Here is a 63,468-nt window from a genome sequence, read left to right as displayed (position 1 = left end):
AACAAAGGATAACTGAAAAAACAAATATATAAAAAACAAATAAAGAAAGGATAGCAAACAAAAATTAAGCTAACAATTAATAATTAGCAAAAAAACTAGTTAACAAGAAATCACAAAAAATAACAGTTAATAATTATAGAAAACAAGCTAACAATTAATAACTAGCAAAAAAATAAATAACTGTTACTAACTAATAAAAATTAGTCGAAAGAAATATTTAATCCCTTACTAAACGAGCTTTTGTAGTACGTATTATTTCAGTTCACATTCAAAATTATTATCACAAATTATTTAACACAGTGTATTATAGGTATGTAAACAACTTTTAAACTAATTGTTTTCATTGTGTGCCGTCAAATTTCGAAATCGTTGAAAGTGTGCCCCTCCCCCCCAAAAAAAGGTTGAGAATCACTAGATTAGAAGAACGATTAAACATGCGGATACAATCTTTTACGGCTGAAATTGAATTATACCATTTTTTTAAAAATTTAAGACTGAAAACGTTAAAAGCAATACAATGGAAACGATTTACGATACGTTGTGTTTGTGTTTATTTAATTGAAAAAGATAATTTATGTTCAATAAAACTAACTGATTTACAACTAAGTAATTGCAGTAAATCGTACGAAAACTTTCTTTAAAAAAAAGGGGGGGAATCTCACTTAAAGCTAAAAGCTTAACAATGTAGCAATGAGAAGTGATAAATTTGTGTTTGAAATCTCCCGGATCAATGAGAAGATGTATGATCTAGTTTTCAATTTTCTTATTTTAAACCACCCTCATCCCACGACGTGAGCTATTTTTCTTCACTGAGTGATTTACTGAGCAGTTTAAGTTGTAATTTTAATTTTTTTTTTTTTTGCTATTTTAAAAGTACCTTCGTATCTTCCATCGCTAATGAGAAGAAAAAAAGCTATCTACTTGACAAATTGTCTCATTATATATTTTAAAGTTCTTATGGCAAAAATTATGTTATTTATTACAAGTGCAGTTAATGAGAAAGAAGCTTTTGTTTTTCGTGAATGCCTGTTAAAAAACCAGAACAATGATAAAAACGATTTTTGGTACATCCCTTTAAAACCCTACCTTTAAATATTTTCAGAAAATGTGATTACCTAATAATGAGTAAAATGTAGCAAGCACTATATAGCAAGCAAAATATTCTTAACTTGCAAGTTTAGAAGTAAAATATCATTGCGATGAAAACAATTTTTTAAAATTCTAAATTTTACGGTTCCCAAATTTTACCAATTCAAGAATACATTAAATTTTACCAATTCTTACTATATTGAAGAATACAAAACCGTAGTGGATCACGGTATAGAACGTTCGCCTCACCCAGGTTCGAATCCCAACGTTGGCTTGTTAATAAGATTTCTGCTCCCGGCACACAGCAACCACAGTGCTGATTTAAAATATCCTTAGTTGTAGGCGGATCATGCATTAGAATCCCCTTTCCATCGGGCTAACAGTGGAAGGTTTTCGTCGTTTTCCTCACGTAAGTGAGGATAAGTTCCATCAAAAAGTCTTCCACTAAGTTAGATGTTCCCGAAGTCATTAGCCAGTTTGTTCCAATGTTTGATCCAGAAATTTCTTAGTCTTCTGGGTGGGGTTCAAAATTACAAGGTTATGTGACAAAATATTAATAGTCATGGTGCATCAAGGGATAGAACGTTCGTCCCCCATTGAGGTAACTCAGATTCGAATCTCAGCGATGACTGGTTGATAAGAATTCTGCTCCCCGGTCACACTGACCACAGTGCTGACATATAATATCCTTAGTTGTAGTCGAAAAATGCGTTAGAATCCCCTTTCCATCGGGCTAACAGTAGAAGGTTTTCGTGGTTTTCATCACGTAAGGTTCATCACGCAAGGTTAGTTCCATCAAAAAATCTTCTACTATGTTAGTTATTCCCGAAGTTATTAGCCAGTTTGTCCCAATATTTGACCCAGGAGATTCTTAATCTTCTGGGTGGGGTTTCGAAATAACAAGGTTATTTGGTTGAATATTGATAGTCGTAAACTCAGATTTAAGGGATATTCACTGTTGCAACGAAACTAATTTTCGTGGATTATGCTGCCATAATGGCGTGGATACTGCAGGCTGCCATGCTTATTTTACTGGATATGACGCAATTTTTCCATATCCGTAACATGAGATTGGACACTTGAACCATCAAGATTGCGTGGATATTTTGAGGATTTTTTTCCCTGTTGTCACGCCACTAAATTTCGTGGATATTTGGGGTATTACTGTTACTGTTGTTGCTTATCCTCACTGTCTGACGGAGTCATACAAGATCCACGAGTTCGTTGACTGAGAGGAAGTCGAAGACTAGGAGAGGATTGCTAAAGAGATCCTCCTTAGAGAGTCCCGTGCAATCCAAGAGGTGCTCAGGAGAGGCCTGATGAATTTGGCACTTGGTCCAGGTGACGAAGGTTTTCCTGCTCTCGTTGTAAGTGAGGCACTTGATGTGACCGCTAGCAAGCCTTGATAGAACAGTCCGGGTACGTCTGTCACACGGGAGGTCAAGGGACAAATCCGGTTTTGATCCCTTGTACCAATTGTGGATTAGGTGTGTTTTCCATTCTCCGAGTATTTTGATTTTTCCAGAGAGTATAACTCCAAAAAAAGTAAGTGTGGAAGAGGGAGTTGTTGTAATCCTGCTACCCTACTTAGCAAGAATATCGGCTTCTTCAACCACTTGAACCATCAAAATTGCATACAGAGAATGTTTTAAGGATTATTTTCTGTCGTCTCCCCACTAAATTTTGTGGGAAATTTAGAGTGTAGCCTTTCATACTTGTTTTTCTGTATCTGACGCCATTTTCTTTGTAATCCCATGTTGTTACCATTTTAACCATCAATCTGGAAGCTCAGTACGTAATAAGTCAATCACGAAATTAATGCTCAAAAGTTGTCCATTTCTTTTATTTTTCGCACCACAATCTAAAGAAAAAGTACTAATTTTAATTCTGACTGTAAATTTTTAAAAGTCCACAAAATCTGTGTTTAATTGATAATTTAGAATAAATTACACCGCAAAGCAAGATGATTTGTAACAAATTAAGTACTAAAATTCATTCAAAATTTGCTAATACATCAAGATGAATGTCGTTAAAAAATTATTTGTATAAGTTCGTAACATATTTTTTATTAAGAAAAAAAATATTTTTCTTTTCTTAAAAATCGAAGTGGAATAAAAAATTTTATTCTTTTTTTAGTTGTAAAAAATATTGTTAGGTTTAAAGCTAATGGAATCCCAGAACACCGAAGATCTTTTTTCTTACTTTTGTTTCAAAATTTAAGAAAGCTGAAAGCTCTAGCAACTTACTTTAAAAATGAAATAAAGCAACATAACATTCATGAATTAATTGCAAAATCAAAATCCTTTTCAGTTTTTTTTTCTTCTTTGATTTTTTGTTTATTTGAACATCAGATGTTTTTTATAACCTATAAAAGTAAAATATAAAAATTTTAGTTTTATAAATTAAAATGCAACATTGCGGTGATAGACTTTTTTTGTATCTTATTCTTTTTTTTTCCTCAATTTTTTTAGCTTCTCTCATTGATAATATCCTTAATTTATTTAATCATCCCACCATCAGAAAGTAATTTAATCGTTCCTTTTCCTCATTGTAAAAATACCGAAACAGCAATTTAATCAGAGTCTTCAAATTAAAAACAACTTTCTTGCTTAACATTTTTTTTAGATGGTTTTTTTTTCGAAACTTAAGTCATTTAAGTATGAAAAGAATCTCTTTAAATCTTATTAAAAACAACTCTTTCTACATTGTCTGAGTTCTAAATATTTTTTTTTAAAACAAATCCTTTTAATTTAGAGATTACTCTTTCTTATATGCAAACTCTTCCTTTACAAAAATCTTCCTAAAAAAATATAGTTCTAATAAATTCTCTAATTTTACTTCAGTTTCAACGGTTATCATTCATAGAAAAAAAAACATAATAATAATAATTCTGCTTTTAATCCAATCTTATCTATTACTAAGGTATACTAGAACTAGAGGGTTCTGCTTCCTGTTCGTTCATTTTTTTTTTTTTTTTTTATTTTCTCTGATACAAAATATTTTTTTACAAATTCTTCTTTTACAAAAATCTTCCTGAAAAATATAATTCTAATAAATTCTCTAATTTTACTTTAGTTTCAACTGTTATCATTCATAGAAAAAAAAACATAATAACAATAATTCTACTTTCATTCTAATCTTATCTATTAATCTATTATTTAGAGTATACTAGAACTAGAGGGCTCTGCCTCCTGTTCGCCTCTCTCACCAACCCCATAATTGCTACGCAAAAATTTTTTCTTTCTTTCTTTTTTTTTTCTTTTTTTTTTCTTTCTTTTTTTTTTGTCTTCTAACGATGAAAAAAATTGTTGCACCCAAATCAAAAAGTATTGAATTGAAAGGTTCCAAAATTTTTTATTTTATTAACACAAATTTGTTTTTACAGATTTAGTTAGTTTGTAATTCGATTGGGATAGTTGATTGGCTTAGTTAATTATTCAAATGGGATAGTTAGTAATTTGATTGGAATAGTTTCTTGGGTTAGTTAGTTATTCAAACGGGATAGTTAATTGGGTTAGTTCGTAATTTGATTGGAATAGTTGATTGGGTTAGTTAGTTATTCAAATGGGATAGTTGATTGGGTTAATTAGTAATTTGATTGGGATAGTTAGCAATTCGATTGGGCATTTTTCGCGGTGACCATTATAAATTCACCTACAATTTGTTTTTCCAATTTTATTATTTTTTTAATCCCTCTTAAATAAATAGAATCTTTGAATTAGAGATAAAGAAACATTTTACAGGTAACCATCACGTTCGTATTTTTTATTAATTTTATGCTGATGACAATTCATTTTGCGCTGAAGAAACATAGATTATTTCAGAAAGCTGGATCTTTACTTTTCTGCCAAAAAAATTACCTTTCTGCTGGAATATAATAATCTGTCAAAATAATGGAAAAAGTTTTCATTAAAATTATGTTTTTATGTTATCTTATGGAGGTAGTTCGTTCTTATATGACTTTTTCTTTTCTTTTTTGTTATGTTTTTTATTTTCATTTTAACGTGAAGGGCAATATCACAAAATATCTGTAATTTTTAAAATTGCTCTTATTAAATTCAGTGTATTGCTGATTTTATTTTATCACTATTATTCTCTCTTTTACAGCAGTGCAAACAGGCCTATATATTCCCCCCCCCCCTTTTTTTTTCTTTTCTTTTTTTTTTTAACAAATAACGTAATTTTGGTGACGACCAACATCTCACAGCATTCGTTTTTTAGAATATCTTATTGACAACGTCGGTCGGCATCCTACAGTCTTAGTAAGTGCTGGGAGGTACCGATTGGCATTCCACAATGTTTTTTACAGCATCGATCTACATCGTTTTTGCGATATTGTACAATGTGACTAAAAGTCTTAACATTTTCGCAAATTTTGAACATCAGATGTTCCAGAGCAGAGTTTCTCGATGTCGTTATCGGCGATCTTTTTTTTTTTTTTTTTTAATTGATCGATATTGTGTGCTACTCGGGTATATTTTTAAAGCGAATGAAATTTTTGAAACACATTTATTTATCTGAATTTTTATAATACATGACATAAATCTTTTTAGCGAAAATTTATTTTTAAATATTAATTTTATTTACAATATTCTTCGAAATTTTGTTATCGATTATTAAATTTGATTACTTTTTGTTCATAACAGATAATAATGCTACTATTTCCAAACATCTTGAAAATTATTTATGAATTAAGATGAATCAGAGAGAATTTTACATTTAACCTTCACTATTTTTTTTATATTTTTATTTATTTTAGAGCAAGAATGTATATATTTTAAAGGCAAATTTTATTAAGCATCGAAATAGTGAAGTATGCAATTTCTTTTTTTTTAATTTCTCTCTATTCTTCTAAATATATTTTTGTTTGCTTTTCGTGAAGTTTTTTTTAACTTTGATAAGTTTGCTAATAGTGCTGCCATCTGTAAACATTTAACTTTACTAATATTAAGAGAGATTATTTTTTTTCGTTTTTGTTCATGTGGAATCAGATGTCGGTAATAAATATTTATAAAGACAGTTTTTTTTTTGCTAATGTAGATTAAATACATAAATCAGTTCATTACTGGAAATAGCAATGTAAATTAAGCCACCAGATAAAGAAAAGGAAAAAGTATATAACTGATAATCTTATATATATTTAGGTTTATTTAAAGGATATTCCCTTGTGTACATTTTTGAATAGAAATGGTAAAATTAAATTTATATTTTTATTTTTACAATCTATATTTGGTTAATGTATTACAATTTACAGTAGAATTAAATTTACTACAATAAAGTTTACTCTAAAGATGTCTAGACTACTAATGGTGCTGCCCTCTATGGGTTACTATTATTAATTTAGAAATGAGGTTATTGTATATATAATGTAATTTTTCAAAGACTTAAAGCATCCTAAGACAAACAAATATTCTACTAAATATGACGTGTAGCTTATGAAAATCGAGCTTAAATAGTTTCGGTAATTATATTTAATAAATATCAGTAATAATTTTTTCTTGGCGTTTATCTTAAAATTTGTTGCAAGAGTTTATTATAAAATTTTTACAGAAAACAAGTGAAAAGTCAGTGTTTTTCGTATAAAATTAATAAATCCAGATAAATCACTAATTTTCCAACTACTTTTTTTAAACATTTTACAAAAGTTTTGAAAAAAAAATTATAATTTGAAGTAAACCACCGACTTTTCATTCGCTTTTTTTTTTTTTTTTTTTTTTTTTTTTTTTTTTTTTTTTTTTTTNTTTTTTTTTTTAATTTTATGAAAAGTGTTTGCAACGCGTTCTAAGATAACTTTTATTTAAAATAAAAAGACTGCCTTGAAAATTAGCCAATACTATATAACCTGCATATTTATTACTTACAAGCGATATTTCAATTATTACTTTTTCGTACAGATCCAAAAAAAAAGAAAGAAGCTGTTGTTTTTCAAATATTTTTACAATATTTTATTCTTTACTTTAAATTACTTAAAGATTTTGTAATGATGTGTTTCTACCGAACTCAATATCAATTATCAAATTACTTGGAAACGAAATATGCTTTTAATTCGGTTTCATCCACAAAAACATGTGAAATAGGAAGCAATGACGCAATCAGATTTCGAGAAATATAGCACATAGGTATTTTCGATTTTCTACTGACTCATTCTGGCAAAGTTTTACCGATACAATTCCGCCATCCGTATCCTTTTGAGAGGTAACGTTATCCCTTTGTCTGATTTAAGATTTTTGATAAAGATTTTAGCGCAAAGATCATGTTAATTTTCATCATCATCCAAATTGATTTTCTTCAGTTTTAATAACAGCAAAAGTAATTTATGTTTTTAAATTCGTAAAAACAGATAGTTATATAGCATTATATTACTAATCCAAAATGACTAACCACATTTAATTTACAACCAGATTTAAAGTTCTCTTAAAACGTAACTGTATAAAATCCATCTCGTCGTCAGCCTTATTCAGCTGCCACTTTTAGCGAGATATGTCTTGGCGAAAAAGTACTCGTTGTATAAAATTAGAGCTCTTTTTGTTGTTTGATTTGAGAAGATTTAGTTTATTACTTTCAACTGATTTTTTTACGCGTAAGCTTGAAAAAACGCACCCTCCAATATTATTATACTTGCAGTGTTTTCAATATAACGCGTTCCTTCAATTTAACAAGCAACAAATTCGGAAGACTGAGAAAGCTTGCTATGATGCTACCCCAAAAAATAACAAGCGGTGCTATTTTACACAAATATAGCTAAATAAGAGATAGCACTCAAAACATGGCTATCCTAACACTTCAATTATGCTGTGATATTAATTTTGTTAAATTATTTTTGGGCTCACCACCTGTTAGAATTTATAAATTACAAAAAAACTCTTAAAAATGGTTAAATTAATCGTAAATTTAAACACAAATAACGCTAATAAAACTCTATAGAATATTAAGCCTGTTCACACATCGCTTCGTAAGCGAAAGGATACATAAGCGGAAGAATACAACAGAAGTGTTCGAAATTTCTTCCAATTTTAGGAAATTTATTATTTTTTACATTCAGTCGACCATCCATGGCATTCATTTGTTAATTCATATTCAGTAATTCATCGAAGAAAGAAAGATACAACATTCCAGATAACACCCAAACTGACGCCTGCCAGGTAACAGAGTTGGCCGTCGATTACAGTAATCGATTACAACTGTAATTGATTACAGATAATTACTGCTATGTAATCAATTACTTGTAATCATGATTACCCGCAATCGTTTTTGTTGTGATTACTTGTCATCGCAATTACTTGGAATCATGATTATAGTTGTAATCAAAATTTTGATTACAGCTGTAATCAATATTGTAATCATGATTACAGCTGTAATCAAAGTTTTTGAAAGTTGTAATCGCGATTACAAGTAGTTAGTTACTGTAATTGACTATTGTAATCATGATTGCAGCTGTAATCAAAGTTGTAATCACGATTACAAGGAATTGATTACTGTAATTGTTTGTTGTAATCACGATTACAGTTGTAATCAAGATTAATTCATCTTGTAATCATGATTACAAGTAATTATTACTGTAATCAAAAAAATGTAATCGATCACATTTTTGTCCAACTCAGACAGATAACCCTATGGCAGTTATAAACAATCGAAAATTAATGTGTTTCTGCTTTGGATCGTCAAATTAATAACTAAGTCTTAAGTCCAGCTAAGTCTTAATTCTCCAGCTTTAAAACAAAGTTTAACTTAAAGGAATCTATTATTATAGTATATGAATGAATTGCTTATCCAACATTAATAACTTTATTGATAACTAAACATTAACAACAAAACTCATGCATATAATACAATGCATGTGATGAAACTATATACAATCTGAAACTCTTCAATTATTTTCATAATCTTCTTCATCCAATTTAGCTGATTCAACACCCTGAAAATGAATATGAGGATTAACTTCAAGAAAAGGGTTGAGTATACATTATTTGATGACGGGAAAAATGCTTTTAGCAATATGAAAAAATAAGGGAAAATCGTTTCTATTTTGAAGGGAGGTATCAGAAGGACGGCTGATAAATTTTCTTTAGAGAAAGCAGTATGGATTTAAATAAGTAACTACTTTTCCCATAGCATATCAATTCATCTTTTTCATCTTTATTACTTAACACATTACATGCGGGCAACTTAACCAAAAATTTTATTACAGCTGTTGTAGATTAAAATTTTGAAAAAGTGGTAGGCAAGATTTCATAAAAGTTGCTGCAAACTTGTCACTATATAGCTACGACTTCAATTTAAGAAAAACAATTTACGACGAACGATAGTAGTACTGATTACATGCGTACTGAATCATTTATGTTTGTGATAATCACAAAAATCACATAATTTTTTAGAAAAACAGAGCGGAAACTAGTTTTGCCAGAAATTCCAGCAAGAAACCAGTTCAGCAAGAAATTTGGGTCCGTTAACACATACCTTCACAAAATATCTTTTCATAAAAACGGACCCTTCACAAAATAATTTATCTTTTAATCGGACCCTTTACAAATTTGTTTATCTTCATTATTGTTTTGTTAATCCAGGGGTGAAAGCGAGACGGAAAAGAGGAAAGGCTGGTAGTAAAACCATTTCATTTGTAGCTAGTTTTGGGGAGGAGTTTACTTATTCTTTTTTTAAATTTTTCAACAATATCTATTTTATCTTGGAAAAGAAGCAGTTTTATATATATGCCAGAATTATAAAAGAAATCTTGATAGTTACAGATATTTCATTTTTTTCGAAAAAAAATGCTGGAATGAAATGTTTTACGTACCAGGTTTTTCTCTTTTCCGTCTTGCTATATAAGGGCTTTCACCCATGTGTTAATCGAATACAACCTTCCCGGGGGGGGGGAAGAAAGAAGGTTCGAAACGAAATAAGTTTTCCCTATTTCCTAAGTTTAAATTCCAAATGTAGTATTCTAAGAAAATATTTCTACTTTTAAAAACATCGTCTGCACATTCTTATTGATAGTAAATGATAGTTTTGTAATTCTTTTTCTTTGTAAATAAATAATTGATCAATTTAAATTTATTCATGAAATTAATTATTAGAATATTACGAAAATAAAAATTAATTTCTGACAAGTTTTTAATTAAAATATTATAAATTTTAGAATTGTTTAAATTTACTTAATGCGTAACACATTGAAAGTGATCCATAACTAAGTTGCGTTATTTAAAATATGTCAATTGAAATTATTAAAAATGTGAGTGATTTTGTTTCCATTATTCGTCCGAAATGAATATTCTGTGTTGAGCAGTTTAGGCTAAATACCAAATATTTGTATGGTGCATCTCTAATTAAGTAGCAGCAATTGTTGAGTGGAATCTTGCATCTATTTACAATTTAAAAACTTCTTGAAAAGTTTTTTATCAATAACAGGACCCTATTTGCGCAAATTCACAAAAGCAGGACCCTGGTTGAAAGAATGTGACTTAACGCTTATTTTATATTCACAAATTATGACAGGGATGAAAGTACCAGTTAGCAAAAAAAGTTGAATTCTACATAAACGCAATCAAGCATTATGAAATTAATAAATGTATGGAGCTTTAAAAGCTTTGAAAAAAGTAGAATTCAGAGTAAAAGCTGAAAACTTTCATGCCTATTATGAGTAGTTTTTTCACAATTTTACAAAAACAGGACCTTTCACAAAATGTCTGGACAGACCCCTGATTTTAGTTTGTTTACATTTGAAATTCATCAAGTATAAACTAATTCATTCAGTCTATTTCGTCTGAGGAGAAGGAAGAAGAAAAAAAGATCAGTCGTCGCCTCAGATAAGAAAATAAAAGTAAAGCACCTTTATCTCTGAATGACGCCAAATGAACAAGTCGTATTAGGTTCAAAGGCCAAAATTTTAAGTGGCGATTGTATAGCAAGGACAAGAGTAAATGGAGATCTTCAAGCGGATGTTCATGCAAAAACATTCTCTGATCGTCCATTACAATAATCAAGAAGCAATCAGTAGTCAAAGGGTAAATAAATATAGCAAAAAAAGCAAAGATCACTTCATTGAAAAACAAGCAGCATGTGACGCCTTTTGAATACGTAGGACTAAATATTGTTCTAGCAGTGCCTGCGATTTTTCTGTTTTCACCTTGAATTCAAATGCTGGCGTTAATGTCACTCTTATCTACACTGGTGTAAGAAATTAAGAGAATTTTCAGACTTGGTCGATTGTCTCGAGAACTACTGGACCGATTTTAATACAGTTTGATATGTTCATACATTGATACAATGCAAAACAAATAACCATTCAACAATTGTAATACACACGCATGATCGTGCGTAACACTCGTTGGAGTCGAAAGGTATGAAATTGCCGCTGGACAATCGCCAAGGAAATGATAAACTGCCTTATTTCAAGTATGAAATCACACTGCAAGGCCTGTATATGTAAGAGGGGACCATAATCCCTATTATGCGTGTGTATTACAATTATGCGTGTGTATTATAATTATGCGTGTGTATTACAATTGTTGAATTGTTATTTGTTTTGTATTGTATCAACGTATGTACATATAAACTTTCATTAAAATAGGTACAGTAGTTCCAGAGCACGTTTTTAACACTCCTTGGAGTCGGAAGGTATGAAACAGCAGTTGCAGAACAAACCAAAAAAAAAATGGGTTAATAAGGGGTTTGGTCCCCTCTTATACAATAAAAACCCAGGTCTTACAGTGGGATTTTATACTTGAAATAAGGCAGTTTATCATTTCCTGTGGCAATTTACCTGAATTGTCCTTTGGCAATTTCATACCTTCCTACTCCAACGAATGTTACGCATGATCATGCGTGTGTATTACAATTGTTGAATGGTTATTTGATTTGTATTGTATCTGTATATACATATCGAATTTCATTAAAATCGGTACAGTAATGCTAGAGATGATCGATCAAGTCTGAAAATTCTCTTAATTTCTCGCATCAGTGTATATCTTTCTTTCATAGCTTTAATTCTCTGCCAGTGGCATTCAGATTTGCCTTAATCTTAAAAATAAAACTTTAGGATGTGTTTTATAATCAAATAGTACTTTTTTTTTCTAAGGACAGCACAAATAATAGCACATAAACAAAGTACGGTCGTTTCGGTTTTGTAATGAAGAATCTTCATCTATGTCCAATTACAGACTGTCTATCACATCCTGTGTAGGGACACGGATTTATTTTTTAAAATCCGAACTTATATAGTATGTTAGTTATATAGTTAATTATATAGAAGTCATATAGTCGTTTATGTGGTATTATGTGTGCTTCCGTCACGCTCCTTAAAGATTCACATAAAAGAGCTTTTGTTCACTTAGTTGATGGTACGTAGTCATAAACTCTGAAGAAGTTATGCCCTAGGTGTCCTAGGGCCAAGGTATTATAAATCTGAGAGAAAATCAAGGTCTGAGTTGAATTTTGTCTTTTTTATGCTCATCAAAAACTTACATATTAAATGTCATAAACTGAGCATTTGGAGTGTGGTGCTCTCCGTGAATTGTTTATTTTGTTTTAGGCGAGAATTTGTGAGATTAAGAGAACGGTCCTACCGTCATCTCGTCAACACATTTTTAGTTACAATGGAGCAGTACGGAGCAGCGCAGCGTGCTTACGCTGTAACGACATTTTATTAAGATTTAGGAAAAATAGAATTCTTGTGAATTGTGAATCGAATTCTTCATTCACATGAGAGTGCAATAATCTCATCGATCCCAGCTCAGGAGGCTCACATGCGGACTCCCAAGTATTTTATCAAACATGTAAAATGATTGGCTCTTTCATACGCTAACGACCGACAGTACGCCGAAATAGATTGCGGTTGGAATGAATTGTGAAAACGTTGAATAGAACAATGCGAAAATCACGCTTTTGCATAATGCGTGGCGAAAATCGACATGGTAAACAAAAAAATATCATTTTCGAAAAAGGGAAATGAAGCACTTTTTAAAAACACTCAATTAAAAAAGCACCTTTAAGGGCTTTTTTAAATCACGAAAATCGAAAATAAGCACCTTTAAGCAATTTTTAAAAATGCTACTCACCATGTATAGGTAATACAGTACAGAACCCGTTATCCGGAAAACAGAAAACCGGAAAACCAAAAAACCGGAACAAAATTCAATAAATTTTCCCGCCATTTTTTCAAAAATTTTTTTTTCCCTCATAGGATTTTTCTTTCTTTTTTGAAAGATGTTTACCTCATCATCATTTTATAAATAATCATTAGTGTATTACTTCATCGTTTTTTCTTCTTTTTAAGATTATTTCCAAATACTTTTTTTTTAGTTGGGTTTAACAATAAAAAAAAACGGCTTTTTGAAGCGATTNCAAAATATTGTGTCGCGTGCCATAATGGCACGCGTGCCATTGGTTCGCCATCCCTGCCTACTGTATTTAGGAAAAAAATGTAACAGATAAATACTCACAAATGGAGTCCTCTCTCCATATTTGCTCCAGAAAGTGACTTTTCCTCGAGTCTTGTGACCGGTGCGTTGATCAAAAAGCAGTACTGATTCGAACGGTGGGGAGTACAAGTGAAGACTAACTGCGGTCTGGGAGTGACTCGGATTCTCAACTCGGTGCAATCCCAACGAATCTGCAAACAACATTCATTTCAAAGAGAGAAAGTCTTTTTAAGAGAGGTTTTAATTAAAGTTTAGACACACATAATGTATATACTTATTGTTGGATTTCGATGAAAATTTTAATATATACATTATATGGACCATGAGAAAAAGATCTGTAAGATAAACAGTTGAACATTGAACATAAGATGCGCTTAAATAAAATTTTGCCTTTCAAAACTACAGTATTATTGTTCTATATGACCCTCCTTTTCTCTACTGACGATCGAAGTTTGATTTTTTTTTTTGTATGTATCTATCGTTTATGGGCTGCAATAGTGGCACTAGTCAAAAAAACACGCGTTTTGGACTAAGAACAGGTGTAAATATGAAAATACGCATTCTTTTCAGCAGAAATACTAGCACAACTCATAATTCAACTTGAAATTAATATTCGTTTAAGCAAACTAAAGCAGTTCTCATGCATTTTCCTAAGCAATTAAAACTTTAAACCCACTTATTTCAAAACATGATTTTTTGAGTTTTGCTGCTATAGCAGCCCATGAGTGATTGCAGCCATGACCTAATTTCATAGAGATTCGCCAATTAGAACGGGCTCCAGATTTGCCTTAACTAGATAGCTTTAATTATATAACAGTTTTTTTTTTTAAAAAAAGCATTAAGATTTTATAAGTTGAGCAAAAATACTTTGCAAATATCTTGTATATTTTGTATATTTTATGTAGCACCTAAGCACCACAAAACGCTGCAGCGTTTTAATTTGCGCAAGAACTTTGTTGTGAAAGTGATGAACCGTACGTTTAACGATGACAAAAAAAAAATTTCTTCGAATTTTTACCTAAAAGACATAGATTTTGAATATTTTTATTTTATTAATTTCTTTATTTTAGTTTCGAGTTGATTTAATTTATCACGGAAAAAAAGTTCTAAATTTTGATTGTATATACACTAAATTTGGCAATAAAATGGGAATGACATCGTGAGTTTTCAGCGTTCCGAAAATGATTGAATCTTGCATTGTCCTGGACACAAAAACTTAATAGAAATTTGTGCACTTTTGCTAGTTGAAAAGTAGTTTATATTTAAATTGCAAGATTTGCCCCAGTCAAGCACGAGAACAATTTAAGCAAAACGCAATAAAAATTTAATTTTCACTAAATTAAGTTAAAGATATAAAAAGAAAATATATAAAAATAGGAGGCTCCAACCCCTGCTCGCTAGTGCTCTCTAACCCATTACGGTTGTTAAAAAAAATTGTTTAGAAAGTTTATCTTGGAAAGTTGGCAATACATCAAAAAACGATGGGAATGTGTAGTATGGACAGTTTAAAATTCATATTTGCTTCGAGTCTTTTTCTTCTTCTTGGTACTACTTTTCCCATAACAGGCCAGAGAAGTCTACAGGTAGCGGATTTGGCTACTTTTATAAGTCCCGGCTACTGAAAATCGAATTTGGGCTACCCGCTCACTTTTTGGGCTACTCTTTATTTTTCGAACGCTACAAATCTTAAAAATGCGCTACTTTTTTTTTCTCACAGAAATAGTTTTTCTTTTTAATTTTTTTCCCTTTCCCAATATAAAATGATTCTGAAAAGTCAGCAGTTTCTTTATCTTTTTTGAAAAATACATTTTTGTGTGTTTGTATGCTTTGTTGAAAACGCATTCGCTTTAGTATTGGATTCTTGATTTGTTTTACTGCGCGGAGTCTAGAATCTTTCCATATCTATGTTTCAAATGGTAGACTCGTGAAATCGCAAAGATATGTATGGAAAAATGCCAGGACTATAAGATCATGACTCATTAACAGCAAAACTAAAAAAAAAGTATGTATAAAAATCATTAACATTTTCTACGAGTCTAAGACACATAAACTGTATTATTATTACTTTTTACTATCCTAGGCAAAAAAAAAACTCAAAAAATATCAGTAAAATGATTTTAAAAAAAATCTGAATTAAAAATAAAATAAAGATTTTAGAATTTTTAGAAAATTGTGTAAAATTTTCAGAGACCTAAAAAGTGAATGTTATAACCCACCATTCATATAATTGACGTCGTTGGTTTTCAACGTAGTTTCGGAAATCTTTTCCATCTCCTTCTCTTCTTCATCGGAATCAGAAGGCCAAGCAAAACGAATTTCCTTCAATTCACCGTCCAACATCTAGAAAAAATGATTTAATTAAGTATTATAAACTGACACACACAAAAATACATAGTGTTAAGTTTAAAATTAACCTATCTCAACTACTTGAATGCATGTTTTTCATGATTTTATGGAATTAAAACATTCCAAATTCATCCAGTTTTAAGAAATAAATTATTTTCCAATACTTTACTTAGCAGTCGCGATGTCTCTGTGGTTATGACACTGAACTCTCATTGTACAAAACTGGAACTCCAACCCAGTCCTTTATAGTGCGGCTTTGAGGAGAACTCCTGCAGACTGAAAGTCTGGGGAAGTCTGCTGCTATGGTAACAAGCGAGGGCACATTTCTAATGGGAGTGAAATGGAGGAAAGAAGGTGTCGATTGGTTTACTCACGACGATCTACGCTAAGATTAAGACAAAACTATTCACTCCACACCCCTGTTAGAAGTGACCTTTCCTCGTAACCTTGGTAACCGCCACGACGCGAGACGGGTCTCTAGAGGAGTTCTCCTGAAAGCAGCACTATACCCATCAAAAAATTTTGATGGCTTATGTTGGTTTCAGTACGATTCATGATGGTAAAACATCATTTGATATTCACCATCATCCAACATTTTCCATTATGTGTTCATGGTTTTTGATATGCCAACAAACTTCCATCATTCCATGATGGAAAATGCTACTTTAATAGTGTGATGGTAAACCATCGAGGGAAATTTGACTCTCATGAATCAACAATTCNCGAGACGGGTGTCTAGAGGAGTTCTCCTGAAAGCCATACTATAGACTCCCTCCCCAGCTTCTCATCAGTGGGTATCAGATTGTGTGTTTAATAAAGACGGGCAGTGCCCAAGATAAAATTCCTGATAGCCCATCAAAAAATTTTGATGGTTTATGTTGGTTTCAGTGCGATTCATGATGGTAAAACATCATTTGATATTCACCATCATCCACCATTTTCAATTATGTGTTCATGGTTTTTGATATGCCAACAAACTTTCATCATTCCATGATGGAAAATGCTACTTTAATACTATGATGGTAAACCATCGAGGGAAATTTGACTCTCATGAATCAACAATTCCATGATGATCCGTGAAGATTCCTGATGGTTCCAACTATATATTTACACGATGGTTTAATGGGAATTCTTGTTTCCATCGAAACAATTTGTTGTTTTTTTTATGATGAACCATCATAAATCAGTTCCAACTTCCTACATTGGGATGATGGTTGTTCATGATCGTTCCAACATTTGATTTCTAAGGTACTATGGTGGAAATTCGTGATGGCCCACAATGGTACAATAATGCATACCCATGATGGCTTAATAATAATTCTTGTTGGTTCAGCAGGAATATACCATCAAAACAATTTGGGTTTTTTTTACGTTGGCCTATCATAAATCAGTCTGAATTCCTACATCAGGGTGATGGTGGTTCATGATCGACCAAAAATTTGATTTCTAAGAAGCTATAATGGAAATTTCTGATGGTTCAACATGAACAAACCATCAAAGCAAGTTTCTATTCTTATGTTGGACCATCATAAATCAGTCCGAATTCCTACATTGAGGAGATGGTTACTTATGTTGGTTACCATCAAAAAATATAGTAGTTCATGATGCAATTATTAATGGTTACCATCAAGATTATGTTGGTCCATTAATGGAAAACCATCTAAAATTTTGACTTGGGTGATCAATGATGACCCCATTGCCGCGATCATGCCGTTGATCACTATATCTTTGAGCGTTATCTTCAATGATCTCCTTGACCCACAATGAGATGTTGCGGAAATGATTTACTTTTCAGTCATCGGTTGCTAAACTTGTTTTGCTCAAGGTAAAGTTCGAGACATTATTTTATTAGGGCTTTTAAAATGATAAACTTATATATTAATATGAATGAAGGAAAAATTCTATAAACGGCTCTCCATCCGGCCATGAATCCTCTTATTTATAAATTAGTCGCCCACTATAAGAAGGAATGCAGCAAAATTATTTATTCCTAGTATTTGCATGTAAAACCCTGCATATATACCTAATGAAATTTTTTTTATGATTTTACAATTTGAATACTATTCCTTAGTGAATTTAGTGAATCTCTTTTCCTATTATGGATTTTGTTACTTAAATTTTCTGTTTATTTTACTATTATTTTATTATTCCTAAAATGTTTCTTTCCCAGATGGCAGCACTGAGTTTTGATTTGATTGATATTTTTACCAATTATTTAACACTAAAAAGCTTACAACAAATTAATTAGGCTATTTTCTTCTTAAATTTTTTTTTAACTGTTAGATAAGTAAACCTAATTTTAACACATTTTTTTTTTAACATTTTTACATTTCGGATTTTCTTCTTTCATTTTCGAGCATTATAAAAAATAATTATAATGCGTAGTAATCTACACTGGTTATCATAAATTAAGGAAAATTCACAAAAATCGCGATAACTCAAGAAATTACACATGGAATTTTATGAAACTTACCNGATTTGTTATTATTTCACATGAACAGAAATAATCATTGTTTATAGGAATAATAATTAATTTTTTTTTAAACGGCCAAACAATTTTAAGGATTTTAATTTTTCAAAAGCTAGAATAACAAAAAGAAGAGCAATAAAGTTGTTCTTATAGATTGCCACAGAAATTTTTTTTCAAGTCAACTCTTAAAATTAACTAAACTAAGAATACTGTGACGTCATTACAACGAATCTTAAAATAATATGCTACAACGTATTTTAAGAGAAAATAATCTGCCAAGTTTTGAGATAAGGCATGGAGAAAGGAAGAAATATTTTGGCATTATTTACTTTCATGAAGCAATGGCTGTCAGCATGATCGTGTATGCTGCTTCCCTGTCCTTCAGCCCAGGCAAGCAGCATTAAATTGTACTTTCCATTACCTTCATCCACCAAGTTGCGAGTATAACTGAAAAAGAAAGTATTAAGAATAAGTACAAGTTAATGAATTAAAGTTAAGTATTAATAAGAGACATATTATAGAAGATAAACTATTCTAACCAAAATAGCTAAAATATGTTATGAGCCATTTATACTCATCTGGGCCTTTTCGCCTTCTACTACTAGCGACACAATAATTTTTGCGACATTTTCCCACTATTAACATAGCAATTAAAGACTCGAACTGCTTAATTTATTCATTTAAATTGCAAGTAAATAATATTTGAGCAGAATACTCTTAGATTTATATTTTCAAAAAGCAGCCATTTTCTAAAAATACCAGAATAAGTTCTGCTTTTTGTAATGTAAGTGAGTGATTAAAATTTACTTTTTATTAGCATCACTAGATGGCGGCACCAGTTACTAATGTTAATAGTTCCATAAAATTTTTAACTCATTGAAATCAGTTATCGATTTGCTATATTGTTAAATTTTCTTTTTTTTTATAAAGTGGGTATCCCTTCCCCCCTTCCTCTAAATGAATTTTTATGACTAACTATTAATTTTTATGACTACGTAAAATTATTTTAATGAACTCCGTGAATAACAAAGAACGCGAGTTTTGTCAATACATTTTATTCTTGAAAGGAATAATCGAAAAATTTTATTTTCATTATTGTCACTAGATGGCAGCAGCATAAGGAGAAGGCAAGCTCATATAAATTTTATACACATTCTTAAAGGTAGAGTGGTTCCTCTTTAGTATCAATACTAGAGAGTTCCGCCATTGTTATTTTTTTTTAAAAGAAACTGAGTTAAATTTGTTATGCTGCGGTGACTCTGAATTCAGAATTTTATCTGCAGCTCTTTAACTTTTATGTGTCGCTGTTAGCAAAATTCTTATTAATAAATCCAAAATAAACGAGATTTAAACCATTCATTTGGTTCTGTTCATATGGTAATGGTTTACCAGAAATTCTAGTTTTCACAGTTATAGCTCTATTACCACATATGTAGTAAAAAATACTAAACTGAACATTAAATTTAACCGAATATTTGACTCTTATGCTATGCTTTAAAGGCAGCGGTTTCCAATTATTTTCGCTTACGGAACCCTAAATCATCATCCTTTTTTTGGCGGAACCCCAACTTTATAACTAAAATGTATTAAGCTAAATCCACTGAGCATAGCTAAATTGATGATGTGACTTTTCATGCCAAAAATTCTAAAACTCAATGGAAAAAAATACATAAAAATAAATAAAAAACTTTGTGATTGTTTGCTTGATGCAATAGCTTATTGATTCTCGTAAAGTTTCATGATTAGTAAGAAAGTTTCCCGACAGATGGCCCTAAGAACTGTCATAACTATAAAATAAGGTTTTTTGCTGTCTATTCAGCCAACTGAAGTGTATGTTCGCAAATCTGTTAAACTGCGTTATATTGTTACTGCAAATGATAATTATTTTGAAAATATAATTATTCAGTTTTTTTCCAGTAATACTATTGACTAACGAACTTAATAAATAATTTTAAAATATAGTAAGAAATAATAACTGGTTTCCTAAGCATAGCAAACTACAAATTCTATTTTACTATTGAGCTATTATGGATTTAAAAAAAGGAGAAAAAAAATTATGAAAAATATTATTTATTTTAAAAAAATCAAGAAAATTAAGTTTATTAAATTTTTATTATTATTAAAAGATTGTTATAGAATAGTTATTAGCAAACATATTATATTAACAAACATATTAGCATATTAGAAGTTATTATCTCGTTCTAAATATATAGTGATTTATGTAGTGATATATTTATATAGTGATATATTGCCCATATAGTCGAGTCGCAATTTCAGCATCAAATGAAACCATGTATCTCTCGACATTTTGAAGAAAACGAAATCAAAAGCTCTTATGATAATATGTCCCTTATCTGATGAATGGAACAAACGATCTAGATTGATTATTGACCTTACAAACTAACCTATTTCTCGAACTTTCGACGTACTTAACTTTTCCTCTCATGACCTCCGAAGGGCTGTTTCGCGGGCGATTTTCGAAAAAGACTTCAGTGATCTCTTCCTCGTCATGGGTTGCGTCAACGACCCTTTCCGTTTTCGTATCTTTTGTAAACAACTTAAACGTGGCACCATCAATCGAAACGAAGTCGCAAGTTCCGATTTTATTAACTTCCTAAAATTCGTTTCCGAAACCTATGCAGGAAACTGAACCGAAGATTAAGGTTTCGATCTAACTAATTCTGAATAGAAAAGTGACCATGTTTCTGGTATGCTAAAGATCGATCTACGTTGTTTTAGAATAAACAGTTGACCATAACACAGACAAATGTGTTATTATCTATTTTTTTTTTCAATTCAGAATTGTTTCAGAATGATTCAGAATTTCCATCGAATACTTCAGAATCTAATTGTAACAGAACATTTAAAAATGGAATTAAAACAGATTATTTTAGCATTGTTTGTACCAAAAATTAATTCAGAATGGTCACAGAATAATTCAGAATGATCACAGAATGATTCAGAATGATCACGAAATAATTCAGAATGATCACAGAACAATTCAGAGCTGTAACAGAATAATTCAGAACTGCGCAACAGAATAACACGGAGATGTCCCTGAATAATTAAGCGCTGTGACAAAATAATTCAACTCTGTGACAGATTAATTCAGAATTGTAACAGAATAATTCTGATTTGTATAGAAATAATTTAGAATTTTATAAAAACAATCCAGAATTGATTCGAATAAAGTGAGAGTGCCGATGAAATCTACTGAATCTACAGTTATACAAGTAATGCTTAGGTACAATAAAGAGTCTACGCGCTAAAATGTAACAATACTTGCAGCGCTATCTGAAGGAATATTGAGACATTAATGTTCCTCTCTTGAAAAAAGTACGTTACGAAACATGACAAAATAGCTGCGAAATTTCATCAGTTAAGTATGAATAGACATTTTGTGGAAATTAATGCTAAAAGCGAGCATTTTATATTTATTTATTTACTTATTTACATAATTTTATTTTTGATCAAGGTTTACTTCCTCGTGACGCGAAAAAATGATCTCCGGAAAAGAATAAAAATCTGTTATTACGAAAATTTTTCTTTATTCACATTTTTTTTAAAGTTTGTACACACAAAATACTAGGTTTTTTGCGATGATTGGTGACTAGTTTTTGACTAGCGATGGCAAGTTCTTTTTTTCTCCTTTCAGAGCGTCACAATGGAGGAAATTCCAAACTTCACATCAAAATAATACGCATTTATTCACTTTTTTTATGAGTTATTATGGTTTGTTAAATTTTTTAAAAATATTGTAAGAAAAAACATTTCAAAGCTTTTGAGCGTTCAATGCGTAAACCCTCGAAGGCTCTGTTCAAATTAATTGTTAATTACCTACAGTTTACCATTTTCTCAGAATTTTGAAATGAATATTTCCAAATTTCAGCAAGATTCCCCAAAATGTTTTTCATAAGCTGCAAAACGTTTTTCAGAAATTTTGAGTGCTTATAAAATCTCGAAGACTGTGTAGCACATTTTAATGGGAAATTATTCCAATTAATATAGTTTTTTCAGATGTCGAGGACAACAATGTATCATATTTTTAGTATAATTCGTCAGAATATATGTCACAGCAAACCAATCATTTGTCACAGCAAACCAATCATTGAAATTTTTGAGTTTAAAATGCTAAAAATTCATAAGCATTTATGAAATCTATATGGAGTTTAGGCTAAAAAATTCAAATACAACCCCAATTACTTCCAGTAATGCTCTTCTAATAGGTCTCAATTATTTTGTAGAATGTTGAAATAAACAATAGTTTAACATTCATAAAATTCCTTAAAATAATTTTTTATGAGATTTCAGGGCAACTTTCTTTTTTTTCTCTATAATATTCTCTTTATAAAAATTAAATAACTGTATTCTGCGTCATTAAACTTTTTATTTGACATATTTATTTTATAGTTACCGGGTAATATGGTAGTTTTCTGTATTGAAGCAATATTAAGGTAATTGGCAGTATTATGGTATTTTGTGATAAAACTAAGTTTTTCAAACTAATTTTCCGAATTAGTGAACCATTAAATATAATGGATTTCCCTCAGTCGCCCACCTATATTGTCTTAATTTCATAATGTTTTCCAGACAAGTATGTTTAAGCTAATTAAACAATACACTTTAAAAAATTACTGTAGGAAATACTTGCACCCTACTTGCAGCATTAGTAAAATACATTTTAACCACTTAATCCATTTTTACCTTAAAATTTTATACTTACAGTGTATCAGATTTTTTCAGCAAAATTTTACGCTGAAAAAGGATTTTACAGTAAAAAGTACCCTGCCGGGACATTTTACTGCAATTTGATTTTTCACCGGAAAAAAATTTTCTTTCGATTTCAGGATTTTTTTTTTTCCGTTTGGTATCCACTTCTTATTTATCTTTTAAATTTTTCGATTCGTTATGCCGTTTATAAGATATCATTGAGAGAACGCTATTCCGGGGCAGAATTTTTATTTTCCATCCATTGGTACTTGAAAACTAAATGTATAGGAAAAGTGAGTTCAATTGAGCCTAAAGTAAATCAGGAAGTTTTGAATGCTGAAACAAAATTTTCGAAACATCAAAACTCACAAAAACCTATGGCAAGATTACTGAGAATTACGCAGTGAATGAGTTATCCTGCCATATTTTGTCTTAAGTTTGATATTTTTAGAAAAAAAAATCTGATTTGCTTTATGTTTTCCTGAATTCACTTTTGGCAGCCCTTTCAATATTAAATTATTTATGAAAATGAAAAAGAATTTGTCATGAAATGTTTCTCCCACATTATAGCACCCCACCCAACGAAATATTTAAGTCATCCGACTAGTTTCAGCTTACTTAAATATTAATATAAAATTTTAAAAAAACCCAGTTTATTTGTTTTATTATGTGTAAAAACTTATAAACTAGCAAAAAAATTATTATTATTTTATTTTTATTCTTAAAATGGTCATTTTTAGGTAAAAAATATTGAATTTTTTGCATATATGCTGAACACTGGAAAAAAATTTCCAACTCCTAAAACAAAAAATCCTTTGAGGATTTATTTAGAAGGCTATCAAATATGTTTTGAACTATAATCTTAAAACCAAGCGTATATAGTACTTAGTTAGGGATCAATGTATTTGGAAAATTTTTAAAAATTTTCGCACTTGTCTTAGCGACAAACACGCATAAAAAATTAAATTCTACTTTTTAACTCTTTGTCTGTAGTTCAAAACATACGTACTATAATCATAAAGACTCATAAGAAATTGTAGACAGTTATTTTAAAAACAACATTAGATATTGTGTTTAAGGTGGTGTGAAATGTGAAAAAAAATCTAAATTTGAGATAAACGTATTTAAAGACTTCAAATCACTAGTTTATCCACTGTAATCACCTTCCACAACAACAGCTATAACTTAGTAAATCACTGGAGTACAAACAAAAGTAAAGTATTTTTAGAAAACTAAGATTACAGGGATTTTAAATTTATAATAAACTCAAATTTAAAAATTTTGTCCAAAATTTTTGCGCTAGTTGGAAATAAATTTTATAAAAGTGTCTTTTGCTTTCAGTAGGTAAAAGATACATGTTAATGCACTTGCAAAAAAACACTTTTTTTTATTAAGGCTAGTTGTTATTAAGCAGTTTATTAAATATTATAGAATATACAAAGAATTTTCCACCAATGTTCTATTCAATAATTTAAAAATTTTGTTTCTATTTTTTCGATAAAGTTGAAAATATTATATTATTCATATATATTTTTATAATTATATTATTTCGAATACGCATACTTTATGCAAAAAATGAAAGTTTAAAAGAATCTCAAAATTTTAAATAATTTTTGTTCCCCTAATCGCCATTAAATGCGATTAAATAGATTGATAGTTTGACGTTATTAGAAACCGAATAGGAAACTCCTAAAATGTAATTTATGCAGAATGTAATAATTGTAACTTAGTCCAGTATTTTTTGTCCAGCAAATCTTCAATTAATTTTGTCAAAATGGATATTTCCAACAATTATATTTAATAATTTATTTTGCATCTTATCGTATTCTGATGGTTTGGTAAAAAAAAAAATCTGAATGTATGTTTACAATATTTACAATTAATAACGTTATCGTTTTCAGCATGCTTATAAGTGAGTTTAGCTCTGTATAGGTTGAAGTTTTACAACTATATTATAGCGTTTTTATAACCGTTTTTACAATCATAATATACTGTTAAAACAGATGTTTGAATGCCAGCTGTATTCTAAAACACACATATATCCACTATAGAAAGAGTTACGATACACCTGTTAACCAAGATATTAAATTATATGAACATTAAATTTCAATTGCTCGTGACATCAGAGCCTGTATAGATGAGTTATTTGAAGTATACTGACTCAACAATGTATAGGTATTTCATATATTTTCTATTATTGTAAGGTAGATAATAGAATAAAAAGATTTACAAAAGTTATTAAAATAAAATAAAAATGTATCTATACGTAATAATTACAAGCAAAAAGAAGTGATTTTTTTCTCATAACCCTTCCCTAGTGGTGAATTGATTTAAGGTGGATGTTGACTTTTAACAGCAAGCGCACAGTGCGTCAAAAAGGAAACGGACCACCCTGAATAACTTTTGATCTAATGATCGGATCTTCACGTTTTAGGAATCAATCTTAATGGTAAGAGAGGATGACCTCAAATACGGTAATTAATTAGAGCAGACAATAATTTAAGATACGAAATCTGAAACAAAAACGTACTTTCTCTGAATAAACACATCTTTTTGGATTTCTGGCCCACAATCATAGGAGGTATTTGTTAACTGTTACCCGTCGTTGAACAGCCGACTAAATATTTTTGTGGTTTACGACTACTAATGTTCAACTCCGTAGCCTTGTAATTTTAAACGCAATCCAGAAGACAAAAGAACTGGATCAAGTATTGGGAAAAATTCGCCTTCGTGGAAGACTTTTTTATGGAACTAACCCGCATTTGCATTGCATGGAGAGGAAGACCACGAGAACCTTCCACGGTTAGCCTGACGGCAAAGAGACTCTAACCCATGATCCGTCTACCACTGAGGCTATTTTACGTCAGCACTGTGGTCGGTGCAAGCCGGATGCGGAATTGGTATCGACCAGCCTTCGCCGGGATCGAACCCCAGTTCACCTCATTGGAAGGTGAGCGCTCTATCCACTGTGCCATCACGGCTCAAATATAGGATGTAGCCGTAATCTGGAATATAGGGTCCCCATAGTTAGGTCACGAGAGCGATTTAAAGTTCAGCCCCTATATGTTAATTTAATTTTTTGCATATTTCTCATTACCTCGAAAAGTGAATTTAAAAAAATTTAGAGTGCAATTATAAAATTTGTTTGCGCAATAACAATTTATAATTTAATATAAAAATTGCTTTAGTAAATCTTTATTAGTTTTGATTATTTTACTTAATAATGGGCGAAAAAATTTTAATGGCAAGTTATAAGATTTTTCACATCATTTTAATGTATGTAATTTTGCATGACAAAATACCAAATTTGATCGAAATTGGTCAATAGTTCCTGAGAAATCAAATTTTTAAAAAAAAGCCATAAATTTAATTCATATATATAGAGACATGCATTAGAGTGCCAATTTATATAATTGCATAAAACTGTAACTAAAGGTAAAATAACTATAAAGTAGTAGAGTTCTGGCCTATAAATGGGTAATTTCTTGTCCAACTTACAGTTTTGTATACACATTGTTTCACTAAAAAATTTAATAATTCAACTTTCATATCCGTGAGTGTAGAAATGATGTTTTTATTTTTATATTAATTTGCAAACATTGCCACCAAATTATAAATTTTTTATAAATCTAAAGGTTCAGAGAGCAAAATTAAAAAAAAATCATCTTTATAACTTTTGATCTAACAAACAGATCTTTACATGCACTAAGATGAATAATTCGAGAGGTTACCTTTAGACTAGCTTATTAATTACTGCAGACGATATTTTAAAATCGGATGGAATATTTATTTCTTGATGGATTAGGATTTTGGACCCTCATTATGGGGGTGGCAAGCATGTTTTCCGTAATCTGATCCCTAAAATTTAGGGAGAGGTTAGGTTAAATATCCATGCAACAGAATTTATTACTATTATTATTATTTGAATGCAAATACAATAATTAAGAGAACAAACTTGATACTCTTGGTACTTGATACTTGATTCAATTTGGGTATTCTATTGGAGAAATCCAAAATTAGAATAAAATTGATTGAATAGTTTGCTGGGGAAAAAAAAAGAACTCCATCATTTTCAATGTTTAATTTCGTGGTAAATATTTAACCGATTTCATTTAAGTTTTGCCTTTAAATACCCGACTAATTTTTTCACAATGACAGAAAAAGATGTATCAAGTTTGCTTACTTAATAATTAAATTACTTTTTTTTTAAGGAAATAGTTAAGTAAATAAGATAGTTAATGATGCTTTATTTTTTTGAAATCTCAAATATTTTTAAGATTTCAGTTAGAAAGTTTTTCCAAGATTGAGTCAAATAATGGTTTGTATGCCGGTCAAGTTTTTTTCTGTTAATTATTAAAATAACTGATAATAGTCAAAACCACTTCTGCATGAAATAACTTTAAGGAAAATGAGTTTTATAACAAAATTCAAATGTCTTGAATTACGTATTTAGTTGCAAAAATATGCAAAAGGTAAAAGTTACATTGAGGGAATCAAACGTCTCACCACCCTCTTGACTGAACTATTAGTACATTAATTAAAAACTTCATTCGGTTTATATTTCAAATCACTTTTGCTTCTTTTCATTCACGTCTGGCAGGTCTTGAAAATGTGCGCCGATTTCTGAGCGTTTGATACCTGTCAACTGTTATTTCCAATTAGTAGATTTTTGAAGCGAATGAACATCAAATAATGAACAAGCGAATGAACAGCGAACTTAAATCAAAGGTAGTTAGCACATGTCACTAGTTAGCACATGTAAAGTGTGTTTTTTTTTAAACTAAAATAACATTCTCATACGCAAAATTCGAATTTAAAATGAACAGTAATTTAAATTGATACCCTTTTTTGGCTTGTTTACTCATGTCATGTATAATACCGATAATTAATACAGCCATTCCCTTCACTATGTATTAAACATAGTATATAAAATACATTTCTGATATCAAAACAAAATGAAAAATAATTGTTTATTTACATTTTTAAAAAAGTATAAAAGAAAAAAATTACTTTTAATAATTTTTTTGTTTCATAATTAATTTTAACATTCACAATAATAAAAAATTTTAAATAATTAAAAATTTATTTTTATTTAATTAATTAAAAAGTAATTGAAGTATAAGACATTAATTAAAATGTTAATTAATTAAAAAAAATAATTAATTTAATCAATTAAAATTAATTAAACAAAACAGAATTAATTTAATCAATTAAAATTAATTAAACAAAACTGAATTAATTTAATCGATTAAAATTAATTAAACAAAACATTAATCAAGTGATTAAATTCATCACAGCAATCACATTTTTAACCCTTATTTTTCAATCAAGCATTACAAAAAGAATTCTCAAATTCAAATCATATCAGCTGTTTTCTTTAAACTTATTTTTAAATCACACATTCTAAAAATGATTCTCATATTCAAATCATAGCAACCGCCTTATTTTACTTTTCAATCAAACAATCCAAAAATAATTCGCATATTCAAATCACAGCAGCCGCATTCCTTTATCTTAGTTAAATCCAATATTTCAAAAATAATTTGCGAACTCAAATCATAGAAAATGCATCCTTTTATCTTTACGTTTCAATCAAACATTGTAAAATTAATTCTCAAATTCAAAACATAGCAACGGCATTCCCTTACCCTTATTTTTCGTTCCAATATTCCAAAAATAATTCGCAAATTCAACCGCATTATTTATTTTATCCTTACTTTTTAATCAAACATTTAAAAAATAATTCGCAGATTCAGACCATGGCAACCACATTCTTTTACCCTCTTTTTTTTAATCAGACGTTTCAAATATAATTCGCTAATTCAAATCATAGTAACGGCATACTTTTTCCTCATTTTTTAATCAAACATTTCAAATATAGTTCGCTAATTCAAATCATAGTAACTGCATACTTTTTTCCTCATTTTTTAATCAGACATTTCAAATATAGTTCGCTAATTCAAATCATAGTAACTGCATACTTTTTTCCTCATTTTTTAATCAGATATTCCACAAATATGTCGCAAATTCAAATCATAGCAACCTCATTATTTAACCCTTACTTTTTAATCAAACATTTCAAAAATAATTCGCCTAATAAAATGCTACGTCAACTAGATATAAGCATAAACACTCTACAAAAATCTCTCATTTTCGTCTGATGTAACATTCTAAACTATGATGAAATGTGTTTTCGAGCAAAAGTAAAAGATGAAAAAAGAACTTTTCACCTAGCGATTAACAAAAGAGAACATCCTGAAGATTCTATACTCATCAACTTATTATTACGATAATAACAGTCGTTCAAAAATGCCGTAGGGAATTTTCTCTCTCTTTTATTCCCTCTTTATGCGATGTTTCCCCTACTATGGCAATTGACATTAACTGACCTATGGTAATAATTGATATCAATTAGTGTCATTTATGAAAACAAATTTTTATTTTTCTAGAACAGAAATGGAATGATTTTCGTTTCTTCAGGCATTTAATTCATGTCACACTAAAACATTTCAATTATTTCTTCATAAAGGTATGCGGGTAAGAAAATGTGTAAGGCGGTTCTCAAATAGTGTTCCGCAGAACCGTAGGGTTCCGTGAAATTTCTAAATCAATAATTATTTTCACAAATCTGTAATTTAATTAATATCCGATTAATAACCCATTATTTATTTAATATTTCCGTTACTTTAATGAATTTTTGAAATTGAAATGCTTGGGAAGAAAGAAATTTCAAATAACAAGTGTTTTCTGATAACAATATAATGAATAAATTATAAAAGGATATAGTGATTATATTAAAAGAAAACTACAATATTATTTCGGATCAACTAAAAATATCCAAATTCAGCAATAAAGAAGTGTGTTTTTCGGATAACTGATTTATTTTCTTCCTTTTTCGATTTTATTCTAATAAAAAACATATTTCAGCTCATTCAATGCCTTAAAATCAAATTAAGAACTAGACAAAATGCCACTCCAGACCTGTGAGTTAAACTGCCTAATATAATACCCAATTTTTAAACTAATAATCATAAAACAACATGACGAAAAAATTTCGTTCTTCATTCCTTCCCAAAATATTTTCGAAACAATTAATACAATTTACAACATTATCTCTGGAGGTACTGGATCGCAGATTGATCGTTTTCAGGGTTGAGGACAAAATTGCGATCTGCAGATGGATGGATGGTGTGTTTATGTGTCCTTCCTGTAAAACGGGCTGTGACGTATGTATGTTGTTTCCCGATCATCCTCAGGGATGTTTCTCAGACCGTCGCCAAAAACTCATTGTGCAGCTCTAGTGCGACGTAAGTAAAAGTACCATAATACTAAATCATAACATCTTTTCAAAATAATTAATAATTTTTCGTCTTTTAATAATATGTTCACAATTGCTAATGAAACTTATTCATTAAAACTCGGAGTTCCGCCAAAAAAAAGTCGATCATTAAGGGTTCCACAGCCAAAAAAAAAGAAAAATAATTGGGAACCGCTGGAATTATGTATAGGGATCGTTTCCAAAATTAGGAGTTATTTGGAAATTGAGAAAATAAAAAAAGTTTAAAGAGAATATTAAGTTTTAAAAATTAATTTAGCATACATGTTCTTTCTATACCATTAAAATGTTTTTTATATTGTTCTCTTTTTTTTCTTTTCTTTTCTTTTCTTTTTTTTTTTTTTCTAGTTTTTTAATGATACGTTTTGTGGCCTTATTTAAGGAAAATTGTCTGTTACCATAATTCCTGTTAGATTTACAGATATTAAAAAAGAAGATTCATCATGTATAACTATAATACAAATATTATCTAAATGTAAATCATGTAAATAATGTCATTAACAATTTTGCCAAACATTCAAACCTGACCACTAACGATGCTTCAATTTAGTGCCCATTTATAAAATAGGGATGAGTCATCTTTTTTTTTCTCTTTCAATAGTTGTTTGCGTCTTTTTATTCTTGTATATATTTTGCTACTCGTGTATTTTTTATATTTTACCAAAACAAAGATAAATAGAACTAAATTACTTTAAAACGACTTAAAACATTTTATTTTGCAAAACGCACGCTAAACAAAACAGACTAATTACAAGAATGAATTATAATTTGTTACGTAAATATTATATTAAACTCATTAATTAAAAAATGTGCTATTTTGTCAGTTGTACAACATCCCAGAAAATATCTGGACTCTCCGCCCCCAAACTGCTCGATACGTTCATCCATTGTTGCCTTTTTTTTTAAAAAGGTGATTATTTTTTATCTGTTAGTTCCCATTCGTATTTGTTCGTGGTCAATTTTGTTTACAAAATGCATAATTACTTCAATTTTATGCTCGCACATTTTGCTAATATGTTAATCATAGCAAAATGAACGGTTACTTCGATTTGAAAAGAAATCGATTGTGTTTGAAAAATTTTACTTAGGAATACAAAATGTGCGACACAATAAGAAGTAATAAATTAGAGGAAATAAAAAGTAATAAATTTGATAATAAAGAAGAAATAATAAATTAGACGTAATTTTACACATTAAGCAAAGGTAAAACGATAAAATAAAAAAACAATTTAACATTTCAATATAAATGTTAAAATTTATATCTAGCAATGTCTAATCTCTCTTTCTCATTTTTTCCTCTTATTTCATTTATTCATTTATTTATATTTTTGCTACATTTGATTTTGTTACATTGATTTATTTTTGTTACATAGCGCGAGCGTATCAAATCGAAGTCAGCGGACAGATAAATGCATATTTCTATAACAATGAAAAAAAAACTAATTTTAAAACAAAAAGAAAAAAATTAAAAATAGCTATAAAAAAAAGCCCTTAAGATTACGATAATTTTTAAACAAATTGGAATTTCGAACAAACCTCACGCTGAATTCCTAATAGAAAAAAGGCCAATTAACCACGGCTGATTTCGGCGCTTTATTTGCATTTCAGCAGGCAATAGATCGGCCAGCATGTTATTTTTTACTACAAATTTTATAATTCTCGAAATAATAATAGCATCTTAATTTTTTTACTCTGTCATACTCCTTTCTATAAACCTTCAAAATTTCAAGTTTTCAAATCTTATAGGTTTTGTGCAGCAAAGAAAAATGTAACGTAAATCAAAAATGTGAGAAAATATTCGCAAAACAAAAAACGCATAAAAATGCCTTAACTTTCGAACTAATTGGAATTACGAAAAACACCTATGTTAAGTTCGTGAATAAAATGGGTTCTTTCAACACATTAGCCCTGTAGTTGCATTCCTATGGTCTGTTGAGCTGTCCGAATGGTAGTTTTTACTACAAGTTTACCAGTTAATAATCCTTGAACTACTTATCGAGGATTAATGATTTCTTTCCACCGTACTCCCTGTACCGTTTGGTAGACACATTTGTAATTTCAAGTTTCGAAGTCTTTTTGTTAAGAAAAATAAAATGTAACAGTAAGTTTAAGACCTTAAACTGCAGCTATGCATAGTTTATTTTTATTACAGAGAAAAATAATTTCTTAAAATAACAGTTCTCAAGAACTCACACGTAGTTAGAAAACATAATTAGTATTATATGCAATTAAAAAAAAAATTATGTTTATTTTTATATACTTAACAAAACTTACTGTACTGTTCCAAAATTACCTAATATTTTACGCATACAGTCAATATTATAGTCACAAAGGGGTCTAAGTTAATTTATACTATTTCAGCCATTGAGTGAAATTTTAACATCTAAAATAATAGCACAGAAAATTATCTCAATTTTTTTCTAGTTAAGTAATGAAAGAATTAGACTAACTAACAACGCTCCTAGCTTATTTCAGCCATCAACATACAAGATAGGCAGGCTGTCAGGTTACAAAAGTTTTGGTCTGTTTGCTTGTATTATATGGGGGAAATTTCGTTTTTTGGTAAAGGAGTTCAACTTACATAGGTGTTTAACTTGAAAAAATATCACTGTATTTGTTACCAGACTATACAACAATAAACAACTTTTCAAAACTAAAAATAAAATTTTATTCACACTAAAAACACTAATATTTTTTAAATAACTAGGAGGAACCACTCTCTGCTCGCAGAGCCCACCAACCCCGTAGTTGCTTCTCATTCATTTATTTTTCTTTTCTTTTCTTAAGCGTCAATACTATCCTCAAAAACACAAAACATTTTGTTTACAAAATGTACAATTATTGCAGCTTTATGTAACAACATTTTTTTAACAAGTAATCGTAGCCAAATTTACGATTACCTAAAGATAAAAAATAATCATCTTTACTAGAAAAAGAAATTTAATCTAAGAAATTTAATCTAATTTGTTTCTTCTTATTGATCGTGTGATTCAGTAAGAAGAAATAAATCAGAAGTATTTTCAGTCGCTGCCGAGACTCATTGCAATTCAAATAGAGAACGATCCTTATTGCTTTTTATAACATGTATTGTATTTTTTAAAAATAACTGGCGAAATTAAATCTTTGTCTCCTTTTTACTTATTTATTTATTTATGTTGCTACTTTTGATGGACAATTATTGTACCTAATGTAACAAAATTTTTAATGTGTTAATCGTAATAAAAGGGACGATTACCTCAAAAACACAAAACATTTTGTTTACAAAATGTACAATTATTGTAGCTTTATGTAACAACATTTTTTTAATAAGTAATCGTAGCCAAATTTACGATTACCTAAAGATAAAAAATAATCATCTTTACTAGAAAAAGAAATTTAATCTAATTTATTTCTTCTTATTGATCATGTGACTCAGGAAGAAGAAATAAATCAGAAGTATTTTCAGTCGCTGCCGATAGTCATTGCAATTCAAATAGAGAACGGTCCTTATTGCTTTTTATAACATTTTTTTTTAAATAACTGACAAAATGTAATCTTTCTCTCCTTTTTATTTATTTATTTTGCTACTTTTGATGGACAATTATTGTACCTTCAGGTAACAACATTTTTTTGTGTTAATCGTAATAAAAGGGACGATTACCTAAGATGAAAAAAAAAAATCATCTATACTAGAAAAAGAAATTTAATCTAATTTATTTCTTCTTATTGATCGTGTGACTCAATAAGAAGAAACAAATTAGAAATATTTTCACTCGCTACCGAGATTCATTGCAATTCAAATGGAGAACGGTCTTTATAAAATAATACATTACATTTTTTGTATTTTTTAAAAATAACTGGAGAAATGTAATTTTTCTCTCCTTTTTATTTATTTATTTATTTTGCAACTTTTGATCGACATCTTTCAGAGCGCGAGCTTACAAAATGTATTATTAAAAATCTGGAGAAGGGAAAATAATAAATAGTCATTATTTGAAGCAAAAAAACTTAAAAACACTCAAAAAAAGAAGGGGGGAAACAAAAAATGACGGAAAAGTGCATAAATTTTCAAAGACTTTCGAACCAATTAGAATTTCGAAATTAAATTAGCGATAAGTTCTCAAACTTAAATGGTTCTTTCCTCATGTCGAATTTTAACTCTGTAGTTAAATTCCTGCAGACTGCTGGCTGGCCGTGTGGTATTTTTTATGTCAAGTTAAACAGTTAAAAATTTCCGAACTAATTATCGAATATTATTTTTTATTCCATCTTACTCTCTGTACATTTTTCTGAACACCATCATAATTGCAAATTTGTAGGTCGTAAATTTTCTGCACACCTTCATAATTACAAATTTCTAGGGCGTAAGTTTCTGCACACTTTCATAATTACAAATTTCTAGGTTGTAAATTTTTTGCATCTTAATAATTTCAAATTTTTAGGTCGTAAATTTTTTGCGCAACAAAACAAAATTCAACAATAAGTTGAACACCCAAAACACGGACGAGTGATCCGCTTTATGAATTCACTGTTATTCGTTTTCAAATTGCTTTTAAAACAATAATCTCTCTATATTAACAAAAAATCGTGATAGATGGAGCCACGAATGTTTTAATTTACAATACAGTTTCTTTTTTTTGGGGGGGGGGGGAAGAATAATTGCAAGACTTAGAAATTAGAAATGCGTTAGAAAATGCACAGGGAGTACCATGGAATAAAAAATAATTAACATCTGATAATTAAGAGATAAATTTGTAATTTGTAGTGAAAAATACCATGCAGGCCGCAATACAGCTCGCAGAGATGTAACTGCAGAATCGAAATTAGGCGTGGTGAAAGGGACATTTTTGTTTGAGAACTAGACATAATTTTTTATGGAAGTTATTGAAATTTTTAATTTCTTTTCTCGGGAATTTTTTCTCATTTTTGCTGAATTTAAGCTATAAATATTTATTTATTGTTATAGGAAAATTTATTTAACTATTATAATATAGTGTTTTAGTTGATGCCGTCTGTTGAAAAAAAAAGGAAGAAAAAAAGAGGGAGACAGAAGATGTTGCCACATATAAATCTTTACATTTATAATGATAAATACAAAATAATAATAATTTTTAAAAATACAAAATAATAATAATAATAACTCATAGGAGATAAAATCTGTTTTCTTATTTGTTCTGTTATAATGATACAAGTCTCTTAAACGAGTAAAATTACTTCTCATATATTTCTCCTTAAAAATATTTTATCAAGTGCAGTTGCTTATTTTTTAAATATAGTTAACCATTCGTTTGTTACGATTAACATAAATTTGCAAATTATTCTCGTACTTAAATTATAAATATCGTGTGTTTTATTAACAAAATCTTCTTATTTGAAAAAAAAATGACTTTTCAGAAAAAGGACAAACGATAAACAATCAGGGGTTGGTGAGCAGAGTCTCCTAGTTATCTAAAATCAATATTAAATTCAAAATAGAAATAAATTAAAAATTCTTACCGATATCTATCGAACTTGGCAAACTTGATCCAATCCCTCGGATTCGACTTGTATGCAGACATCAGATCTTGAACTCTTTCAATATTGACATGATCCGTAGCGAATGCCAACCGCAACTCTCGAATTAAATCGTTCAAATTGTCAATTTTTGGTACGGTCAGCATCCTTTTCTGGACAATGACATCGTCCTGCGCTCCAAAGCAATAACGATAATCAATTTCAGCCATATCGAAAGAAAAAGGAAATCAGAAAAATCGCAAAACAAGAAAACGATAATTAAAAAATGATCGCTGAACAGACAGACACAAGCAAACCAAACGATATCTTGGGTTCGAATAACACGAAGGAATTTTTTCTCCCCGCTTTCGGACACCGATGCAGACGATAGATAAAAATCCCTTTTTTCCCCCTCGTAATTGAATGAACGTAGGGAACATGTGTTTAAAGAGATAACATAAAATAGCAATATTTACTTTAAATAAAAAAAATATCGGTCAATTTTCTAGGAAAAACAAAAATCTTGGGAAAATCTTATTAATGATTTTTATCAGATTAAACTTACTAGCCTAAATTTGTTATTTGTATACAACTTGTTTTTACTTACACATGAAAAGTTTCAGTTGGTGTATTTTCTAGAATTATGTTCCAAATGTATTTCAAAAAAAGTCATAACTTTGTTTTTATATTTTTATCGCAGTTTTAAACACATTTTACTTGAAATATACTTAAAATACAACATCATGGTACTCTCCAAAAATACGAAATAAATAACTGTAATTTTAAAAACATTATTACGTTATTATTATTTTATAAATACAAAAATATATTTACTTACTCATTCGATCCATATGCATGAATGTTAAACCGAAATATATATAATATATAAATTGTATTTAAGCAATTTTTGATTTTAATATATATTTTAACTTACAATTGTTCATTATTTGAACTAATTTTAAAATATCTCTTAAAATATTACATTTTAAATTAAAAAATTTCAATTTCTTACATTTTTAACTAAAGAAGGAATGTTCGAAGTGTAAGAATGTGTACTAAGTAAATATACACGAAGTACGTACAAATACTTGATAAATGGACCGGATGATTTTAGAATAAAAATAACATTCTAGTATCCTTTTCATTCGCTTCAAAAATATATATAAATAGGAAATAAGTGTCAACATAGCTCCAAAAAAGGCGTCCATTTTCTAGACTTTAATGAGAAGAAACAATAGTGATTTGAAATAAAAAACAATATAAAGTTGAAAAAAAATGGAAAAATAAGGGTGAAAAACTATAAAAACCACAGTAGCCGAGAGAGAAAAAAAATCCTGCTTTCCCCCTCTCGACTATATTTTTTCTTGTTCTGTTTGTCATCTTTTTTTCGTCCCGCAGGGAACTGATCGTAAAGACACGGTTCCCAGTAGAACACCGAAGTCAAGCATCACTGGCTGCAGTCAGTAAGCGGGTGGGTGACCACTTGGATCAGTCTGCGTAGGGACCGAGGGTGCGCGGTATCGGTCCTCGTTAAACTGTTCTACCGTAATGTGCTCGACTTCGCGTGCAGGTCGCCTGGCTACCAAATCAGGGAAGCCATCCCCTCTGCAGAGGATCAAAATTGCGATGGCAAGTCTTCGGATCATCCTCATAGATATTTCCTAGACCGTCGCCAATAGCTCATTGTGCAGCTCTAGTGCGACGTAAATAAAGTGCCTACTACGACGTAAATAAAGTATCATCTTTGTTTCTCTCTCGGCCGTTGTGATTTTTTTTTCTAATTTTGTTTCTCACCTATAACTTTCAATTTTACGTTTTATACTTCAAATCACTTTTGTTTCATGATATGAAACAAAAGTCTTTAAAATGAGCACCTGCTTTTGAGTGCTTGAAACATGTCCTATTTATACATTTTTGAAGTGAATGAAGTTTTCTAATACCATTCTGCTATAATCTTATGCATTATAGTCATGTATTGAAAGGGATACAGACTTAGAATTTGAATGCAAAAAGCGTCTTAAACAAAAATATACCGAACCCTACAGAAACACTACTTTAAACGACAATCGCAATAAAATTTTAAACACCAATCACATACACACCTTACTTAAAAAGTATATCTCTAGTATAAATATGGCTGAAACAAAATTTAAAAAAACTATAAATGCCAACTTCTTCATTACTTTTTAATCTTACTCACTAACTTTAAAATTCCGACCTATTTATGTTGTGCCTTTTAACTCCAAGCCATTAACCCAATCCTAACTTTTTTTCCAAGCCGTTAATGTTCTTTTGCTTTGAAAACATTAATAGCAATAATAGCCATTAGAGTAATAAAAATGTTTATTACACCTTCATGTATGATCTAGCATCTTTAGTTTAGAGTACTAGACTTTTATGTATCATTTATATCTATTCAAACAAAATGTATTAAGTGAAATAAATGTGCTCTGTTATACTCGTAGAAGATAAGTACTTATATGTAAGGCTGGCAAAGTTCGTCAAAAGCAAAAAACAAAAATCACTGAATATATTAACCTTTTTAAGTTTTTACACCGAATTAGCAGTATATTTCTACATTATTCAAATATTTGTGAAAAACAATATAATATAAAATGTATTAGAAAAATTGTTGTTAATAATCTTCTGTATATTTGATACTCCATTATCCCGCTTGATGATCCTGCTTTATCCTGCCTAAACTATTTGGAAAATGTATACCACATGCTTCCACCTTTATGAATTAAAGATACAGAACTCAAATCCTTCGGGGGAAAAGGTATGTTTCTTTCGAGTATTATTACATCCTGCCTAAACTATTCGAACCATATTTACTAGATGCGTCCGCCTTCATACATTAAAGGTAAAGAATTCAAATTCATCTGGAAAAAAAGGTATTTTTATCTAAAAAATTATTACGTCCTGCCTAAACTATTTAGACTATATATACTAGAGGCGTCCACCTTCATTTATTAAAGGTAAAAAATTCAAATTCTTCTGGGGGAAAAAGGTATGTTTATCTAAAAAATTATTACATCCTGCCTAAACTATTTAGACAATATATATTCGATGCGTTCATCTTCATACATTAAAGTTAAGGAATTCAAATTCTTCGGGAAAAGTTTCTTTCGAGTATTATTACATCCTGCCTAAACTATTCGGACCATATTTACCAGATGCGTCCGCCTTCATACATTAAAGGTAAAGAATTCAAATTCTTCGGGGGAAAAAGTTTATTTAGAAAATTATTACATCCTGCCTAAACTATTCGGACCGTATTTATCAGATGCGACCACCTTCATACGTTAAAAGTAAAATATTCAAATCCTTCGGGGGGGGGGGGGGTTTATNGGGGGGGGGGGGGGAGTTTATTTAGAGGATTATTATATGCTGCCTAAACAATTCGGACCATATTTATCAGATGCCACCACCTTCTTACGTTAAAAATAAGGAATTCAAACCTGCCAAAAAGGTATATCTATTTATTGAAAGTCTATTTATGTGTCTGATTGCCGTAAAGTATCGTCTGCACTATCTAATTAGCATAATTAAGGTTAGGCCCTCGAACGATTAAACTCCAGTCCGATTACGCAAAAATCCAATCTATACACCAAAAATTATTCTGGTTGTTCACTCATTTTTTAATTTATTTTTTACGGTGTACTACGATTTTCCACGTGAAATAAAACTCGTAAAAATTCGTAAAAACGTAGTTTAATTTTAAAGAGCTTTCTTTCATTGCCATCGGAAATTGTATAATTTTTTTTCAATTTCGTGCTTTATTTAGTTATTTATTTACTTATTTATTTATTTGTTCTTTCTAACAAACCTTAGATGATAAATTAAAATTAGAGAGCCTATTTTCCTATTTTTCAAAAAAATGGAAATGAAAGTTTCGCTTTATTAGATTAAAAAAATATAGCGGTTGATAACCTAAGGAAATTCGAAGTCCTACTAAATACTTAAAGAAATTCTCAAACTCTTAGAATATCAAGTTAAGATGTTAGTAATTTTAAATAAGTAATTTTTCATTTTATTAAGCAGATAGCTTCTTCTTCTTCTTTACTGACTCGGCAGTTCATTGTAGGTCAAGCTCTTCTCTAGAATCGGTTTTCCATAAACAATTACGTTATGTTCGTTCAATCTGTTAATCTAACTCTGTTTAATCTAAACTGAATTAAATCATTGTGACTTTACTCAAAACGAGGAATTTTTTATAAAAATGGCTGCAAAATACTAAAAACATTTATGAAAATAAGGATTGCACAGATGTATTAGTATAATTTTCTTTTTAAAAAAGTCCGATGGAAATTTTTAGAGAAACAACCGTAATGTTTAAATATTTTTGCTGCCACAGCACTGATCCATGGCCTACTATAAATTTAAAAAAAAATTATAAAAATTCATTGTAATTTTTTTAATGTATTGCATATCAATTCAAAATTCCAAACAAACTTAGAGCAGAAAAACAAAAAACAAGCAGCTTCAAAATTGAATCAAAAAGAATATGCAGCTTACCTAGAAATGATTGCGTGAAAAACTGATTCGAAGAGGTTTTATTTATTTATTTATGTATTTTTTGCTTTTTACTTAAAACTCCCGAATATGTCTATGAATATTCTTTTGGAGTTTTTTTTTGTAGATTTTTTTTACCAATGATTTTGAGACACATATCATTTTACATTTACATTTTGAGAAGAAGGAAAACAATTTAAAAAAAATGACTAGAAGAAAAGATTTTTTTTTTCTTGTCAGTGATATTGCCTAATGTGACTGTTGTTTCACAGATATGATACGGCAAATGATTTTTCTAAAAACCAATATTTGCTTATTTATATAATTTTCTACTTCTTTCTTATAAATAAATAGTGGTTTTGTTGAAAATAAAGAATTTTTCTTCTTGTTTTAGAACGCAATATAACACAAACAAATCTTCATCAACTTACCTTAAATTTATACTGTATATTTAATGTTAAATTTTTTAACTGAGATACGAAATATACCTTTTTTTATTTTATTGCACAATTTATATATATATATATATACAGTGGTGGCCAAAAGTGTGGACATTTTTTTAAAATTTCATGTTTTTCAAATTTGTGTGCTTGTTGAATATATTAATTTTCACTTAAATACAAACGTTTACGTATCAAATTGAAGGTAATTTAATGCAAAATTTAATAATAAATGCAGTATTACAATATCTGTATTACAAAAAAAGTTATGCAACTAATAAAGATCTATCTTAGATTTGTATTTTTTTTAAAGCGATACTTACACAATCAATACTTAGTAGGATAACCCTTATTTTCTAAGACAGCTTCACAGCGTCTTTTCATCGAGTGAACGAGTGTTTGGAGTTCATCTTTCGTAATCACATGGTGCCAAGAATCAATTATATCTTCAATAAGTTGTCTTTTATTGGAGGGACGTTTTTTTCGTACAAGAATTTTCAAACGTCACCACAAATTTTCAATTGGATTGAGATCAGGGCTGTTTCCGGGCCATGGTAATATATCTGTGCCTTTATTTTGAAAGCATGCTTTGCATACTTTTGCTCTGTGGCATGGAGCTGAATCCTGCTAAAAAATAAATGGTGCGTTGATGGGGAAGAGGTCCCTGATGGAAGGTATCAATTTTGGTTTCAGGGCAGTTTCGATGTATTTTTTGGCATTCAGGATGCCATCAATCACTTGAATTCGGCCCACACCATCTGCAGACATACATGCCCAAATCATGACATTTGTTGGATTTTTTGTAGTTGCGTCAATGCAATCAGGATGAAGTGCTTCACCTCCTCTGCGTCTCACGTATTTTCTACCATCACTACCAAAGAGCGATATTTTACTCTCATCACTCCAGATTACTTGCTCACTCCAGATTCCAGATCACTCCAGATTCCAGATCACTCCATTGATTTTCTGACCATTTAATGTGTTCTTTTGCCTACTTAACTCGTTTTTCGCTTTGCTTTTGATTTAAAAATGGTTTTTCCTTGGAATTCTAGCTTGTAGTCCAAATCCTGATAATCTTCTTCTTATTGTTCTTGAACTTACTGCAATACCCGCTGAATTCATTTCACATCTAATGGCATCTGATGAAATTTTTCTATCTTGAAGGCATAGCCGTTTAATTTTTCTATTGGTAGTAGCACTTGTGCATTTTTTTCGGCCTGATTTGGCATTCTGAATGCCAAAAAATACATCGAAACTGTCCTGAAACCGAAATTGATACCTTCCATCAGGGATCTCTTCCCCAACAACGCACCATTTATTTTTCAGCAGGATTCAGCTCCATGCCACACAGCAAAAGTATGCAAAGCATGCTTTCAAAATAACGGCATAGATATATTACCATGAGCAGGAAAGAGCCCTGATCTCAATCCAATTGAAAATTTGTGGCGACGTTTAAAAATTCTTGTACGAAAAAAACGTCCATCCAATAAAAGACAACTTATTGAAGATATAATTGATTCTTGGCACCATGTGATTACGAAAGATGAACACTCGTTTGCTCAATGAAAAGACGCTGTGAAGCTGTTTTAAAAAATAAATGTTATCCTACTAAGTATTGATTGTGTAAGTATCACTTTAAAAAAATACAAATCTAAGATAGATCTTACTATTAGCTGCATAACTTTTTTTGTAATACAGATATTGTAATACAGTATTTATTATTAAATTCTACATTAAATTATCTTCAATTTGATATATAAACGTTTGTATTTAAGTGAAAATTAATATATTCTACAAGCACACAAATTTGAAAAACATGAAACTTTCAAAAAATGTCCATACTTTTGGCCACCACTGTATATCCTGGGTCCTGACGACCTCCGGATGTGAAGGGGAGAAGCTGCACAGTGGTCGTGAAATGTCGTACAGCCGCTTCGCGGGTCGGCTGGCCATCTGTGGTGGCCTAACCCTTTTATTATATTTAAAATTCTGAAGTTTGATTAAAAATGGTCTAAACGGTCATTCGGATACCAGTTAAACTACTACTTACTAAAAACTTATGATTTTATTTGGTTTTAACTCCATTAAATTTAACATAAATATTTTGTAAGCACAAAAGAAAAATGTATAAGCTTACCGTCAAAGCCATTTTGTTCGTCCTTTGTCCAGCGCTTTAGATTAATATGTCTCTAATAATTTAGTCTTTGAAGAAATAAAAATATAGGACGAATATAAAAACAACTCTAATAAAAAACCAATAAAAAAACGATCTTCTTAAGAAAACTGTAAAGTGAAAGTGCAACTTAAAATTCACTTAACCACAAAAATGATTCATGAGATACTTCATATTAACATGATCTCACGAAATAGACGTTTAAGCATAAAATTTGTGTAATGAGAAACCTTGTTACTTCATGCATTCATGTCCAATCAGTAAGTTGAAATATATTACATTATTTCAACTAGTTATCTTATACAATAATAAATTATGTATCATTTTAATCAGAAAAAAGAAAGAAACAGGCACCTTTGAACAGTATACAGCCCCTGGCCAAATTATTAGACGTACTGTAAGATTCTATGTAAAATCTTAATTATCAGGTGATACTATACAGCTTTATTCTCTTTATGCGACTGATACCGATTTGCACTTGTTTACGTTCGTGTATCAATTGATTAACATTGAAATGCAATACGTTAAAAATAAATACAAATAGGAAGTATATAAAAATTCTCCTGTATAATAACCCATTACATGCATGTTTAAATATAAAAGTATTGCATATAAACTCGTGCAAAACGTGCAATTATTAAAACACTACTGTGCGTCTAATAATTTGTTCTAATTATTATAATATACTTATACAATACCTGAAATTATAAATATTCTATATCTATATAATATATCGTCTAATTTCTATATAATCTTAATTATTAGGTGATACTAAACAGCTTTATTGTCCTTACGTGACTGAAACCGGTTTGCACTTGTTTACGTTCGTGTATCAATTGGATAAATTAGACGATATATTATATAAATATGGAATATTTATTATATCAGGCATTCTATGAGTACATTATAATGATTCAACCAAACTATTAGACGCATTGTAGTGTTTTAATAATTACATGTTTTGCGCGAGTTTATAGGCAATACTTTTATATTTAAACACTCATGTAATGGGTTTTTATTCGGGAGATTTTTCATATACTTCCTATTTGTATTTATTTTTAACGTATTGCATTACAATATTAAGCAACTGATACACGAAAGTAAACAAGTGCAAACCAGTTCCAGTCGCGTAAAGAGAATAAAGCTGTATAGTATCGCCTGATAATTAAGATTTTACGTAGAATTTTACAGTGCGTCTAATAATTTGGCTAGGGAATTCAAAACGCGTATAAAGAGAAATCTTGTTATTTCATGAAATATACCCAATGAGTTAAACCAAGTTAAAATATATTACATTTTAATATGTTTATATTATATTAAATATAATATATTAAAACCAAGTTAAAATACATTGCATTATTTCAACTATTTATCTTATACAATAATAAATTATGTATCATTTTAAGCAAAAGAAAGAAAGAAGCACCTCCGAACAATATACATTTATTCGTTGAAATTAATTATACTTCAGAACATACAAGGCGTCTATAGCATGACTAACTCGTTTTTTATTGACTGATTTGAAAATCAAAAATCTTAGTAACAAAGTGCTGTAGAGGAATAAAACAAACTATATATATTGGAGCCGTGATAGCTCAGGGGATAGAGCGCTCGCCTTCCAAAGGTGAACCTGGTTGGAATCCCAGCAATGGCTGGTTGATACGAATCCGCATCCGGCTTGCACCGACCACAGGTTAAATTAACCTAGGTTAAATTACTCTTGTCATGCTAATCGCGGGAGGTTTTCGTGTTTCTCCTCTTCACCTAACTCAAGCGCTTGTTAGTCCCATCAAAAAGTCCTCCAAGAAGGCAAATTTATCCCCATACTTGATCCAGGAGTTCCCTTGTCTTCTAGATTGGGTTCAAAATGTCAAGGCTGCGGAGTTGAACATTAGTAGTCGTAAACCCAAAATATCGGGTCTGCTGTTCAATGACGGTAAATAAAAATGATAAATAAAACGATAGATTTAAACAAACGGTAAATAAAACGATATATTTATGTAAACGATACATAAACGGCAAATAAAATAAAAACGATATATTTATTGTGAGAGCTAAAAAATATGTATGCATAAATTTTGAAATTTAATTACAAAAAATTCTAACAGATAACGTTGCAAGCCAAAGATAGACTTTAGCATTCAGTTCCTGCTTTAAGATTTGAAAGAAGACTGTCGTATTGGATTCCAAAATTTTAAAACCAGGTGTACCATTTATTTTTTTTCCTTTATCGCCTTTTATTTCCGAGATTTTTAATTTTTGTAATCAATAAGTCATCCGCTGGGCAACCTGTAGGTATGTGCAAGTAGTTTCTAATCTAAAAAACAACAAGTCATTGAGCTATTATTTTTAAAAAATAGTCAGCCATTTTTTTTAATTCTGCTGTCTAAGCAAGGCAATCATTGTTTTTAAAACGTGAATCTAAAATTAGGAAATAAGTGTTGCAAGCTTTCAACTGATTTGACGAAAAGAGAAATATATAATGATGCATTTTAGAAAAAATAAGACAAGTTGCATATCATTAAAAATACCATATGGTTGTTAATATATTTTTATTGTTGTAAAATCTAACAAATTAACCAGCGAAGTTCAGTTTATAAGATAGGTAAATAAGGGACATCAGTTGATAAAAGTAATGGCCCTTTTTAACAGATAAGTATGGTATATTGCATGTATAAAACTTATAAATTTTTAAAATTAGTAATTCTAAAACATCATAATTACCCCATGACATCTATTTTCATTGAACATTTTTTCTTTGCTTAAAATAGTTTAATTAAGATTGATTTTCGACAAAATTAAATTTTAATGAGAGAAAAAATTTAATGAAAAGGAAATTTTACTTGAATTTTTTCATGACAAGTTAAAAAAATATATATAAGAAGTAGAAACTTGCTCTAGCTTGATCTATGTTTTATTATGATTATGTCAACCTACAGAATTGTTAAAAAAAATTTTAAAAGTATTTCGTGATGACGCCACTAATTACTTATGTTGTTTGGTGCTATTATGTTTTTTAATCGTTAACTGCAGTAGGATAGATAACGTTGACAGATCCATGGAAAAATCCTGAATAAATTAAATAACGACACGCCGCCTGGTGACTGCAACTATCTTGTGACCGCAACTCAGAATGAGTGAATACGGAGTTTCAATTCTTAAATGCCACTTTTTATTGATCAATATCTTCATATTCTTGAAGACAACTGAAATATTTACTGTTTATTCTTTTAATTCTTTTTTTCCCTCTTAAATTATGTTTTATTTTTATTCTATTCAGATAAAATAATTCCTTATCTACAAATTAAAACTTTCTCATTTCGTTTTTTCATAATCTGCTATAACTTCTTGTTTTCTAGACTCTTTGAAATTTTTTGCAATCGGTTTATCTTGTGAGATTCAAAAGGTTGTATGGTTTAAGATTTAAATCATTATGGACATTATTATCAGTGTTCAAGGAAAAAGTTTTTTCGCCAATAGTTCAAATCTTTTTCTTCTTAATCGATATTGATTTTATCGATTCATTAATTATTATATTATATTATACTATATTATATTATATTACATTACATTACATTTGATACAANTTGTATTGTATTGTATTGTATTGTATTGTATTGTATTGTATTGTATTGTATTACATTACATTACATTACATTGTGTGGGACTGTGTAGGTGTAAGGGAACTGGCCTTGCATCAGAAAGTTTCTGGGTTCGAATCCCGGGCAAGGTATGCATGTTCTTTCATTCTCTGTACTATCTGTCCTTACCACGGGAGCAACGTTGGACCACCTAATATGAGGCCCCTTAAAGAGTGGTCAACAAATCTGCCCTTCAGATGGCTGTATTGTCGGAAGGTCATTCCCCAGGTGGGCATTGGGACAAAAATTATGTTATTAAACCTGTAATACTAAGTAGAATGAGATGAACAAGACAGATAATTTAGTATGACCCCAGAGCGAACAGCATTGAGGGATTTTAATAAGATCCTTTCCTACAAAAGTCCAAGAGAAAGACCCGAAAAAAGATGGAAAGAATGTGAGGATGAGGTCCTCACCATCCTGAAATCTAAAAATTGGAGATAAATTTCTTAAAGAAGAGCAGATTTGCAAATGCTTCTAAGGAAGGTCCACAAAGACCTGTGGTGCGAATACTGATGATGGTGAAATAAAAACTCGACAGAAATTTTCCACGAATAATAAATAGAATTAAAGTTTAAAATCAAAGAATTGGGGTGGAATAGAAAAGCTTTTGTTTCTTCTCAAATGTACAATGGTGAGCCGCTGGCTCAGGGGATAGAGCGTTCGCCTTCCAATGAGGTGAACCGGGCTCGAATCCCACCGAAGACTGGTCGATACAAATCCGCATCCGGCATGCACCGACCACAGTGCTGACGTGAAATATGCTCAGTGGTAGACGGATCATGGGTTAGAGTTCCTTTGCTGCCAGGCTAACCGTGGGAGGTTCTCGTGGTCTTCCTCTCCATGCAACACAAATGCGGGTTAGTTCCATCAAAATGTCTCCCACGAAGGCAAATTTCTCTCAGTACTTGATCCAGGAGTTCCCTTGTCTTCCGGATTGGGTTCAAAATGACAAGACAGCGGAGTTGAACATTAGTAGTCGTAAACCCAAAAATTGGGTCGGCTGTTCAACGACGGTTATAATGTAAAATAAAAAATATATACTATGGGGAGAAAAAAATTCAAAACACTAAACATAAATTCATGCAACCCTATCTTGATTCAATATTTGTTTTTAATGAAGTTTTAAAAATCATTTTTTTCTTCAAGTACTTTTTAATTTGTGATCCTTAATGAGTAAATTTTTAAGACTAAATTGCTTGAATAAAATTCTAAATATCATTTTTCAGGAAGTTCAATGAGTAATATATTTATGCCGTTCAATTAAAATGATATCTAAAAATTTATTTTTATATCAAATTTTAAAAACTAATTTTTAAACGTTCGATAGTTAAAATAATTATGAAACACGAAGTCAATGTTATTTATCCTACCTTTTATTAATATTTTCCATATTTAGAAAGTATTATTAAGGTTATTATTTTAAACTATTTATTTAAAAACACGGCTATTTATTTAAAAACAAGTAATCAGTTCTAGCGAACTAGATCTTCTTGGTTTCCAGAACGCCATGGAAATGTTGTAACAGTAGCATCAAAATCCTTTCATTTAAACTAAAAGATTTTACGTAGAAAACACACCCGCTATTTTATTAAATGATTGGATGTTTAAATACCGATACATAAATTCTTTATTGTTGAAACATAAAGATTTTAAACACTTTCCGCCATTTTCTGAGAATACACTTAAAAACTAGGAATGCTAGGTTTTACGATACTTCCTGGGGCGAAATTAAGTTTTTATTTTTATCCAGTTGTAGAAACAAAAAGTTTATGCTGTATCAATAAATAGTACCATCAAGGCCGAAATATAATGGGTAAAATGAGGCCAAAAAAAGACATCACCCTAAAAACCTTTTTTTTCTAATGATCGGATTTTCACGTACTGAGGGTCAATCTTAATGCTTCAAAGGTCTGACCTCAAATATGCTGATTAGTTCGTGCCAACTATTTAATTAAATACTAAATCAGATACAAAAACTGACTTATTATAATGCGTTTCGACAAATGTGGATTCTTAACCATCAAAATATGGGGAGTGCAGAAGTTGAAGTTTTTATAAAGCCAAGAAAGCTGTCAAATATTTTAGTAACGTTTATTTTACATTTTGAGCGTATCTCACCGTATCTTGGAAACTGTTATTATCATGAATGCTGAAACTCGTTTCGTCAAAGATAATTTTATGGAAAAAAATAATATTTACAACATTATAGAATTTTCAGAGTTTTATTTAATATTAGTCAAAAAGTATAAATGAAATCTGCAGACAGTTAGATCATTTTAAACTCTATAATATGACAAATTCATTAAGTAGTGTAAAAATTAAAAAATTAGACGACATTTTATTTTTAAATTTTATAAGACAGAAACAATTTGACTGATTTCGGACAAATTATTGATTATTATGTTTAAAAAAAAATATAGTTCAGAATTACATTAAAATTTACATACCCTTGTATTTACATACATAACAATATGTTTTGTCCGTTATTTAAAAAAACCGTTATTCAAAAAAATAAAAATAAGAAATGAAATCTAGAGGAAAATATGAAAATTGAAATATGAGGACGATTGATTATAAGATAAAGAAAGGTGTGATTGCATCATTGCGATCACTGGCGCATGCAATGACGACGCATGCGCACTGTTTACTATTAATCTTGAACTCAATTGAAAAGTGTGATGACATCCAAATAAGGTGCGCACACCATCAAACCCAAAAGAACACCCATTTTGCTAGTGGGTGAAAACAAACAATAATAATAATAAACAATATAAATAATTCATAACAAATTATTTTTTGCATAGTTAAAAATTTTGTTCGAAATGTTTTGAATTCAATTAAATAGTCCCCGAGATATGGCAAAAAGTAAAATTATCATTATAGGACTCAAACTTTCAAACGCTTTCCGATGAATCTATTTTGACTATATTTTTTAGACAGCGGGTGCCCCTTTCTCCCTTTTACGGAAAATTTGTTTTTGAGTCTGATTCAGTGAAATAAGTTTTAGTTATCATTTATTATCTAGCATATTTGAAGTCAACCCCATTCAGCCATTAAGATTGCACTTAGTACGTGCAAATCTGATCAATAGAACGAAATTGATTCCTTGGAATATTTTTCTTATTTTACTCGACTGTTCAGTATACATGTTGTGACGATGTGACGGATTCAAGTTATTCAAAATGCGATAGGCTTAAACATTCTCCGTAATATTTTGAGAAAATATTTTAAGCTTATATGGAAAATCAAATAAAACGATATAAATTGAAAAAAAATTCAGAATTTACGAGACTTATAAATTTTAGTCTTCAATTTCCAAATTACATTCCCTTTTTAATTTTTTTTTTAATTTATTTCTGTTTGATGGATAATTTTGATTTGAAAAACCAGTACACGCCGCAAACTTATTTGTTATTCATTAAAATAATAACATATGACTTAAACGTTTTAAAATAATTATTTGTGTTTTTAAATACTGGTTTCAAATTTGAGATTATAGGGCTGAAAAGCAACTGTTAACATTTTAAGGACCTATACGCAGGGCTTAGAAGAACGTACCGTCTGAATCTTTCCATTTTTGCCCTCTAAAGATGGATAGAAAATGGTTACACTTCTAAGAAACTTTAGTACGAATATAGCAAGTAAAGCAAACAAAATAAAATCTAAAAGCGAAAAGAAAATTTAATAACTTTTGATCTAATATTTGGAATTTCACGAAATAATTAATTTAATAAGTAAACCTTACTTCTCAATTTACAAAAAAGTAATGCTTTATAAGCATTCTTAAAATAAAAAGAATTATAATTTTTTTCAAATTTTTAATTCCCCGTATAGCAATGGAGTGTAGATAATATTCGATTAGTCACCAAAGGAGAATAGGGTAAATTTACGCGAAGTATGAATAAAGCACATATAAAAGTGCTGGACTGTACCATCATTTATATTTTATTCATGTTGTTTTGCATAATTCATTCGATTAATAAATTCAAAATTTGTATTGCGGTATAAAGTTTGATAAGTAAATAAAATAATGTTGGTATTGCTGAAACTGTGAATTTCATAACATTTATAAGCTTTTAAAATTTAATTTGTGTATTTTGAAACTTATTATTATGTTAATTACCTCGACTGATTCTTATTTTAATTATCTATTGAATTACAAACAGTAAATAAATCGATAAGCCTCAAGGAAAAATTGAAGGAAAAAAAAGAAATTTCGCGGTTATATGTAGTAATTTTAGTTTAATGAATAATTTTTAAAAAGACATATCAATAGAAAATAAAATTTAAACTGCATTTTTCATTAAAACTATTTTACATTTTCAATTGAAAACATTTTTTTTAAAAAAAGCACTGATTTAAAAAAAGGAAACTTTTTGAATCACTTCTCTGCTATCTATTCTTATTTATTAATTTATTTTAGGCATACTTAGTAACATCGAAAAACGTAACTTATCACTGTTTCACAATGAACCTTTCAATTCCTTTGACAATTTACATTATGAAAGATGCGGATTATTCATAGCGATCGTTGCCTGGCTGAAAATTTATTTTTCTATTTAAGGTTTCTTGGAATAAATTCCCCTTAATTCATTTAGTCGAGCAATTTCGAATTGACGTAAGCAATAATAATTTTTTGTCGTTTAGAATATTGCGCTTCCTTCTTATTTCGCAGATATCATTTTAGCCATTGAAAAAGAAAAAAAAACAAATCGCTTCTAAAGAGAAGTTAAGCAAAACATATTTTCAACTATCTCGCAAGTTCTTTTTGCCTTTGAAGGTACTTCAGTTTCCTGTTATATTTGATAGAGAAGAACGACGCAGCAAATTTGTTTGTGTCAGTTTTCTTGCGTAATTTCTAGTTTTTTATGAACTTTCATTTTCTGATAATGCAATTTGTAAATATTAGAGATGATAAATATAACATTTATAAACATTTTATGGATTTAACTTAAAAAAAAACGGTAATCAAATAACGAGAAATGGATTAATAAAATAATGTCCTACATAACTTTTTATCTAATTATTATATTTCTCTTCATTAGATAAAGGATTTTGCAATTCAAAAACAATACTGTAGTCCGAAATTGCAGGAAGAAGTTCAAAATCTACAGAAAAATGGAAAAAAAATTACAGAACAATGAGAAAAGAGAAAAGGAAAAAAATGTGATTTCTATTCTATTTTGTTTCAAGAAATTTTTTTTAGTGCTCCCCTATTGTATTGATATATTTTGCTTTGGCTATTTGATACAACATTAGAAAGCACTCATTCTTGCCGATATAATCCTGTCAGCTGATGAAAAGATTATATCATTTTTTCCCGGATTTTTAATAATTTTTTCAAAAAGTTTTTTTTGGTCTATTTTGTCTCAAAAAGTTTTTTTAGTGCTCCCCACACTATTGTATTGATATATTTTGCTTTGGCTATTTGATACAATATTAGAAAGCACTACTTTTTGCGGATATAATCGTGTGAGCTGATGAAAAGATTATATCTTTTTTTTCAGGATTTGTATTAATTTTTTTTTTCTTTTAACCGACTTTTTTAGTGCAATAAATGTATATGTTTGTCCATAGGCTTCCGGCATACAGTTCTTTTGTTTTTGTGATAAAGAACGGGGGCGCGAATTTTTTGAACCGCGTCAAGGTTCTTTAACACATCTTTAAAGTTGAAACTAAGTATCAATGTTTATTTTTAAAATGTAACGTTTGATCGAAAACAAATATTTTTTTTAAAAAATGCTTGAAATCACAAAAAAAGAATCGATTATAAAAATTAGGTGCTTAATCGATTTTTTATGTAATAAATATATGATTTTTATTGAAGACCTTTGCTTTTTTAAAGAAGAATACAGATGCAAACTTTTTGAGCAACGTCAGGAAAGATTCTGCATCGCATCATGAAAAAAGTTTCGTCGCGAAATGTTGTGATAGGAGACGAAACAGGAACTCTAAAATATATGACGAAAACATTTCCTCAACTCGAAGCCTCGTCGTAATGAATTGTGGGAGACTTTTTAATTAGAATGACGGAAATAGAATGTAGAGACGATTAAAAATAAACTGAAGGAACAAGCCGACCGACTGTATGGTGGTCAAGGAATTAACCTCGAACCAGGAAGATCGGAGGTTCGAATCACCCTTCGGGCATGGGTGCAATTTATCTCTCGGTGCTTCTCGTGTTGTTCGGAAAACATATCACTTATAATTGATATGTTTCCCGAACCGTTGTGCCAGGTAAACTGGTTATTATAAAAGTTAGGTATATTAGGCACAACGCAGGTTTTAGTTTTTAGAAAAAAATAAAATGATGAAATATTTCTTTACTACTAACGAAATTCATTCCCTCGAAAAAGTGACGATAGTTATTTCATCACTTTGACGAAATGTTCGCTCGGAGTGTATGCCAGGAAACGGTTTCGTCAAAAGCGAAGAAAGTTTCGTGAAATTTCAGTATCCAAGTTTTACAGTGCAACGTTTGATTAAAAGCAAAATTAAAACATATGCTTAGAATCACTGAAAGAATAAATGATCATAAAAATTAAATCGATTTTTAAATTTTTAATTGGAGGTTTTCGGTGGATGGAGATGGTCTGCGTATGCAATGCAGAATGTATACTTAAACCTTTTTGGACAACAACAAAAAAAAGCTCTTTAACGCTCAAAACATTAAAAAAAAGGAAAAATAATAATCAATGCTTATTATCAAAAAGTAACGTTTTATATAAACAAACTATAAGTTTATCTAAAATTATAGAAGTAATAAACTATCATGATATTTTTATAACATTGCAAATTATTACGAATTTGTAACGCTATAAATGTATATTTTTAACTAGATTTATTTTATTTTTTATTTTTTTATTTATTTAATTTTATTTATTTTTATTTTTTATTGCATTTTATTTCTTATTTTATTTTATTTTTATTTTATTTATTTCTTTCAATGCTACATTTTTTGTTTGCATTTTTGTTTCAAAAAAAGTATAACACAAAAATTTTTGAACAACAACAAAAGAAGGTCATATTTGCATAAAACAACAAGAAAAATTGATAAAAAGAAATATTAGTGTTTATTGACAAAATGTAACGCTTCATTAAAGAAAAAAATGGCAAATACAATTCAATTTATAACATTCAACAGGAAGTAAAACTTAAATAAGAACTTGTCAATCATAAAAATATTCAATAAATATTTTAATACATAAGAGATGCTTAAAAAAGATATAGAAGTACATTGGCTGAAATATCAGGTACAACACAAAAAGCTTTTCATTTTCATCAGTTAAATTTTCAAAAAAACTATTTCAGGTGTATCAATGCTTAAGAGGCATACATTTTTCAACAACAAATAAAATTAGGCTTTGAGTTCTACGAAGAAAAAAATGTATAAAAAAGTATCTCTTTTTTTAATTTAAGACAATTTAAATCCTCGAAAATGAGGCTCATCTCTGTTTTAAACTAAACTTCACACTTATAAATTAATTATTGAAAAACGAGTTGAGTTAGAGAAAAAACTAGTTTCAATCTAAAATAATAAATAAAAATAATAGTTTTTAATTAAAAATCATTATTCTTGGATGAGAAAAATACCCCACATTTCCAGTCGTTCAATATAAATTGCGTGGCTAAATACCTGTGAACCAAATACAATAAATTATCCAAAACAATGTTCCCCAACATTTTTATCTTCGCGGCTCGGTCAACGTTTTGTAATTTTACTGCGGCACACTGAGAGGGGGGGGGGAGGTGGACGTTGATATTTCAGATGCTTTTGATTAAATAATTTTAAAAATTGTATTTAAACATGCTTTCAAAGCAAAATACAATTACATGCGCGGCATTGATGCGTCTTAAGGTTTCAATTCCCAGTTGACCTCTCATCCATAGAAAGTTCCACATTCACGAGAAAAACACACCACAGTAAATAAAATGGAAATAGTTTAATTAATAAATTATAATGTTCCGGACCTTTAATAATTAATAATGTTCCGGACCGTAATAATCAATAATGATCCGGACCGTAATAATTAATAATGATCCGAACCGTAATAATTATTAATGTTCCGGACCGTAATAATCAGTACTGTTCCGGACCGTAATAATTAATAATGTTCCTGACCGTAATAACTAATAATGCTCCGGACCGTAAAAATTTATAATGTTCCGGACCGTAATAATTAATAATGTTCCTGACCGTAATAACTAATAATGCTCCGAACCGTAAAAATTTATAATGTTCCGGACCGTAATAATTAATAATGTTCCTGACCGTTATAACTAATAATGCTCTGGACCGTAAAAATTAATAATGTTCCAGACCGAAACCATTTGATTCACTGACCGGTCCTCACCTCGGGGGCTTGGGACCACTATTCTAAAGATAAAAAGTGCCGATCGGTGTGGTGGACAAGGAGTTGGCCTCATACCAAAAAGGGTTCCGGGTTCTAATCCCGTTTCAAGAATGGATGCGATTTCTCTGATCTTTTTGTCCATTTTTGGTGTTGCGGGGACACTGACCCACTTGTATAAATGTTGCCCACGAAAAAGAAATCAACAAGTTCCACAAAACCATATGTGGTCAAAAGTGGTGAGCATTGGAAAAAAATAGGATGCTAAAAACGTTTTCTTATACATGGAGAATGCACTTGATATTTCAGCAAAATTAAACAGCAAACAAAAGTACCTTTGAAACAAAGATTTTCAAAAATTTTTTATTTTTTCGTTCTTCATATTCTTCAAACACCAGAATGAAACACATAAAGAAACTATTGAATAAACCCTCTCTAAAAAAAAGCTGCTTATCATCAATGATAGAATATAAAAAAAGCTCCACATTCATAATTTTTCGTACATATTTACATAAAAGGGGGGGGGGAGGAGAATTACATTTTTACTTGCATATAAAATCATAGAATTAAATAAGACCTATTTTTAATCACAAAACATACAAAATAAAAAAGTTTGAGCTAAGAAAGATATTTATTTTATCATTTCATTTTTTTTATTTTTACCAATACATAATTTGGAATTTCGATTTTTAGAAAATCGTCTCAAGTTTATACTTGGCTACATTATTGTTGTCAATTTGTTAAACACGTTGGCTACATGATTTAATAGGAGCCTCGGGTTGCAGTCTGGCAACAAATTTTTCAATGTCTTATTTCATATCAGGCATTAAGTTTTTAATGTAATTGTTGACATATTATTAAAGTAATAAAATCTTTTTAGCTATAGTGCCTTCTAATATCCAACGCAAAAACTCAGTAATTTAAAAAAAAATTTAATTGCTGCCTTAGTAAGAAGAATCTGCATAAAATTAATACGCGGACCTCAAACGCTGTAATCTATTTTTTTTTAAAAAAGCGTTCTATTTAGTTTTTAAATGTATTATTGCTTCTAAAATAACGCAAAGTGTTGTCCTTAAAGTTGCCTTAGTGAACACTTTATAGTGAATCTAAGTTTAAAATTTTAAACCATAAATATTTCAAAAAATATTCCATATTCCAAACAGGCTAAGTTCACAAAATTGTTTTCACAAGTAGTTTTTTTTTTTAATTTTCTAGCTTTGAACTATTATAATAAGACTTATAACATTTTATAAATTTATAATTTGCAGTAAGTAAATTGTGCAAATCGTCAAAGATAATTTCAACGGAACTACGAATGTAGAGTATTTCTATATTTTAACATTGGTTCACCTGATTTTAGAGTATACGTACTAATACACTGTTAGAAATTTCTCGGTAAAAATGGTTAAATAACAATTTATTGAATGGTTATTTTATAATATTTAATCAAAACAGTCAAATGGCCATAAATAAAACGGTAATCAAACTGTTAAGTTTGAGAAAAACTGTTTATTAACTGCTTTCGCCTAATACGGTTAAACAACCAGAATTTTATCGCACCCACTAGAACCACCTAATGAAGCTACTTAGCTCTTTGCAAATGCTGACATATCTTAGCCGAGCGGGCTTATCTATCAATCTCATATGATCGGCAGAACTGGTGTTCGAGTCCTAGTGTTGACACTACGATATTTCCTCCACTCCCTTCAACACATTAAGAAAGGCCGGTATAGCCTGGCCGGTAGGGCGCTGGGCCCATATCCAAGAGGTCGTGGGTTCGATCCTCGCCGGCCGAAGACTCCCCGTGTAGTAAATGGTGACTGATGCACGTTAAATCTGTCGAGTCTCAAAGTCCTCCATGTTCCCACAACAAATCAATACCTCTGGGGGTACTGATCCAGGAGTTTCCTTGTCTTCTGGATTGGTTCAAAATTACAAGGCTACTGAGTTGAACATAAGTAGTCGTAAACCCATGAAATTGGGTCGGCTGTTCAACGACGGTTATAAAATAAAATAAAAAACTCATTAAGAATTTCCATTGCCCGGCGCTCTCCAATACCCATTACCTTCAGAAAAGCCGAGCTCCTATGTCTAGTTAAATAATTTTTTTTTTTTTACGTTTTTGAAAAATGCTAGTTGTAAATGGTTAAAAAACCATACAGTTTTGTATTCATGGTTTTATAACCATACTTTTTGAAAATAGTTTCAAAACCATAAAGGAAGCAAATGCTCTTTACCATAAACTTTAAGGTTAATCGGATGGACAGACAGCTGCCAGTTAATTTACCATAATTTTAGAATCAAAATTTTAACAGTGTACGAGGTAAAATACGTGAGTACAGAATTGATATCACTCCCGGGGGTACTAAAGTTCGTTTTATATATGATACATGATCTCACATATAAGTGAGTGGATTAAAGGTATTGAATGAATAACGAATTAAATGAAGAATACAGTTTGGATAAACAATCTCAAGAAGAATTAAATGAATATAAATTTACATATAGACAAACACATTAAGTAACAACTATTACTTGTATATACATTTATATTTATAAAAGTGGTAATGGCAGTAAGATACCTATATATCTCCATCTCTTACCTTTTAACAGTGTTAAAGCGCGTGTAAGCTCTCTATTTCAAAACGTGTTCTAACTGTTGTAACTCTAGCTTAGCATTTGTAACACTTCTTATAAACCATTCGAGCAACTAACTTTAAGTTAATAGGCAGTAAAGTTTTCACACAACTATTTTCACAACCACTCTTTGATCTATTTATATTTCATAATCATATCTGTATTTCATAATCATAAGTAGTTAAAAATTTTAAATATAATATTTTGCACTTATTTTAACCTACATTAATACAAAATAATGATAAAATTAGGAAAAATATATTTAATAATATTCCTGCGTCAAAGGGAAAAAACATAAAAATAGTTTGCACAATTTTAATTGGTTTATTCATATTTATTTAAATCAAATTCATATTGTATCCGATTTTTTTTTTAATTTCTAAATTATCTATAATTAGTTCAATTTCAATATGCTTAGATTAAAAATTTAAGCATTTTATGATTAGATTATTTTAATTATAAATTATAATGAATTTAGTTGTAAAAAAAACACAATTTTTTTACGATAAAGTAAAAAAAAAATTTAATAAAATAAATATAATAATCTTCTATCCCAAAACTGTAATTTGAAGAAAGTTTAAAATTATTTCCTAATAAAATTCCCGCAAATAAATTTTATTTCTTTATTTAAAAAATTCTTACACTTATATAAAACATTTTCAGTTAACTTTTAGAAAAAATAAAACTTCTTTAGTGTAATCAAATACTGCTTGCTTTAAATTAGTGAATTTCAATCATTTTTTAATTTATAGATAGAAAAAAACTGATTCTGCATTTGAAACTAAATTTTATAAAATAAAATTTATAAAATCAATAATTAATTGAAAAAATCCTCTTCGTCATTTTCCCGAATTAAGATTACATAGAATAAAGTTTTTTCATTGATTTTGAATTTCCTTTCAAATCTTAAGCTAATTTCTATAATTTTCATCTACTTTAAAATTAATTTCTTCTTATTAATTAATAAATTAATTAATTAATATAATATTATCATTAATTATTTATTAATTAATTAGTTAATTCAATATAATTAAATCAGCTTGTTAAAATTATGATTATTAACATGCCTTATAACGTGCCTATTAATCAGTATTTCTACTTTACATTTATAGACAAATATTATACATAAATAGACTTCTTCTATTTTGAACACTAGACAGCTAAGTGTTAACATCACACTGTAGGACGGGATTTTTTTTTCTTTACCTACATGTTTAAAAGTAAGTAATTTGATTTATAAATAAAAACCATTCAGTTAAATAACATGTATTGTATTTAAATATTAAAACCATGTTTTACAATTCCCAAGTTGATTATTTAGAAAATTAGTTATTCTCTTACGAGCTAATGATTTTGATAAAATCTTCTATAACTATATCACGTTATTTTATATATTTTTTAATTTTTAGTTACAAAAAGGTATTCAAGACATATTAAGTTTTAAACTGTTTTATTAAGTTAATAAACTGTCTTATAATATTCCAACATCATCCTCTAATTTGTTTAAATATAATAAGGGGGGGGAATATTTCACTATAAAGTTTTTCTTTATTCTATTATTTTTTACAACTTGAAAAATAACATTAACATTTATTTTTAATATTTTATTCAAGTTTTGAAGAAAGAATAAATTCTTGTAGTCACAGTGAAGATCATGTAAAAGTAAAAAAAAGTTGACATGAAACATCAATATCATCAATTATTCTTTTTTGAAGTAACTTAAACTGCAAAAACCGTTTATTTCATTTACTATACAACAAAAATAAACCTACTGCCAATATGAAACTCGTAATTATTAACAACCTAATTTTTAAAAAAAAATTCAAACTAGCCCTATTATTAAATATTTTTAGCGAAGAAAGTTATTTATATTATAATATAAAAAAGGTTAAAACATTTTTGAAACATTTATTTGTACTTTATGCTCAATACTGATAAAAATTATCAATTTTAAAACAAAACTAGTTGGTTTAAGAGGAAATAATATTAATTATATGTTTCTTCAACAGATCTTAAGAAAAACGTTTTTAAATTTCAGCCAAATCCAAATAAGTTTAAACAATATTTAAATTTCGTCAAGCGCTGAAATGCTTTTCAATTCTTTTAAAAATAAAAAGATTAATTTTCTTTTTCATTAAAAATTCTGCTTGTTACAAATGCTTAATAACTGAAGAATTATTTTTTCAATGAATTCATTAATAAATTTTTATTTAAAAAATTTTTTTGAGGTATGTCTTCTCTTGACGAGAATAACTATGAAAAAATATAGGTCAATTATTGTATTTAAATTTAAATGTAGCTTATTTAACATATAGCTTTTGATCGTCAATGGTGTTTCAAGTACTATAGTAAGCTATTATTTTTAGTTTTATAGTTTATCTGTTTAATGCCTCCATATATTCAATCATTATTTATCTTAGAATTAGCTTAAGGGTAAAGATATAATACAACATGAATATTAAAACTAGTAAAATAGTTAGTTCTACCGTAATTAATTAAGTATTAGCGATTTCATTAAAAACATGTCAAATTTCCTGCTTTATTTGAGATATCAGTATGGCAAGCATTTTCAATAAAATAAGTTTTGACATTTTTTAAAAACTTTGACATAGAATATTTGACATAAAACAGCATTAACATTAATCAAATAATAATTTATCTCTTAATATCTTTTTAAAGTTTATTCTTGTTCAATTCATGTGTGTAATTTTTTTTAACAAATGTGCGCAGGGGGTTTCTAATTTGGAAAAAAAACATCACCACTCTCAGACATAACTTGGAAACATGAAAACAGCGACTAGTGGTATCTGTTAGTGACACAAATAACCAAATGGTTATTTGTAGAAACCATTAGTTTTTACAGTCTATAACAATAACAATAAATAAAATTAGCACAACTTTGTTTCACATATCATTGAACATCTAAGAGATATACCGTGCTCCATACTAACAACAGAATTGTCATTGTGCCTTTTTTTAATTTCTTTTTTTAATTAATTTTTAAATTTTTTAATTAATTTTTCCCTTTTTAATTAATTTTTCTTTTTTTAATTAATTTTTCCTTTTTTAATTAATTTTTCCTTTATTAATTAATTTTTCCTTTTTTTAATTAATTTTTCCTTTTTTTAATTAAAAGATGAGAAAATTTGAAATAAATATTTAATAAAATTATAACAATGTTGCATAGCTGTGAACTTTTTTTAGTTACATAGACTACAGAAACAGAACATTAGATTAAGTGGGAAAAAATAAATAATAAAAACTATTGAACAGTAAATAATTATCTACGTACTAAGCATTGCTTTCATAATTATCGTTATAAAAAGTTGCTTTTAGTATATTAATTCTTTTACTGACATAATTAATGAGTTTAATTGATTGACGTTCTATATACATTCAAAAATATAATATAAGGAAGAGATACATTTCAATTTTATGTATTGTAATGCGAAATATGTAATAGTGTCATATTAATAAAATATTGACAGGAATAAAATTTTAATTTGAATTTTTATTATTCTTGTTTCTAATTATTCTTGTTCTTGTTTCCATTTATAATTATTTCTCTGTGCAAGAAAATTATAAAGATATATTATTTGTATATTATATCTAGTCATCACAAACTTAGTGTAAGTCGCATGTAAGTATGAATAAATATTTGTATGTAAATATTTGTAGGTAAATATTTGTATATAAATATTTATTCACACTTAGGTGATATTACTTCATACTTACATATTAATTATACATATATGACAATTTTTCAATTAAGCTTGTTGTTAGTAATTAAGCACCGATATCTCTTGTTTCCTTTAACGAATATATTTACAAACAATATGCATATTTTAAAACTAAAACAAATATTATGGAAACAGTATCCAGGCTACAAAATTCAATGCTAGAGTTAACAGCAGTGAGTTCACTCCGGTAATTATTCGTCCATCATTGATATCAACTGAAATGAAAAACAATAAAATGTAGGGAATTTTATATTAAGCTACATAACACACATTATCAAAGAAATGCGAAAAAAATGTAAAAATTTATAATATTTGAAAAGTGCTAAATTGTTACTAAAAGTCATAAAAAGTTACTCCTTAATTCTCCTTATTTACTCCTTAATTCTCGCCCAGAAGACTTTTCCGTTAACATGATTGGCAAAGTACGGCCAATAATAGATTTTAATAAAACAAGAGGGCTGGCCGCGTGGCCGAGCGGTTAGCGTGCCTGACTGCGAAGCCATAGGCTGCGGGTTCGAATCCCGCTCTGGGCATGGATGTTTCTCTCTCTCTTTGTGCTGTCCTCTGTTGTGTGTGTGTGTATGATGTGTGAATGTGGCCCACCCTATAAACGGGTTTGTGGCCGTGCGGCGTGGGCAATGTTGCTCGCCTCCGTGACTTTGGTTCACAGGTGCCCACTGGGTAACGCGAAATGAGCAACAATTCTGGCATAGTATAGGCAAAGTTTCAAATTCAGTGCCTGCCATTGGGGAAAAAATAAATAAATAAAAATAAAACAAGAGGTTATAATGGATTTTAATAAAACAATATAGTGTGGAGGAGGAATTTTTTTTATCAGAACAATATAGTGATGATAATGGATTTTAATAAAACAATATAGCGTGGAGGAGTAATTTTTATCAAAACAATATAGTGATGATAATGGATTTTAATATAACAATATAGTGTGGAGGAGTAATTTTTATCAAAGCAATATAGTGACGTGAAAGGATTTTAATAAAAAAATATAGTGTGGAGGAGGAATTTTCATCAAAACAATATAGTGATGATAATGGATTTTAATAAAACAATATAGTCAGGATAATAAATTTCAGTACTCGGGATAGTGGATTTCATTAAAACAATATAGTCGAGATAATGAATTTCAATGAAACCATTTATAATTGGGATAATAGATTTTATTAAAACTAAATTGTCGGGATAATGGACTTCAATAAAACTATACATGGTCAAGATAATACATTTTAATAAATTAATGAAGTCGGAATTATGGGTCGTAGTAAAACTGTACAGTCGGGATGATGGATTTTAATCATAAATATGGTTTGTATAACCAATTATAATATAGTCGAGATTTGGATTGGAATAAAAATATTTAATCGAGATAATAGATTTTAGTAAAAACAATATAATCAAAGCAATAGATTTTAATGAAGCGATAGAGTCGAGATAACGGATTTTCATAAAACAATTTAGTCGGATAATACGTTATAATAAACTATATTTTTATGTAAACAAGTGCGGTCCATAATAGACCCATTTTTTTTTTTTTTTTTTAAATATTCTTCGTTCATATCTTTCTAATATGTAATGTCCCGCAGTGGACTGATCGTTAAGACACGGTTCCCAGCAGATCACCGAAGTCAAGCATCACTGGCTACGGTCTGTGTGCGGGTGGGTGACCACTTGGATCAGTCTGCGTAGGGACCGAGGGTGTGCGGTATTGGTCCTCGTTAAACTGTGCTACCGTAAAGTGCTCGACTTCGCGTGCAGGTCGTCGGGCTACCGAAGCGGGGGTGCCATCCCCTCCGCAGAGGATCAAAATTGTGATGGCATGTCTTCGGATCATCCTCTGGGATGTTTCCCAGTCCGTCGCCAATAGCCCATTGTGCAGCTCTAGTGCGACGTAAATTAACAACAACAATATGTAATGACGAAAAATGTTGCAATAAAATAATATTATATCACAAAACAGCTGAGTCATAGTTTTTCAATTAAAGTAAATATTTCAATTTCATTTATAGTATTATATTATCGGTATTACGCAAATAGTTACTAAATTATCTTTAGCACAGCAAAACAGGGTTCCTCATAGACTCAACTTCAATTTTTTTATTCATACTTTCTGC

At 29.5% G+C, this 63,468-nt stretch overlaps 2 protein-coding genes across 2 annotated transcripts in view; both read right to left on the bottom strand.

The window, feature by feature from the left end:
- Positions 1–8,855: 8,855 nt before the first annotated feature.
- LOC107440186 (cysteine dioxygenase type 1) lies at positions 8,856–36,201 on the bottom strand. Its single transcript, XM_016053039.4, has 5 exons — positions 35,843–36,201; positions 18,651–18,768; positions 15,722–15,845; positions 13,527–13,696; positions 8,856–9,004 (listed from the first exon to the last, which is right to left on the bottom strand). Exons 1-5 carry the CDS (start codon positions 36,067–36,069, stop codon positions 8,957–8,959), a joined length of 687 nt encoding a protein of 228 aa, XP_015908525.1. The 5' UTR covers positions 36,070–36,201; the 3' UTR covers positions 8,856–8,956.
- A 24,415-nt stretch (positions 36,202–60,616) lies between these two features.
- Positions 60,617–63,468, bottom strand: part of LOC107440190 (uncharacterized) — a 57,660-nt gene continuing 54,808 nt past the window's right edge. Inside the window, exon 6 of the mRNA XM_016053042.3 lies at positions 60,617–61,554. Within this exon, the coding sequence (XP_015908528.1) occupies positions 61,463–61,554 (92 nt within the window). The 3' untranslated portion in view covers positions 60,617–61,462. The remainder of the gene's footprint in view (positions 61,555–63,468) is intronic.

This window comes from Parasteatoda tepidariorum, chromosome 1, assembly GCF_043381705.1.
Source record: "Parasteatoda tepidariorum isolate YZ-2023 chromosome 1, CAS_Ptep_4.0, whole genome shotgun sequence".
NCBI classification, from domain to species: domain Eukaryota; kingdom Metazoa; phylum Arthropoda; class Arachnida; order Araneae; family Theridiidae; genus Parasteatoda; species Parasteatoda tepidariorum.
This window is presented reverse-complemented; position numbering and strand designations above follow the sequence as displayed.

Coding starts and splice junctions, on each gene's coding strand:
- LOC107440186 (XM_016053039.4), bottom strand. CDS start 36,069: ATGGCTGAAATTGATTATCGTTATTGCTTTGGAGCGCAGGACGATGTC. Junction 18,769..35,842: donor GCCAAGTTCGATAGATATCG/GTAAGAATTTTT, acceptor TTTCTTTTTCAG/TTATACTCGCAACTTGGTGG. Junction 13,697..15,721: donor CGACGTCAATTATATGAATG/GTGGGTTATAAC, acceptor TGTTGTTTGCAG/ATTCGTTGGGATTGCACCGA.